Source organism: Malania oleifera, chromosome 5 (genome assembly GCF_029873635.1).
Source record: "Malania oleifera isolate guangnan ecotype guangnan chromosome 5, ASM2987363v1, whole genome shotgun sequence".
NCBI lineage: Eukaryota > Viridiplantae > Streptophyta > Magnoliopsida > Santalales > Ximeniaceae > Malania > Malania oleifera.
In genome coordinates, this window is record NC_080421.1 from 34,419,807 (window position 1) to 34,487,714 (window position 67,908).

The 67,908-nt window shown below is 36.0% G+C and overlaps 3 protein-coding genes across 7 annotated transcripts; 1 reads left to right on the top strand and 2 right to left on the bottom strand.

Moving 5' to 3' along the window:
• Positions 1-407: 407 nt before the first annotated feature.
• Positions 408-11,022, top strand: LOC131155490 (pentatricopeptide repeat-containing protein At5g66520-like). Of its 4 annotated transcripts, XM_058108676.1 has the most exons (4): positions 485-2,367; positions 3,175-3,444; positions 4,017-4,666; positions 10,697-11,022. In XM_058108676.1, the coding sequence occupies exon 1, from the start codon at positions 580-582 to the stop codon at positions 2,266-2,268; it is 1,689 nt and encodes a 562-aa protein (XP_057964659.1). In that variant the 5' UTR covers positions 485-579; the 3' UTR covers positions 2,269-2,367; positions 3,175-3,444; positions 4,017-4,666; positions 10,697-11,022. The 4 variants fall into 4 exon arrangements, with proteins under 4 accessions (XP_057964660.1, XP_057964663.1, XP_057964659.1 ...); XM_058108677.1 differs by lacking the exon at positions 4,017-4,666 and having other exon boundaries at positions 408-2,367; XM_058108680.1 differs by lacking the exon at positions 4,017-4,666 and having other exon boundaries at positions 408-2,367; positions 3,283-3,444.
• A 1,503-nt stretch (positions 11,023-12,525) lies between these two features.
• LOC131156229 (E3 ubiquitin-protein ligase MBR1) lies at positions 12,526-28,500 on the bottom strand. 2 transcript variants are annotated; one of them, XM_058109750.1, is made up of 7 exons: positions 28,291-28,500; positions 27,847-28,110; positions 24,110-25,150; positions 22,167-22,361; positions 21,879-22,033; positions 18,116-18,226; positions 12,526-12,917 (listed from the first exon to the last, which is right to left on the bottom strand). In XM_058109750.1, the coding sequence occupies exons 2-7, from the start codon at positions 27,991-27,993 to the stop codon at positions 12,857-12,859; spliced, it is 1,710 nt and encodes a 569-aa protein (XP_057965733.1). In that variant the 5' UTR covers positions 27,994-28,110; positions 28,291-28,500; the 3' UTR covers positions 12,526-12,856. The 2 variants fall into 2 exon arrangements, with proteins under 2 accessions (XP_057965733.1, XP_057965732.1); XM_058109749.1 differs by having other exon boundaries at positions 27,847-28,484.
• Positions 28,501-43,550: 15,050 nt separating this feature from the next.
• LOC131155916 (probable L-type lectin-domain containing receptor kinase S.7) lies at positions 43,551-44,090 on the bottom strand. The gene has a single exon (XM_058109365.1). The coding sequence runs from the start codon at positions 44,088-44,090 to the stop codon at positions 43,551-43,553; it is 540 nt and encodes a 179-aa protein (XP_057965348.1).
• Positions 44,091-67,908: the final 23,818 nt, after the last annotated feature.

The window sequence follows — 67,908 nt, forward strand, 5'->3', positions numbered from 1 at the left end:
AAAAGGGCACCCTACCCCTCACATTTGTAACATATATCTTTACATGCTTGTATAAACATTGCATGCTTGAATACTCACTTCCATGCTTGAAGTAAGTAGAGTATATAGAAAGAAGAGGAGAGATAAAGGGAAAATAGAGATATCTTGTATAAGGTAAGTTTCATATCATATTATAATTCTTCATGTAATAGTGAAATTTTGATTCCATCCACCCGTGGAGTAGGCATAATTGCACCACGTAAGTTTCTGTCTCTCTCTATTTATTTATTTTCCTACTTATTTTTCTGCATCTTTTATAACAAATTTTATATTTTCATTTTTCTTTTCTTTACATTTCTCGGTTCCAAATGGAGCGCAGGCACCAGCTTATGACCCAAATTTATATTTGTAGATTTGATATATAATTAGTCTGTGTTAGAAGTCCTCAGCCCTTGCTTTCAGTTCACTGTTCGATCAGGTTTTTAAAAATATGATTCGGGTAAATTTCACCATATTTCATCTTTAGTTGCTGAAACATTTGGCTGAATTTCAAGTTAGTCACTGAACTTTTAATTCATCTGATGTACTTATTATAAATGGATGATCACATTTAAACTCCCTGGTTTTGAGAGAAATATGATTGAACCTCTACAATGCCCGTCTCTCAGGCATTCATTCTCACGCTTACTTGATGAATGTAAGAACATGAAAGAGCTAAAACGAATCCATACGTTGCTGATTATCTCTCCTTATTTGTCTAAAAATGACCACTTTTTCCTCACTACTCGTCTCCTTTTCTTCTGTGCAACTTCAGACTCGGGTTCACTCAGCTATGCCAATGATGTTTTTAGACTTGTACAAAATCCCAATCTTTTTGCATACAACGCCATGATAAGAGCTTATGCGAGTAAAATTGATGGTGGGTATGAACCCAGTGCCCGGGCATTGCTTCTATACAAGCAAATGCTTAGTAATGGTGTTGCACCTGATTCTCTCACTTTTCCGTTTCTTGTAAAAGTATGTACAAGAATGGCCGAATTTGGCACAGGTAGAAGCATTCACTCCCAAGTCATGCGGTTAGGATACCACAATGATTTATTCATTCAAAACTCTATGATTTGTTTGTACTCAACAGCTGGGTTTTTAAATAGTGCCCGGTATCTGTTTGATGGAATGCTGACAAGGGATGTTGTATCTTGGAACTCAATAATTATTGGGTGTTTAAGAAATGGGGATCTTGACTCGGCTTTGAATCTGTTTAGGAGGATGCAGAAGAGAAATATTTTTACTTGGAATTCAATGATAACAGGGTTTGTTCAAGCTGGTAGGCCCAAGGAGGGTTTAGAATTTTTTCATGAAATGCAGATTATAAATGAAGATATGATCAGACCAAATAAGATTACGATTGCGAGTGCCCTTGCAGCCTGTGCTTCCCTTGGAGCAATCGAACATGGGAAATGGGTTCATGGTTACTTGCAGAGAAGTGGCATAGAAAGAGATGTGGTAATTGAAACTGCATTGATTGACATGTATGGTAAATGTGGGTGTGTGGAAAAAGCAGTTGAAATCTTTAAGAAAATGGCTAAGAAGGATATTTTAGCATGGACAACTATGATTTCAGTGTTTGCCCTTCATGGGTACGGTAATGAGGCTTTTGATCTTTTGAAGGAGATGGAATCAGAAGGGGTGAAGCCTAATCATGTCACTTTTGTAGGGCTGTTGTCTGCTTGTGCTCATTCTGGCTTAGTGGAGAAGGGACGTTGGTGTTTTGACATGATGGAACCTGTTTATTCAATCAAACTGCAGGTCCAACACTATGCTTGCATGGTTGATATACTTAGCCGAGCTGGGTTTTTCAAAGAGGCAGAAAGGCTTATCAGAAACATGCCAATGGAGCCAGATGCATTTGTTTGGGGTGCATTGCTTGGTGGCTGTCAAAGGCATGGGAATGTAGAGTTAGGACAAAAAGTGGCACAATACTTGATCCATTTGAACCCATTGAACCATGCTTTCTATGTAAATTTATGTGAGATATTTGCCAAAACTGGTAGATTTGACAATGTGAGGAGAGTTAGAGCCGTAATGAAAGAGAAAGGGATCAAGAAGGTTATTCCTGGCTGCAGCATGATTGAGGTTGATGGGGTTGTTTATGAATTCTCAGTAAAAGGATCACCTGTAGTCATACTGGAGGAAGTTGTATGGGTCTTGAATGGATTGAGCAATGAGATGAAGATAGACAGGGATATGCATTATTATGAACTGAAACCAGTGGAAGCAGAGATTTGGTGACATGGAATATTTTTTGGGTTTTAAGCTGTGTTTCTCATGTTCAGATGACGTGAACAACCAGCCTGCAGCAGATTTCTTTTATATGAAAAAACGATGGAGGTAAAGATTCACTGCTGATTTGAACTATTTATTGGGGGTCATTTAGCAAATATTTTGATAAACTTCCACGCCTTTTGCTCTTCCCCTTGCTTAATAACTTGTTTATTTTGCTGAATTGTTTTTCCTAATGACTATAAATATGGGAAATATTAGGCGATATATCTATGAAATAATGCACTGCCATGATTGGCAGTCTTTATTTGTTTCCTATTAAAACAGGTTTTACTGCCTTCTGTATTGAGTAAGCATGGGATTTGAAATTTAATGGTTTTAAAAATATGGCAAGACAAAAGATTATAATATATTTCCTGTAAGAATATGGGGATTCACAGCATGGTTTTCTTCAGATTGCTCAAGATTTACTTTTGAAGTGTGTGTCATGTTAGCGGTGTTTGTCTGTCGAAAGACAACCCTCAATGAGCACACACTGTTTTTGAATAAAGGTTAAATTGAAACAGGTTAAGTAATATTAGATCTTTTATGGTGAACAGACATCCATAGCTAATTTATCTTTAAGTGCTTTATTAGACTTCCAATATATAGTATTGCACCTTTTACATGAAATGTTCAGTTTTCATGAGGTCAAGAATTAATGTGTAGTTGAGATGGAGATAGTGTATCCTTTGTAAATTTCACAAACTGCTGGTAGTTCTAATTCAGATTTCTAGTCTCATATTTTCATCATTTCATATATCAAGTCTTCACCTCAAACTCATGGCAGTTCCATGTGACTCACAGTCATGGATGCATTTTGATTTTGACCTTGAGGCTTTCTGAAGTTATATTTCATTGCAACTTGAACTGCAGGTTGCAGATTTTTCTACATGCATGTTTGATTTTTTGCTTGGTATTGGCTTGATGAAAATATAGTGGACATTCACCATGAAGTCTATTCCATGAAACTGTTTTTATTAGCTGTAAGACTAAACCTGGAAGGACTCTTGCCAGAAAAGAAACCTCGTAGGGCTGAACCTGGAAGGACTCTTACTGGAAAGAAACCATTTGGTCAGGCTGCCTCTCTGTTGGCATTCTCTTGTGAGGTCAGCTAGCAGACATGTCAACATACTCTTGCTCAAGGTTAGTACACTTATTCTACATTCTCTTTCCTTGTCTGATTATCTAGTCATGCATAATTCAAAAAAACCATGCTTACCATTTTCTTTCACCAGTATTGCATTCAGGAAGGTCTATGTTGATCTGGGTTTTTCAGCATGCACGACCACCAAATAATTAATGAATTAGTTTCCAGCAATGATTGTGAATGACCAGATGACTGCCTGCTAGAAGTATTTTTCCCCGCTCCATTTTTTTGTCAAAAAATTCACACAGATATGGCTGCTGGGAAATATTGATAGGATGATTAGGGACCATAATGCAAGGAGGCTAAAAGTTACCTCTTAAGAATCAAGGCAGTTCTTAGATTAGTTGGGGTTTGCTGTGGAGGTTTCGTACACACAGAAGATGATGAAATCTTAAGGGAGCCTATTTCTATTAAAATACAGTTCAAAGCTACTCATCTTGGGCTTGGATAGTTCCGCAGCATTCAAAGTTACCTCTGTCCTATCCATTAGACAATGGACGCTTTTTTTTTTTTTTTTGAATTAATATTATGGAGATCCAAGCCACTGATCTGGTGTATCTTGCAACAGAAATACAGAAAACACCAGAGGAGATCATATTCATCGCCAATCCCATGTTTTCATGAGGGAAATAATTGAGGAACTAAGGGAGAAGCCGTTCATGAATAAGGTGAATGAGTGATTTCCTGGAAAACCAGTTGGCAGCCAACAATTCAAAATCCAAATAGAGGGTCAAAGGAGCAGCATCCAGAAAGGAAAAGAGAAGGTTTCTTCACTTCGCATAATATGGCGAACAAAAAAAAAGAAGGAAAGATCTTAGTATTCAATGGAACTCAAATTTGAAAGGGAGCATAAAAAAGTCAGATTACAAAACACAGATGCCTCGTCTTTAATGGGATCATAAAGTCTGAGTGATTCATGAAGCTAAGGCACTGGCAGTTCCCTTACATCCACACCCCTCCCCTGCTTTGGCCACAGATATAATTGATTGAGCAAATGAGCTTTGTTAAAAAGGGCCTGTGTAGAAGAACTTGAATCAGCTTAGTCTTCAACATGTAATTCCATCCCATTCCCAGAGGACTGGAAGTGAACCCACTGCCATCATTGCTGCCAATCCTCTTGCAACAGTTCACCAGGTGCTGCAACATCTGGATTAGAGCTCCAGGAGCAAAATTCCAAATAGAATGCTCAATCCTACTCCTATCTGGAGTATGCTGCAGGTTTGGGGAGCTTTTCATCCTTTTTTCGATACTCTCTTAATAATGCATATAGCACCCAAGTTTTGGAGGATTTGAAGGAGATAGATGTGTTTTGCAATCTTCAGGCTCAACTTAATGTTTACTGAATATGATTCAGTACTGTCAGTGGGCCTTAGTCTGCCTTTAGCTCAGCGGAACACTCCACAGTTGCAGCAAGCAATGTTTGCAAATTTTCTGATGTGGTATTTGTTTTGCAGAATCAACCAATTATTCCCAGGAATTCTTTTGACTCTGGGTATTCCCATGTTTGGTTCACATTTTCTGACTAGGACTCCATTCCTAGGAATGATACTCATTCCTGCAAGCTCCTCATGTGCCTGGCGTTCCTATGCCTGTTTAAATTGGTGGCTACCCTGATTCTGAGCCTCAGGGAATCACCCAAAAAATATGTTCTAACAAAAAGGCCCTATCTATCTTTTAAAAATCTGAAAGTACCCTCACTTGTTTATAACCTATATCATTCCCAACTTATAGCTCTCTCTCCCTCACTCTTCTCTGCATGTATGGCTGCTTGATGCACATATGTATCCATTGCATATGGCTGAAGTTACATTTAATATATTTTGTCTTATTTCTACTTATTCTAAAGCCTCTAGACTCTAAAGTTTTTCTCTATAATTCAAGTTTGTATTCCCCCTATTGTGTTGTTGTTGTTGTTGTTATATGAATTGCATATTTATTGGTGTTGTATGAATTGCATATTGTTCATCCAAATGAATTTATTAATGTTCCATCAACTACTGCAAGTTTCATTTCCTGCAAACAAACAATGTCTACCTTCCTCATGTGCCTGGCGTTCCTATGCCTGTTTAAATAGGTGGCTACCCTGATTCTGGGCCTCAGGGAATCACCCAAAAAATATGATCTAACAAAAAGGCCCTATCTATCTTTTAAAAATCTGGAAGTACCCTCACTTGTTTATAACCTATATCATTCCCAACTTATAGCTCTCTCTCTCTCTCTCTCTCTCTCTCTCTCTCTCTCACTCTTCTCTGCATGTATGGCTGCTTGATGCACATATGTATCCATTGCATATGGCTGAAGTTACATTTCATATATTTTGTCTTATTTCTACTTATTCTAAAGCCTCTAGACCCTAAAGTTTTTCTCTATAATTCAAACTTGTATTCCCCCTATTGTGTTGTTGTTGTCGTATGAATTGCATATTTCTTATTATTTTAAAAATAATTACCTATTTGACTTATGTAGCATAATCTTGTTTTAATTATTGTTTTTGAGATTATGTTTTCCATGGGTTAGGTAATTTTTTAGTATTTATTCCATCCATTGAATTTTCTGCTAAATACTATGTACAAGCATTTTTTTTTCAAAGTGTCACTTGTACAACTTCAGGATAATTTGGGGATACATAGTTATTTTATCATTATTTCCAGGAATAAATCAAACACAGAAATACATTATGTCCTGGAATCTATCAATTACATATTCTTCTAAACCAAACTTGAGAGTCTTATAATCCCAGAATCCTGTATGCTGGGTATCAAGATTTCAGTGAATCAGAACGCGTGAGGGCATCTTAAATGCTGCAAACCAAATGGCGCGTAAAAACATTGGAAATTGAGGGGGCTGATTTTCTGATTGGCTCCTTGACAGAATATGTGGTCTTAGCAGGCTGACAAGCTTACAATACAAAGGATATGAAGAAGAAACTTCCAATATATTTGAGAGAATTGAAAGCAGAAAAAGGGATAGCAAAAGGGAGATGGCAGAAAAATTATAGAGTAGACAAGGAACTTAAAAATTAGCCTGCACTATTGAGTATGAGAATGGCCATTGTCTAGGCAGATGAGGAAGGTGCAGACCAGTGAAGAGTTTATTCCACTTCGTAATGAATCCTAAGATCATTTCGCAAAATCTGAAGGGCCTAAATGCTCAAGATGAAAGGACAAGCTTTAAATCAGATCTCAGATTGTGGAAGGTAGACATTGTTTGTTTGCAGGAAATGAAACTTGCAGTAGTTGATGGAACCTTAATAAATTCATTTGGATGAACAATCATTTTGATTGGATCTCATTTGCAGCCACAGGAGCATAAGGCAGCATTGTGATTAAGGGGAAGGAATTTGTTCCGAAAGGAGGACCAGCCTGGGTAACCATTCTAAAATAATGGTTGGCATGTGTAGTGTAACGGCTGTCACTAGATGGAAATTTGAAAGTTGATACTCTTTTCGACCACTAATGCAGGAGAAAATTAAGTGGTTGAAAAGGCTGCTTTACAACCTTGATGGCCACAAAGGTCATTGTGTTACCATTGAGGCCCATAATGGCCTGTTAGTGTTAAAATGGCATGCCTGACACTGCTGGTAGCCTTTAAACCTACACTTGGCCTGATTTTTCCCCTTTTTTTTGCATGAGTTCTGGTTTCTCATGCCCTCTCCAGATTGAAAACCAATATTTTAGGCTTGAAGTTTGAATCAAGCAACTGTCCACTTTATGGAGTTGCTCTGAATCCCTGCGAACATTTTTTTTTTATCCAATTTGGTATTGTTGGAGCTTGATTTCACTTAGAAATTGAACTCCTAACCATCATCTGCTTTGATTGTGCATAAAAAACAAGAAATTAGAAGGATTTGATGGACATTTTAAGATTTTGGAAGATACAACTACCTTTTCTTTGTCGTTTTTCTTTTAATTTTGTTTTTCTTTGATTTGGCTTAAAACACCACCTAATCTACAATAATTTTTCAGTCTAATAATAATTAAATCCTAAATTTTAGATCTATTTTTTACTTTAAAAAAAAACTAATTGTAAAAAAAATTAAATACTCTCTCTCTCTCTCTCCCACCTCACACACACACACAGACACACACAAGGAGTGCTCCATGGATTTGAGAAAAGACAGGAGAGATGCTTAAACATTTGATCCAAATCAAAGGAAAGACCTTTGATCTGAGGTTGGACAAACTAAGGTAGATTCTTGATCTGTTTCTTGACTATGATCAGTCTCAGAATGGGTGGTGAAATTTCCTATTGTTGCTGCTAATTGGTCTTATGATGGTCTGTCGTTTGTTGGTTGGTTGAAAAGGGTTTTAAGCTTTTGGCTCTGTAGTGTGCGGATGTCAATTCATTTAACAAAGTTAGGGGAGTTTCTGATGTTAGGTCTGGGGTGGAAAGGGAAGAAATATTCAGTATTTGTTAGCTAAAAATGTGATGGGTGGCGAAAATGAGTTTTGTGAGTTGATTAGGGATCTTTGTCTGAGTTCACCGCAAAGGATGTAAATAAAATGACCTGTCAGGGAGTGACGGTTGGGGAGAGCGTTTAGTCAGGACAATTACTTTGATCAATTAAATGAATTAACCAAAAATTTTCAGTTAAAAGAAAACCTCTACCAAACTCTTCCAAAAACCTAATTGCTAGCTGACCAAAATATAATTTGGTTAACTGAATTTAACGGAATATAAGTCACTCCAAATTGAATTATGAGAAATGGACTACTGTTGAATGGGTATATGGACATTCCTATTTCCTAATGGATTAACAAAATTATATTGTATTATATATATATATATATATATATATATATGAATATATGTTGATATGGATATATAACTTAACATTTACACATACATGTAATGATGTATATACATTGAATGTTAATTCTTAATTGTTATATGTGTGTACTCATTCAGTTAACGAATAAAATAAGGCCTATACCAAACCAAGAACGGAATAACCAAAAATCTACAAAATTAGTTCGAATTGACTGGACTGAAAAAATTAATCGAACCTATTCAACTGAATTTGGTCAGTTTAGTCGGTCACGTTTTTAGCTAATAGTGCTCAGCCCTAAATGATGATAGGGAAAGGTCAGATTTGTACTTGGCATGGTGATGAGTTGCACTTGAAGGAACCTAGGCATTCATGAACCCATGACGTCTCTTTTGGAGACAATGACTCCAACAGTCGAGGTGGCTAGGTTATGGAAGGGGTTGCAAGGTTAGTAGAGGCGGCTAGGGTTTCTATTGGAAAGGATAAGCAATGAAGATTGGGTTGGGGTGTTTTTTTTTTGGTTGTCTTGGTCTTAAGATGAGGCAATGAAGATTGGGTTGGGTTTGGTTGGTGTCATGTTGTTTGTTTTGTTGCTCTACCTTGCCTAGCAAAGAAGAAGAGAGATTCATGAAGACTCATTTTAACTACTTGTTTCATGTTTTGTTTTATGTCTTTAATTCATTAATTTCCACTTTTAATTATACTTCTAAAGTTTTTAGTCATTAAAGTTGTGGAAAGTACAAGATTATGACCTTTTGTTGATGTAGTGAAAAGCACCTGATTATGATCTATTTTTAATTTGTGGAAAGTACAAGATTATGACCTTTTTTGGTTTTTTATTTTATTTTATTTTGTAAACAACACACTAAAATTCGTATAAAATCATTTTTCCTGTTAAAGAGTGTCTTCAAGTTGAATAAAATTAGCTAAAATACATCAAAAATCATATTTTAGAAGGTTACATGCTTATTCTTCAATTTGGGCATGGTTCTGCTTGTTTGAAAAAAAAAATTAATGGCTGCTGTGATAGCTTCCCACTCTGTACCTTCCACTTATTGCACCTCCCATGACACGAGTGACACTTATGTGACGCTATCACCAACAGCGTCTTAAGGCTATGAGCATGGCTATTATGGTAAGCAAAGACTAGGGGTTTGTAACTCATATAACTCATATAAAGTAAAAAAATTAAACTGCTCTTATCTGAGGGGTCTGTAACTTTAAATTCATACAAAGTGAGAATATCAAACTGAACTTATCCTTACCATCTAATGTGTATATATTGTTCTTCCTATGGCTACAATGAGTTCATTCATTTTTTCCCTGATAACTCCAGGGGGGGAAAAAATGAAATGAGTTAATTCATTTCTGAGGTCCTTTTTCGTTTTCTATTACCATTTTAGTGAATAACGATGGTGATCTCTCTCCACATCATTCTCTGTAATAATTGGATGATGACTTTCCAAGTGTTTTCTAAAGCATATAATGTCCAGTGCATGCCTATGTTGTTGGTCCTGGTGGAAAGACTCAGTACCTTCCAGATTTAAATGTAGGGACAGAAGCACTTTTGGTTGATCAAAATGTTGGCTAACTGCAATGCTAGGGCATATAGAGACAATGACTAGACCCTAATCCTCATAAAAGCAAAGATCTTCTTCTTCTTTTTTTTTTTTTTTCACTGCATTGAGCAATTATGTTGAGAGAAAGTAGTTCACGTGAAGCATAGACTACGGCAACTGCTTAACAAACATTGTGTAGAACATTCTAGACCAGCAATTAATAGCCTTAAACTGTCGTTTGAAGTAATCAAGTCAATTATTATATTTGTTACTTCTTAGCAGTGGGACCTCAAGAGATCTCAAGTTTTTCAACCTGCCATGAATTGGTGAAATATTACTCTTTTGGAGGTCTTAAATTGAATGGGAAAATAAAGGGAAATAGAAGATTTTATTTAAAATTCATGGAAGATCAATTGTAGATGCGTATAAATAATATTATTTGAGGGGAAAAAAAAAAGAAAAGTTAATAGGGAAAAAGAGAAATATCAGTATGCACATAATTAGCTCAAATAATGGCAGTATCCAATGCATAAGCTGACTTAGAAGCTGAATTTCTTTCTCCATTTACTTGCTCTTTGCATGAAAAGGTTGGATTATGATTTTTTTAACTCTAGTTTTTTTTTTAAAAAAAAAAATGTAGCCAAGAGGAAGGAGAAATGAGAGAAATATAGATTTCTTACTTTTTCCAGTTCTTTTAGTATGGAAAATGAAAATTCTTGTGTGGTTGCTCACGCAAATTAATGGTAAACTCTTTCTGATACGCTGTTGCAGAAAGAGTCAGATAATAGGCTCCCTATAACATCCTTCTACAGAATGCAGAAGTGGTTGCAATAATTTGTCCCTCCAAAGATCTCTCCTAACTGTCCTGCAGCTCTCTTGAATCCTTGAGAATATGATTTTGCATTTCATTATTTTGTGCAGGCTCCTCTACCGGAAATAAAGAGCAATTCCTGTGGCATCACTGACAGTTGGAGATGAAGTTTTGCCGACAGTACAAGGTGTGGCACGACACAAGAAATAGAGATTCAAGAATTCATTAATCCTATGTTTGGGAGAGGTTTTATATTTGTGTACAAATTTGGATAAAATACAATACAAAATTATATCGAGTTTTGTCCAATTCTCTAGCTTGAAATCCATACTCCCAAACACAGAGTAAGGGAATTGGACAATGACGATATCAAATTTCATCTCATCCTGTAGTTATATTGCTAATAATAATAATAATAAAAAGAATTGAAGCCTCATCCTGTGCTGTGGATTCATCTTAATTTGGAATGCAGCTTTTTTGGTCCCCTTAGAGTGAGCACTCGTAAATATCAAAGCCCCAAATCATATCAATCCATTAAAAAAACAAAACCTGATTGTTGTTGTGATGCTGTAGAGGGTTGCAATTTTGCAGATGAGATCAGTAAGCTCAACAGGCCAACCGCGAGTTAGATTGGTATCTACTCCAATATGCAGTACCAATGAATCACTTATAATGATTTGTTTGCTGCACAAGAATGGAGTGGATGGAATAAAATTGGTTTCTATAATTTTACATATCATATAATTTCTCATTCCATTCTAGTTCATTCTGTTCCAACGTACAAAACATTGGATTACTGTTGGTGGGCTTCAAATAGATCCAAGGAAGGGCGGAAAGGGGAGGGGTAGGGGTGAGCATAATTTGGTGAAAACCGAATTAACCGGCCGAAATTGGCCTGTTCGGTTCGGGTAAAAATCCCGATTCGGTTATAATTATACAAAATTCCGGTTAATCGGTTTCGGTTCGGTTAAGGGTAAAAAAAATTTCGGTTAACCGATTAACCAAATTACTAATTAATTAGATTTTAAATATAATTTATGAATGTAAATTTTGCTTATGCAAGTGCATTAAGGAGTTTAATTAAGCTTGCTTATACTCGGCATTATTATTATTATTTTTTGTTGTTGTTTTTCTTGTTTTGGATACTTTGTTCTATGGTAAAATATTATTTTCATTAATAAAATTAATAAATAAGGTATTTAATTAAGTTTCTAGCAATTAATTTTATAATTATATTATGTTTCTATGGTTTTAATTAAAATATTGTTCTATGGTTTTAAAAAAGATTTATAATTGTATTATGTTTCTAGCAATTAATTTTAAATAATTTTGGTTAGAATCGGTTAACCAAATTACCCGAATAGGCAATTCGGTGTCTTTCGTCAATTCGGTCGGTTCGGTTAATGGTATTATTTAACCAAATTTTTTGGTTAATTTAATTAATTACCCGAATTTAACGGAACCGACCATTTGCTCACCCCCAAGGGGGGGGGGGGGGGGGGGCGCATTGACCACCTCTATCATGTGTTCCAGACCTGAAAAATATCACTCAGCAAAAAAAATAAGGAAAAAAAGTGAGGATGCTTGCACACACCTCTCCATGTTGAGCTTGAATGATAGGGTAGGAATCAGGTATGGGTTTTAACTAGTGTATCTTAAGAAACAAAATGCAATGTGAATGTTCCAAAAGAAAACCTGTCGACTGCCGCAATATGGATTTGCTTCCATGCGTTAATCTCATGGAAATTTGGACGCAACTCTTTTTTGGTAGATTTGGTGTTTTTTTTTTTTAAAATACAATCATGAGATTCTTCTGAAGTAAATCTAAAATATCATCGGCATGTCAGAGACAACACGTTAATTTGGTTTCTCTAATGAATGTGCTGCAAGGAGGATTTGGTTAAAGAAAAACAGGAAAGCGAAGGAAAGAAAATAAGTAGAGTAAATACTGAAAGAATTATAATAAGATGTGATGAAAATGGCATCTTTTAAACATATTCAGAATTTTACAGTCACAAGGAGCAACTCTCTCTCTCTCTCTCTCTCGGCTTCTCTGTTCCTGCTGGAAAGATGGCTGGAAATGAACTGTTCTGTCCATTTTAAATCAACAGGAAGCAACGAGGCAATAAAAGACCACATGGGAACGAAAAGAGTGAACTTCTAAAGCAGATCAACTCAAGGCAAACAAGGTCCAGAACTTCACCAAATCCCCAATGCAATCAGTGGGCTTTCAGAAAAATACATTTCAAACTGGGCTGTGCGCCTGTGCCTTAGTTCTCCGCACATGATGAATCAGCCCGGCAGATATCTCCACGACAAAGTGGGCATACCCTGTGAAATATATGAGTTAGCCAAATGTCTCAGAATCCAATATAATAAAAGAATATTTATTGTAACAATCAGCCATATAGGAAAACTTAGTTTTAAAATCATTTATATAGCCAACCTTATGTAAAATATTGTATTTGACAAAAAAAAATCCATATTTTTTAATTTGTCAAATAAATATCAATATTTTTCAATTTTTCATACCAAAATACCATTAAATGAGTTTTACACTAAGTAGAGAAATAAAAATTATGGTTTAAAAAAAAAAATACTCTATTAAATTAGTTTGTACAGAAATACTCCATGCAATAATTACCATTACCATTATATTTTCTGACCATAGTAAAATAAATCTGTATCATGCTAATAAAACATTGAAATATTTACAAAAGATTTTACACAACTGCTACAATCCTAAACCACCAGTTGCTACAATTGCATTGTGTTCGGACGCTAGTGGAACTTGTGAGCATCTTTTCCCCAATGTTCAGTGGCTTAAGAAGCTTTCGGATAATTTTTCTCCATTTTAGATGAGGCGTTGGTTTTGTGGTCTTGGAAGTACTCTGTTTTTTCTGTTTTATGGGAAAAACTGTGAGGTTCAGCCAAAGTAGCCACCTCACCAAAGTTCGGTTGACAGTTGACACCATTATGTTTAGCATCAATGCATCCTGGGGCTACTACTGCCATGTGGGTGGATCTTATATGGACTATGGAGTGTGGGCTTCACATAGAAGTGTGGCTGTGTGGGTCACTTAGCCAAGGGTATCAAAGATAAGATGGGGTAGCCCCTGTCATTTGAGTGTGTACTAAGGAAATTTTGACCATATAAGCATAGTTTAGGCTTCACCTTGTGAGGTGTATTTTATGTGGCAAAACCATTAATAGGTCAAAACAGACAATACTTTAATGGAGCTGGTACAAATTTCATATCATTTACAGTTTATTTTTCTCATGTATTAAAAATTTCACATGCAATGCATGTGCATCTTTATAATTAAATGATCATAAATCCTTACAAAAAGGTCTACATACAATAAGGCATTGTCACTTTATTTAAAAAATATATAGACTAACTAGATAGTTATATGACACATCTAAAATAAGTTAAGATAATTTAATAACATGATGAAATTTATTCTTCTTTCTAGTATTAGTTAAACATGTAATAACATATTTGAAAGTTTTAATTTAAAAATTACATCCAATACTATGTGCTATAAGCATCATATGTTAATTACTACAAATAAAATATAATGTGCAAATACATTATAAAGAATTCTATAATTATCTAGAATATTAGTACTTTAATTTATAAGTTCAACATGTAATATATTATCAATTCATTTAAAAAACATATAAACTATCTAGTAATTATCTAAAATACGAATTCTAGTTCTTATTATTTAATAAATATTTTTTATTTAAAAAATTCAATTATATAAAAATTATATAATCTAAATATATTTATTAAATACTATTCATTTACAATCACCTGCAATTCATCATTCCTCTTCTTAATATGACAAATGTTAATGAAAACAATATACAAGATTTTGTATCTTTGAAAAATACTGTAAATAGATGTACCAATGACAATCATGCGCTGCGTAAATGCGCATAAAGTGCCCCTCATCTGTAGAATTTCATACAAAGCATATGCAAATAATGTAGAATAAGTGAACTAATTTTTCATCTTCTAAAATTCTTACAAAGCATATGCAAATAGTGTGAATCATTTTTAACATCCAAAATATAAAGCATTCATAAAATTAATTAATTTTAGCTTAAATTAAACAAATTACATTTACAATTTTAGATTCTTTAAAATTTTGAATTGAATATTTTTATGCATCTCTTTACTAATTGTGGGCACACATAATATGTAAGCAACACAACCCAAAATTTAATGTTTTTAGGGAGATGATGAGAGTTGAGATAATGGGAGTTGTGCATAATTTCCTAAGAAATAAAAATTTACTAATTACTCATTACTTTTCATATATTCATTAATGTAAATAACTACAAATATTCTAAAGAAATGTAATAACAGTAAGTGACTAATATTGTTCGTATAAAAAATATAAATCATATAAAATATAATTTTCATTTACAAAATTTCTATAAAAAATTATATATATACAAAAAAATATTAATTCTCACTATACCTCACAGCAAACACACATGTACATTGTAAGATTAAATAACTACAAAATATCTATAAAAATACAAACATCACTATGTTTTATAATAAAAACATAACTAGTGTCCTGTCCTATATTTTTTTTTTGAAATTTTCACATTCTCCTAAGTTTTACTATTGTAGTGTCTTGTATCCATCTTTAAAGAAAACACATTCCTCTGAATTTTCAGTTTTTCTGAAAAATATTTGAATAATGTTAAAAATTATTTACTCAATATTATCCACGTGCAATCGAATGCAATGAACACGATGTACTAATACACGCACGTGCACAAACACAGTGGGCACATGCAACAGGGGTACTCCACAGCCCCTCCCCCCCTCCTTTTTTTTATAAAGAGTGAAAGTTATGCAGATAATAATGGTCTTAAAGTAGGCATTGGAGAATTAAATATTTTCAAAATTTAAAACTGGAATTATTTTTTTAAAGTTATGCAATATGTTTCTTTACCCTTGTTATCTAAACTTGACTTCAAAACTCTGCCTTTCCTCAATATAACAATTAACATCTACCATCTGTGTTCTTTTTAAAAAACTTACTCTGACACAGGAGAGTTTTCCTTCTTTAGCCCCTCCAGCACTCTCAGTCCAACAAGGACACAACTTACTTGAATCGGTCTTCATACACGCCTTTACAACATTAAATCTCCCAGCAGTCCCCCAACTCACTGGCAGGGTGATCCATCAGCTCCATCGAGAATCAACAATCTCCAAACTCTGAACTTACCCAGGAATTCTCCCAAAAGACAAATGGAAGCCTTGTAACCAAGGATTCAAAGCAGCAAATGGAGAACACTTCCAGGTCAAGTTAAAAAGTGTACCTGTTTATATTAAGCTTCATCCAGAATGCTTAATCAAGGCAACATTCTTCAGGTCAAACCTTTTAAAAAAAGATCTTCTCATTGGATTCGATATAACCACTCCACTGGGCTTTAGTTTGGGTCTGGTAACAACTTAGGACATGCAGAAATTGGGCTTCTTCACGCAAAGCCCCATCTCAAATCCTTTGCAATCAAAACCTAGCCTAAGTCCAATTAAATTGTCATGCAACCCAGCCCACTCCATCCCATCTTCAATGCACTCCCAGCTCCCAACGAAACCCTAGCCACCTCTTCCATTGGTGACATAGTCCCTTCATATAGTGATGCTGTCCTGCCAATGATGGATGAACAGGCTGCTGCTGAGCCTTGCACATATCTCATTCTTCTCTGCCATCGCCTACCTGGCTCCATGAATGAATGCCTCGCCATAATCCTTCATGTAACCCGCCATTTACAGAAGGGAAAACCCTAACCAATGCACAGAATTTTTTCACAAATGTTTGCTACCCATTCCCTTTTGATCCACCAGGAAGAAACACCAAAAAATGTCTTCCTTTCCAATATCTTGCACTACCAAATCTGGTTCTACGAAATTTCCCTCCCAACCTGCCAAAAACTGATGTCAATCCATCCAAGAACCACTTCGCCACCACCAAAGAAAACCTCACCCACCAGTCACAAGTCGGGTTGAATTCAAGAACAAACAAGAAAATCCCTTTCCCACATTATCTAGTCTCAGGTCAAAGGTTTTCCCTTTGATCTGACAGGATTGAAAGTGATCCCCTCCTTTCATGTCCAATGGCAGCCAAGATGCCGAGGAGCAATTACGAGAGAAGAGAGAGGAGACAGCCATACCCTTGTGGAACTTGTTCTCAAACAATGTAAAAAAGTCAAAATGGCTCACGCATCTCTATGTTAAACTTCAGTATCAAGCAGTTCAGGCAACATTGAGCTCAGGCCAGAACATTACTCTAGAGCCAGGCATTTCTAATAATGTTTCTCTATCCTTCGTGACATCTTTTATTGTAATTTTAAGGCTGAGGGCATTTTAGGAAAACTGAGGAGAAGTGTTTATTGAAAACTACCTCCTTTAATTAATAGTAGGCTAGCTGTCAGCACACCCTGTGTGTGTACTCACAGTCACAGAAGTTGCTATTTTTTAGGAGATAGGGAAGTTGCTAGTTTTTTGGAGATAATAGGGCGATTACACATAAATTTTCGAAAACTAAAATTAATTTTTTTTTTCAAATTACTTACCTATCCATAGTTTGTAAATGTTAAAAATTAGAAGATAAATTGAATGTAGAAAAGATTTTATGGAAAGATGATTGAAAATCAACAGCCTAAGGCTTCCATTAATTAACAGCAGAGATTTGTGTATATATAAATTTATTATTTTTAAGAAGATAATGGTGGAGTTAATAAGAAAATGGGAAGTTTTTGTTTAAAATTTATCACATTTTAAAAGTTACTATTTTTAGGGGATAATAGGAAGTAAAAAAGATAGTTGGATGATACAAATATTTGTTTAAATTTTAAAATAAGAAATTATTAAGTTACTTATATACCTATGATTTTGTAAAATTTATAATTATTTTATGACTTGTAAATTGAGGGCATTTTTGAAAAATAACATACACAATGTCTTTCTTTTTGGCCCATTGACATCTCAAATTAGGCCAAGGCTATACAGCTATCTCCCATCCCTCACCTTTTCTCACCAAAGAATTGTACACAAGAACAACATTAAAGTCCCAAGTTTTAACCATGCATGTCCCTAGGGGTCACATGCATACATACACACAAACACATAAGATATTGTTGATAACTGTCCTATTGCTCAAATATTAAATGTTGCTAGCATTGGATTATTTGAAGTATATGAATATTTTTAATATTAAATACTGTTTACATCAAATATCGTTTTAAGAATGCATTAGGTATGACACAATAAATGCAGATAGTATTATTTGCATTAAATATGACACCATAAATGCAACTAAAATTTTGAATAAAATAAATAAAACCTGCATAACCCATCTATACAACTATTTTAGATATATTTGCAATCAGCCAAATTACACAATTATGAATCAATAGATTCAATAAATAATGCAGTCGAACAAATATTAAGGATTCATGTAAATGTGTGTGTGTGTGTATAACACCACTGCTTGTACCTGTGAATCTCCTTGAGCCATTTGTCTATACATATTCTATGAAATTCATGATGGCAAGGCAGTATCCGCAAGCTATCCCCTTCCTCATACTCCACAAGGCATATGTAACATCTGTTGACCAATTGTTCACCAAAGAACAGACAATAAGAATATCAAATGTAGAGAAGCAAGATGCAATTGAATTCTTTATTAAAACTGAATAGCTGCAACAACAGCCATAAAATAAGAAGCACAAGAATCACAATTTAGTTACATAGCCTCAAGTATAAAGCCAACATGTAAGTTCCAGGATGACAAATAACATATTGATTATTGTACAGTAAAGGACAGACGGGATTAGCTAACATAAAATGAAGACTCCTCAAAAGTTTGTCCATTAGTTTTAGGTTTTCAAATAAATCCAAGGTCACCCAACTAATCCAGCCCATTGTTACCCTTGTAATGATGAAAAGTATGCATACACTAATGATTCCCCCTAGCAAGGAAAGTGAAGTCAGGGGCTTGTAAGGAATATTTTTTTTAGTGGGGTTTTTTCATCTCTTAGAAATATCACAACTTTTCCCAAAACCAGGTCCAAAGATCTACTTCAACATGTACTGTTCAAGGGGAGCAAGAACCTTCCTTCTATATTACAATGAAAAAGCTAGGCATGTGAAACATCCTCACACAATGACCATTGTGTATGCGTGCGTTCATGCGCACGTGTGAGAGAGAGAATCAAAGAATATTGGGAAAAAGAAAAAGATGAGGGAGGATGCTAGACAGTTTTTGAAACCTTCCAATCAGAATGTGCTGTGGAGTCCTAATCCTAGCTGCAAGGCTTATGACAATCTAGGTGTGAGTATGTGAAGCCTGAACATTTTCTATAAGCTGCCTTTTCAATTAGAGCACACAACAAAGATTTAAACTACAACCCTTGATCAAATCCCAAAACCAAATCTCACATATCTAAGAAACCTAACCTTAACTAATAAGAAATTTGAATCAGATATATGATAGCCTAGTTCTAAGGCTAAACAATCCCACTAATTAGGCCTTGATTGATTGAAAATAATTCCTCTGTTATGGGCCTTAAATAGTACAATTCGCAATTCGAACTCAATTCAACCCCAAAATGAGTCAAATCACATAGGAGAATTGAGGAGCAAGCTGAATTGGACCTGAATCAATTGATTCACATGCGAATTGATATCAAATCAATAAACAAACCTGAATTTTTGGCTTTGTCTCTACAGTCTCCACTCTTGGAGCAGAACACTGCTCTGTCATTGATATTTAGTGCTTACAGAAGTTACACACTTGTACATACAAATAAATATGATATTTAAACACCAAGAAGTTCAATTTTTTTAGTAATTTTTCTTGCTTCTTTCCATTTTTTTTAATTATATATTTAAGTTCTTGGGTTTTATTATGAATATATATTTGTTAAAAATATTCATTTTTTAATGTGTGTTTTTTGTTGTGCATATATGCATGTCATTTGGAACTGATTTTGGAAATTTGTACATATCTTACAACTCAATTTGAATATCAAATCTCAATTCATCTCAATTCCCAAAACAGAGATTTTGATTCACAAGTCAGAAATCTCGATTTGACAAATATGCGGTGCAGTGTGTATGAAATTAGTGGAACTCTTAGCAAGAATCTGGTGTGCGCTATAATTGTTATATAGGCAAATAAGAGGATGAAAGCCAACCATGGAACAGCTAAAAGAGGCTCTAATGGCCAAATTTCAGACTTAAATTCAGCATCTCACTTAGTCCCGACTCCCAAGAACTAAAGTTTCGATTCCTACAGAAATTCCAAGGGTCTCAATTTACAAAAATTCTGATTTCAAAAGAACTTTATATTTAAAGAAATATTGGAAACTTATAATAATTATGAAAATTACCAATGAAACTTGGAAATGTTAAAATGGACGATGGTGATAATTTAGAAAAAAAAATGGAAAACCTAAAAAAATTATTTCCAAAATTTTGGCTGAAATTTTACAAAATGGAATATGATGCCTTTCTTTTCAAACCGTTGCAAAATCTGAAACTTTGGTAAAAAGTTCAGTAAATTTTTCAAAATTTAAGGGTCATATCATTTTTTTTTTCTATTTTTTGTTTTTGAAAACTAAGAAACATATTATGAAATGTGTTCGTTTACATTGCTAGTTTTCTATTTCTAATGTCAACTTTCAAAAAAATTGAAAAGAGATATTATAGCTTTTAGTTGTTTTGGATACCTATTTCCAAAATTCTTTAATATCTAGAATTAACTTTTGTAGATTAAATCATTCATTTTACACTAATGACCATGTGAATTTAAATCATAATTTAAATAAAAATATCCATAAATTTTTTTTTTGTCCATTTAAAGATAATTTTACTATTTTTCTATTGCATGTACAACAAGATTGTTCTCGTAAAATGAATTTTAAAACATAATAATTAAGTTAAATAATTATAGTTTCTGTTTTTATTATAATATTTTTAATTTGTATTCTTTTTCTATTTTTATTATTTCATTCATATTTTTAATTGTTATTTGATCAAGGACCAAAATAAACATTTGTACAATCAAATTTTTAGTTTGTTTTAGTTTTAGAAATATTAACCTAATAGGTTGCTCGTTTTCAGTTTTTAGTTTTTGTTTCTGATTTTTCACTTCTGTTTCCGGTTCTTGATTTCATAATTTTTGACAGTGATACCGCCCCTAAGACTATGCTTAGGCTCCAAACTAGAAAGCAACAAAGGAACTTGCAAAAAAATAATAGTAATAATTTGACACCTCACAAGCACAAATCTAAACCAATTTAGACAAAGTCAAATTTGCCCAATAATATTTAAAAAAAAAAAAAACAGCAGCAAACAGCAACATTATTAAAATACCATACTGTTGGGAAACGAAATAGACAAGCAACCATCCAAGGTTCCTTTGGTTAGCAGAATACCTATTCCTAGGAATAGGATGAAATACAATGAGAATACAAATTAAATAGGGATGCAATAATTTAGAAAGAAGTTACTCATGCAAAAGTTAAGAGTTATTCCATCCAACATGGAATAGAAAAGGCATAGACATTCCCATGGTGAAATTTGGGAATATTTATGTTGGGCTTTTGTGGAGCTTAGTTGTGTTTTAATTTGGATGCCGACCCGACCCCTATTTAATTAGAGATTTCTATCCTAAGGCTTAGTCCATGCGTAGTGCTCATGGACTAAGTGGTACAAGCCGTACTCGTGGGGGTCCGGGGGCAACGCCCCCAAGAAAAATTTTGGAGCCCATTTGGAACGGAACCCTAGGCGCAACATATAAAAGGGATTGCTTTCGGGTGATTAGGGTTAGTGTGGTTGTACCTAAGTGAGAGCGAGAGGGAGAGCATTGTATTGGCGCACTCTCTGTGTTTTCTTCCTGATAATATTGAAATCCCTGAAACTCCGTGGACGTAGGCAAAATTGCCGAACCACGTAAATATTGTCTTGTGCGTGTGATTGATTTTTCTTTGGCATTATTTTTTCTTTCTATTTTGTTTCTCACAGGTTTCGGGAATTTGTTCTTTATTCCCAACAATTTATACCTTGTCTATTCCTTGTTACGGATTCATAAAATTTTTTGCATTGTCATTTGTTTCATGAGTAGCAAACTTTTCATGTAAACTATCAAATTCTTCCCTTACGGAAATTCTATTCCTATGAATAGACAATACAGAAACCAAACATAACCTTAGGATATTGCAGTAAACTCAGTTGCAAGAAACAAATACACTTACTGTGCAGCATCTTCATTCAGATATTTTGGCACTTTAGTATATAATTTCACAGGCAAGGATTCCACAACTTCTGTTGGTGCAGGAACCGATCCAATTGAAGACACAGAGGGGCGGGATGATAAAACCACAGATTGCTGGTGAATTTCATCCAGAACCTAATTATAATTTTTTGTAGAAAAAAATACAGCCTAATTACAACACATGCAAAAGACTAAACTTTTACTATATAATACAGCAGGACCATATCGGAAGCACTGCTTTCTCTTGGTAAAAAAATACTGGCATTACCTCAAACAAAGCTTCAGCTAACATAACAATTCTTGATATGCTAGCCCTAGCACTGGTATCATCATTTGGATTAGCATCTCGAGTATTTATATGACATGTGCAACGGCCTGTCCGATGCTGGCCCGACAAGATGCAAGACCTCTCATGCCCAGACAAATTCTCAAAACGGCTTCCCAACCGCTGAAGAGCACGGACCTAAAATTTGAGTCTTTTCAAGTGAATGGGCTATATAATGAAGAAAAAAAAACAACAGGGTGAAAAAGGAGCAAGCACAGATATTTAAATTAAATGTCTTCCATATATATATAGTATTAAAAATGGTACAAATTTGGTTTAAGTGGCATAGGGGTAGGCGCGTGGAGCCATATGATGGCACTCACTTCAAAGTTGAAAGATCCACCTAAAGACAAGATCTTAGAAGTATGATAAAAGACTGATTATTAAGATTTCCATCATGTTCAAATTAAAAAAGTTCTCCATCAGACTTGCCAACTGTTGAGCACCCTTACAATGCATCTATTGACTAGGCTGTCAGAAATCCTATCAGTTATTAAATAAACTTAATGGATCGTTTGGAACCACTTAAGCAAAAGAACTGTTCAGAAAAAAAGTGCTGTATTTAATAAGTGCTGATAATAATTGCCGAAGTAGAAAAGTGCTGAAAGTTATAAGTGGTGCTCGGTTGTATTTAAAATAAGTGGTATTTGGACATTCACTTTTATTATGGGTACTATAAGATTATTTTTGAGCATATTTTAGATTACAAATAATAATATTTTTAATTAACAATTTCATTAATATTTATTTTAATTATTTTATATTAAAAAAATATAAGATTTTTTTAATTAATAATAATCTTGTTATTAATGTATATTTATAACATATTACTATCATATTAAATTATGATTAAAAAATATTACTAATTAAATTTAAATTTTAAATTTTTATAATGTTAATTTAAATTAATAAATAATTCTTGTTCAATCTAGAATTGAATTATATTTAAATATATTTTAAATAAAAATATTAATATTTTTATAATTAAAAATTTAAATGATAATTATAATATTTTTCTAATTAAATTTTAAATATTTTCTATTAACTAAAATAATATAATACTCTTTATTAATTAACAATAATCTTGTTATTAATGTATATTTATAACATATGATTATTACATTAATTAATGTTAAAAATAGTATTAATAACTAAACTACAAATTTTAATTTATTTAATATTAATTTAAATTTATAGATGGTTTTTTCATTCATTCCAGAATTTAATTATATTTTATTAATAATTAATAGGTTATCATGCATAGTAACATAATATATGAATTTTAATATATATTTATAACATATGATTATCATGTTAATTTTGTTCAAAAAATATTATAAATTAAATTAGTATTTTAATTTTTTATATTAATTTAAATTAATAGATGGTTCTTCTTTATTCCAAAATTTAATTATGTTTCTTAATAATTACTATATTATAATGCATAATAAAATAATATATGATTATCTTCCAATGTATTTTTTAAATTATAAAATAGTCTCTAAATTTTCTTATATTTAAAAAATTGACCCGCCTATGAATAGCATCACTTCTAAATGGCCAAAAGCTATCCTAAACTGCTTCTCAAAATCCACTTAAATAGTTCTAAAAAAAAGAGGTTCTAGAAAAGCACTTATAGCAATAAGTGTCTGTTGTAGTGCAAGCCAAATGTCACTTTTTTGTAGAAGTATTTATTTTCTAAGTGATAAGTGCCACAAACACTTTTTTTTTTAAAGTGCTCCCAAACAGGGGCTAAAAATCCCTAATCATATTCAAGTTCCCTTTAAAAGAAATTTCTTGTATGGAACTTTCAATAATGACTACATTACCAATCTTAGAAAATCACATATTCATAATAATAACATTCACTCAATAAGTTATCAAACCTGAGATCGTATTCTTCTTCTCCGTTCAAGAAAATTTGATCGATGTTCCAAGAGATCATGATACCTAGCTTCTCTTGACCGTGTTGTTTCCATGTCGTAATCTTGGCTGCTGTACAAGGAGCTAGACATACTGGACAGATCTAAATGGGAAGAAGTCGGTGAAATCAAAGGATTCCTATTAGATGCTGATCCGCCTGTCTCACCACCCCAAGCCCGTCTCCCATTACCATGCCTAGCACCTCTCACTTCCCTCTCTTGTTGCAAAGGGCAAGATAAGTCAGAAAATGATGATCTGCGGAGAACTCTATCACGAAGTCTACCAACACTTAGTGTCCTACTAAACCGAAAATTCCGTTCCACAGGTTCTCGAGCTCCAATCCGCCTATCAGCAAGCCTTGTCTCAATGCTTTCAACTTCAGTACAATTTCTTGGAGAATTTATATTTATATCATACCCAATACTAGTGTAACTGTTATCTCTGACCACTTCTTGAGTAGATATTATTCTATCATCTCGATAATTATCAAAGAATTCAGATGCTGGAGGATTTACCTGTAAACTGCCAGAGGTACCTTCATTATATGGTGTTGGAGGCCTATTAATGAGGCATGCAGGAAGCATGTCATTACCTTGCCGAGCTTCATTCCTACTAACCAAGCCACTAACAGCACCAGTGTGTAGATGTTCTTCCTCATTGTTCGAAATTGAGAAACTTGTTGATGACACAGGTTGCCTCGTTGACCCAATACTTGTTGTCCTGCTTAATCTGAAGCTCACATTCCCAGAAAAGAAACCACAACGAGAAAGGAATCCGTTTGGCGGATTTAAGGATTGAGTTGATGAAGCTCGGGAAGAACCACTATCAGCTCTAGATACAGCATTAGCAAGACTTGCTTGACCCCATTCGTCAAGCTCGACATCTGTAGAAACCATTTCATCAGACTCTTCAACTTTAACCTTTCTATAACCCTCAGTTTTCACTTGGTTGGATTCTGTGTCAGTTTCATTTGTACATGGACCATTACCACCATATTCTTTGCTCTGATGATTGGAAACATGAATAATTAGACATATATCGCTTTAACCATTTGGATGCACATTACAAATCAATAAAAATTAAACATTGCAAATCAATAAAAATTAAACACTGCACTGATTTCAACACACCAGAAAAGGTTCAGCTAAAATAAAGAATTCATGTTCTAGGATTACAGTTTTACATCCAACCAACCCCTGAGCATTCCTTCAAGTGGGAAGGAACAACTGAAAAATGGTTACCACTATGATTTTTTAGGCCTGATTGGAGGAGCATTTGAAGATCTGGAAGTCAAATGGTAAAGACATTATTCAGCTTTTATATCTTCCAACATTCAATAGGATTTTGTCACCCATGGCAATTTTTTTGTTCTTCTACGCACGCATGAGTCATGATGAAGATTTCACAATGATGCAATTAAATGTGTTACAGGAAGGGGCATGATTAAGGAGGCATAAATAACAGATTCAGTAGCAAAGGGGGAAAAAGAGAAGTGAATGTCATGCATGAGGGAGAGGACATAATTATGGTGGAAGCGAGTCCACAAATACATTGATACTTGAATACTTTCATACTCTGTAATATATTTTTAACCTGATAAAGACTTCACAGGAGACTAGGCAACATTGGCTTGGGCCTATAATATCCAAGCTGGATCATTAACATTATTCCAAATGGCAAACTTATGATTAATTCAATTGAAGGCTAGACAACCTTACAGTGGGGTGGAGAAAATACAAGAGATAAACCAGCAAAGGATAAATCTACAATTTTTTTTTTTTTTTTTCCAAATAAGCAAGTGTAGAGAATATATAGTCAGAATAAAATATAGCTTGAGAATATTGATAGTCAAGTGTGCAAATAATAGTTTCTTGAAGCTTATTTATAATGAATCATTAGAAGCTGAGAGTCATAGGTTCAGTCAAGCTCTTTCAATCTCATTTGATTTAACCTAAGCGCACATCTCAAACTCAAATCACATTAGCACAATTAGTTTTGTTATCATAAAAAATGAGTTTGTGAAACCTTGGGGCTAACAATCTCCCCCTTTTTAATGATGACAAACTCCCACCCAGCATATAAATCAAATTGTGTACTACACCTAAATCATGCACAGTAAAACCCCTCAAAAATTGGTGTGTGTGTGTGTGGGGGTGGGGGTTTAAAAACAATGAAACACTACAGCATAGTTGGTCAAGCTTGGGATCCTAAGCATCCAGTTGAAAGAGAATGACACTCAAGTTATCAGGACTTCAGTAGTGTCCTGCATGTCTGCACTCTCATTTTTACTCTCAAATTCTTCCTAATAAGTCAAAGTTGTAAACTTCACACTAAGACTGATAGAATAAATTACAAATTCAAACTTCAAAGTATGCAAACATCGAACAAGTGAAACCAAACAAATTTTTCTATAAGTTTGAACCATCGAAAACACTTCTTTTTTTTTCTCAAATTTGTAGCTAACAGCAAAGAAGGTGGACCAACAAAGCCAATTGCAAAGGTCAATCCACTGAATCCACCAACAAAGAACCATTCCAATAAAACTTCATGAATCGTGGATAAGATGATGATCAATTGAAAGCTGGTATGCACTTGAATCAATGAACATCCTATATGAATCAATAGTTTAGGGAATACTAGATGTATACAATACTTTATGAAATACTAGAAGCATATACAATACATCATTTTATATAGCCTATTACTAGTTCATTTGATAAAGTTGGAAACATTATGGACAAACTAGCAAAACATGCAGAACAAGCACAACCACCTTCTCTAAAAAGAAATATGAGGCATTTTATTTACTTCTAAAAGGCTTACGCTTTGAAAGAAGTATACAAGGCCTCATATACAATGCATGGTTTGTTTTTCCCTGGTTTAGTTTTTCACCAAAACAAACCAATCCTAGCGGTATGTACAATGCCTTCTTAGAGGTACCAACTTTTCTTATTTGAACTATAGTACTAACTTATTAATTAATCTCTAGTGAATTGTTTGACTCTGTTATAAATACAAACAAAGCTCCAACTGGAAAAATCAGTGTGTGCTTAAAGTTCAAGATTATAGAATACAATTTAGGCATTGGACTTCAGTTTTAACTATTGCAAATACAAAGAGCACTTCATGTACATGATACATCACAAATATTTGTGAGAATCCCAAACGAACAGTCAAATTTGCTCATAAAAGTAGTAGAAAATTTGACTTGGTGATTCTTCCAGTTATTGATATCCACTACATATAAACTTCTCCAATTTAGGAAATTCAGGTAATGTCATTGGTCATTGTAGTGCTAAGTCGCCATCATATACACCATACAAGCAATTTTGTTGTTGCAAAATTTTCTTTTGATTTCCATTTGGCTACAAATTACAAGACAATTATTTTTTTTTATAATTTTTATGAGAGAATGTTTACTTTGCAAGAGTGGCATTTTCAGAAGTAGGAAAATTATAAGATGCAAACGTTAAGCAAACCAGAAACGCAAGCGTTATGGTCAATATCCCCTACAAATCACCTACTTCGACAAGTCCATAAGCTAACTAAATATCAAAGGACAAAAAATATCATAGAAAAACAAACATAAATAATTGACAAATAAAACATTGGAAGTGTCCAACACGATTCACCCACTTCCGAAGGTAAGCAACTCACAAAAACTAAAAGAGATAGGGGGAAAGAGCAAGAATAGAATCACCTGGCGGTCGTTATCATTGTCAATGGCAGGAGATCCGAGACAAGAATATTGGAAAACTCTGCTTCCTTTGGATCGAGTCCTCTGAACCCCCGAAGAAGAAGACGATGCGGAAGCATCCCCTCCAGACTTGCTACTACTCGATCCCATTTTCTTCAACAAGCCTATGCCTTCAAAGATCTATCGCCCCAACAGCACATCATTCAAACCCCTCCCACCCCCAGAATATATATATATATATCTATATATATATATTTGCTTTTTCGGCTGCTAAAGAGTGAATCACAACGACAGGCGCAGACACTCAAGGGTTTGTTTCATTATTGAAAATGACGAAAATTTTAAAACAATAACATAAAAAAAGCCACGAAAATCGAGTGCCCAGATCCAGATTTGGACGAAATGAGAGGAATTATTATAGGAAGGAAAGTAAACTACATATATTACCGATAATGATCTCAGATGAAGTAGTCCACGGATTCATTTTCCATTTTTGTGAATGCCCATGCCCGAGGTGGGTCTGCTGGTAAAGGGAGGTTGGTGGTGAGTGGTAATGGCGATCGCGCAGAGTGATTGAGAGATTTGGGAAGGAAGTAGTTTTTGTTCCTTGAAACTTCGGAGTGCCTTTTGGCTTAAAAAGGAAGTCTGCCACTTTGTGCCTTGGTTTAAAAGAGGACGACAACATGGCGCTTTCCTTGCCTAATTTTCGGGATTCAAATTACATGTTATTATTTAATTAATAATTAAATTTAATTAAATGATACTATTTATGTAGTTACAAGCTTACAAATTGAATTTTCAAATATTAACTAATTTAAGCTAAATATCTCTGAGAATTTATTTTTTGAAAGGAATTAATGAGTGCTCTTAACAATTATGATTAATTAGTAATTATGAGAATACTATCCGATTTTATTTTCGAGAGACTTAAATATCCTCCGATAAAAGTAATGAAGGGGATTTTTAGATTTCGTATAAAATTTTGAATTGATGAATGAGATTCAAAACATGAATTAGATTTTGAAAAAAAAAATGATGCTTTTTGTGAACCTTTGAATATGCATTTTCTTAGAAACTAAAAAAGATAAGAAAATTGGAAAAAAAACCCTAGAAAATTGTTTGAATTAAACAAATCAAATTAAATATCACAAATAATGAAAAATTATAAGAAACCCACTACATTTTACATTAGTCAATCAACTACATTTTACATTAGTCACCATGTCTTGGAGAACAATTACACACACACACACACACACACGTACAAAGAGAGAGAGTGTACACACACATATAAAGAGAGAGAGCTTTTTCCACTTAAGTAAAGATTGGCTAGAACACAAATTATTCAGGAGATTGTTTCTCTTATGAAATTCCTAATTAGATAGAAAGATTATTTATGAAAGCAACCTTATTGTTATTATACAAATCCACTAAATGCGCCCTTGCAGAGAGAGAGAGAGAGAGAGAGAGGTATGGAAAATCAACACTCCATAATTGTTTGAATCAAACTAAATCTCTAAAGATTAAAAAAAAATGAAATCTCATCTTTCATAGATTGTCCATTTTTAAAAGAATAAATCTCAAGATCCTTCTAACTTGTGTGCCTGACTAGATCACATATCCATCCCCCCTTTTTTTTCCCTTTCCATCTTATTCTTGTTAGCCCATCTCTTTTGGAAATTAAGAGTAGACAGGGTTGTTGCCAAATAACTGTTTAATTGTCATGGAGTGGATATTTTCAATATTTAGTGATCATATTATGATCTCTTGCATTTTCATTTATTTTTTGTTCACCCGTATATTTTGACTTTTGGTCTTAGCCATAGGTTGCCCCTCATTATGGCATGGAGATTGCCATGCATTGTCAACCTCTATTTAGTGTTGTGTTATAAGGAGATAAGCGCACACAACGAGTGAAGCTCTAAAACACAAACACAAACTTGTACAAACCGATACGACGTACATGATGCTAATTTATGTACACATCTTACAACTTACTCAGAATGTATGATGTGTTATTGATGGGGATCAACATGTCCTGCCCATTTCCTTTGCAGACATGGTGACACGTGGACGACCTTCCGATATCCAATCTTTTGCCAACATGATGACATGTGAACGACCTCCCAATGTCCACTTTTGTTCGTAACTATTTTATAGGTACACATGGGATTTGAAGACTTTTGATGGAAGACTTTATTATTGTTATGCTCGTATTTGTATTTTCTTTGACATTTCATTACAGAATTATTAGGTGCTTGAAGACCCAAGGAAGTATTGAAGTAAAGTCCAACTCAAGACCCATGTAGGCCCCACATGGTTCCAATGGGCCCCACACAGATTGGGCCTCCCTTTGACTTATGTTTGCAAGACACTTAAGCTTAACTTGCATGTGAGAGTGTTTAATGTGTGAGTTTAGTAAGTTGTGTTAGTATTTAATTTGTTAGTAAGTTATGTGTATTTATTTTCTTGTCTCTCATACTTAAATGGGAATTGTTAGTTGTTTATTGTCTTATCCCCCATGCTAGCTTAGTAAGTTAATGTCTTGTCTCCGCCTTCCCCTTGCTAAGCCTATATATGTCTTGTATCATTATTAGAAAGAAGCTAAGATTTGATTATTGAATATTAAAAGGAATTTCCTTTGTTAAGCTTGAAAAGCTTGTCCAATCATTTTGGTTGCGTAGTGTGAGGATACGCGTTCTCTCCAGAGATCAGGTGGTGAGAGACCACTATTCTATCCAGCGACTCCATCTCCACCTTCCCTCCCTAGCCCACACGGCCTACCCTCTAAAAAAACCACACGACAACCTTCCATCCAGCACCCACACGACCATCATCCCTCCACTGCATTGCTGCATTCGTCTCAGTGATTCAAAGCTTGTATGAAGGACTTTGGCATGGTCTAACTTGTGTTGAACAACGTCAAGCATCCAAACAATTCTTTTGGTAATTTTAGTACTTGTATTTGAACTCTTACTATATATTGTGCAAACCTTTGCTTGCTGCCTAAAATCCTTTATTTGCTAAGCCACTTGATCCGTTGGATTTAAATATTGATACTTGCTAGTTAAAATCAATTGTATGAATGCTAACTTGGTAGTTTAGAACTTGAAATCTTGATTTTGAAAGTAACATCTACTGCATAAAACTAGAATCCTTGATCAGTAAATACTTGGGACTTATTTTTGGACAACATCATACACCGTTTCAAAAATCAAATAACATGTGAACTATAGCATGATTTATGATATTTATACTTGTTAATTAAATTCTTAAAACCAAGTGTTTTGAGTGTATGTGCTTGTGTGAGGGTTGAATCATAGGATTAGGTCGATCCATCTCATCCTACATCATTTTGGTATCAGAGCCTAGGTCGAATTAGGCAAACCCTCTAAGTCCCAACATCTTCATTTTTTTGCCGCCAAATTGATGTGTAAATTTTTCTATCAAAAACTTCCATTCTTCAAAAATATTAAACACATAAGTTGTGGGAAATTTTCTTAGCTTTCTTTTGATACCAATATTGCTCTATTTGGAGTTCTCTAGCAAAAGTTATGCCCCAAATACTGAAGGGCGTTCACGGGTGAAATTGCCCATCCATTAGTAGCTCGCAGTATTTCAGTACTGTCTAAAACCGTCGACGGAACTTTAGGCTATTTGGAACTTAGTTTGGTTAGGTTTACACCCCTACTTTGTGAGACAAAACACCATTCCAAGGGCTTCCCTTGTGTTGTCTAAATCCTTCCTAAATCTGGCCCCTAAGATGTTTATTCAAGTCTAGAATCCTTACCAAGGTCATAAGACTAATGTTGATAGAGATACTTCAATAGATGGGTTGTCAAGTGAGCTAAATGAGAGTGCCAAGTTAAGTGTGCTGAGATGCATTACAAACATTCCCAATGATCAGGAGGATTGGCATCACACTTCTATTTTCCATACTTACATTAAGTGTGAGAGTAAAAGTTGCAAAATGATCATAGATGGTGGAAGTTGCATGAATGTAATTTCAAAATCAGCTTCAAAAAAGAGAATTTGAAAGTTGAGCCACACCCACATCCATATAAGGTAGCTTGGGTCGATGCCATTGCCATGCCTGTAAACCATAGATGCCTAATTCCCATTAAGATTGGCGATTATAAGGATGAGATTTGGTGTGATGTCCTTCTCATGGACGTTGCCTATATTTTGTTAGGAAGACTATGGTTGTCTGATTTGGATGTCTCACATAATGGACATACTAACACTTATTCCTTTAGGTGTAATAGCAAAAGAATTATTTTGAGTCCACTAGAGCTGAAATATGATAAAAAGAAGAAGGAAAAGACAAAAACTAGTGAAGAATCATTGAATATGTTGACTTTTTGAGTCCGATATCTGTTTTGATGCTGACAAAGCACCAATATCTTATGTGTGTTTAAGTATGTGAACAGGTCTAAATTTCAGCACACATAAGATCAAGGTACTTGTAAGCCAGAAGAAACTCCAAAATCATATGTATTTGGTGCATTCCATAAAGACACGCGAGCAAGAAAATTGAAGACATTTGTTCTTATTGTAAAATGCATTTTGTTTTATATTTTGGGTCAGTAATATTTGCATATCATACATAATAAGAATTAAATGCTCAAGACCATAGTTTGACCTTAGGGGTTGACCAACATCGAATTTTTGGGGTTTACTCTCAAGAGGCCTTAGAATGACTATAGGAATCATCATCCATATAACCTAAAATGTCTTATGCTTAATTACACTAGGTTGATGAAACACTGAGACCAAAACAAGACTTAAATGCACATTTAAGTGGTCTCGGTCGACCGAACCCAAAGCTATATAGAAGCTTCGGTCGACCGAACTTACCAGAGTCAACATGTTGACTTCTCGGTCGACCGTTTCAAAATGAACGTGCTTTACACGGTCGACCGAACTGACATGTGTCTAACTCCCAACAACTTGGTCGACCAAATCACTAGTTCAAAACTAACCTAGTCGACCAAAACTTAGAAAATGGTCAACTGAACCTATCTTGGTCTACGGAACCTCAAAGGGTTCGAAATTGCCTTGATACGGTCGACCAAATCTCTAGTTCAAAATGGCCATGGTCGATTGAACTCAATAATATGGTCGACCGAACCTCAAATATGGTCGACTGAAACCTCTCAAGTTGGAAAAATTTTTACCGTACTAAAACAAGGTTAATTGTCATTAATCTCAATTAAATAATTTTCAAAATGCCCTTGATGTCCCCAACGATTAGATTTGTGCCCAACTCTATATATACTCCCTCATTTGTCATAATTAGTATGAGATTAGCAAAGTGATTAGCCAAAAATCCTCTGAAAATTTTATTGTGCTAAAATCTTTCATACTCCCACATTTTCATAAGCTCATCGTTAAAACTCTTTCTTATACTCTATTGATTACATATTTTAGAAAGAGTGCATTGTGTTCTTTATCTTCATTTGCAAAGTTATTGCAACTTGAGGATTAAGTGAACACTCATATCTTGTGGGCATTTATACATTCTGATTAAGCTAACTACTCTCACATACTTGTATTGTTTGATCTTGATTTTTGAGAGTAAGCTAAAGTTTTTTCCATTATATTTTATTGATAAATACTATTCGGGAAGAACTCCTCCTTGCTTGTGAATCTTGGCATCCTTATTGCAAGGTTCAAAAACTTGCTTTGTGTTCTTGATAAAAATATTTTTGCAAGCTTAAACCTTAATATCTATTGTGTTGGATCTTTGATAAAATATTTTGAGATATTTGCTTAGGGTTTTATAAACCACCTTTGATTATTCATTTATTGAATATGCTATATTGAATCAAAGGTTTCACTCACACACACACACACACACACACACATTCTTGAGAGTTAACATATAACTTCACATTAGAATCTCTCACATTATCATATAATTTATTTGATTGAGAGATATATTTGATTAACTCACTTGACTATTGACTTTTATCATATTTGAGTACATTGGTTGTATTGTGCTTATTGGGGTACATATCTGCTTAGTGTAAGAAGCATCTTGATTGTACACAAATTTTACTTATCTACTACATTCCAAGTGTGGCCTGAGGTGGGTATTCTCCGCCCCGTAAGGAGAGTTTGTAAAGGTTAAGGTTAGCCCTGGTAATTTGACCTGATATTGTATTCATTACCGCTCCACACGTTAAGTGAGCATTAGTGGAATCCTTGGGCTTGCGAGCTGAGGTGGGGACGTAGGTAGTATTGGCCAAACCCCGATAACATACCATGTGTGCACTTTATATTTTCGCAATTTATTTATTGCACATGTATGTTATTTTCAATTGACTGTGAATGCTGCACATGATTTAATTTCGGTACATTATATTTATCTGCGCATTTGAGATTGCATTTAGAAAGACCCTAGGTTATGAAATACTGCTAATATCTGATTAATCCTAGGAAGAAGTTTAAAATTTTAATTTACCACCCTTTTGGGAATACACCAATTCCAACAATTGGTATCAAAGTCTCGTCACATAGACTTAAATGTTTTTGTAAAAGATCATGATGGCTCGAGATGGTGTATCCTCATCTTGTGAGGGAAGGTTATCTACAAACCCTCCAATGTTTCATGGTGAAAATTTTACCGAATGGAAATTTAGAATGACTATTTTTATTAAAGCATTGAATTGGAGGATTTGGAAAGTTATTGCTTAGGGAAATGTTGTGCCTATGAAAACTATTGATTCTGTTGAAGTTTTCAAATTAGAAAATGAGTTGAATGAGAATGACATGAATTTAATGCAAATAAATTTTGATGCCATGAACACTTTATTGTATGCTTTAGATACTAACTTCCTTCATGAAGTTATGGCATGTCAGAATGCTAAAGAAATGTGGGAGCAACTAAAAAAGAGTTATGGAAAAACTAGGCAATTCAAGCTCAAAAAATCATGGAGGAGAAAATTAGTGCTTTATAGCCTTAACCGACGAAGAGGTAAATTCGTCTCCTTCTATCTCATTAAATGATTCATGCAATAAATCTTGTCATACATATGATACTGAATCATGTGATAGTTCTGGTAGTGAAAGCATGCCCACTAATGAGGAACTAAAATAGGAATATTAAAACTCATAAGTCTCTTGTTAAAGTACTTAAACACTATACTAGTTTGAAAAACAAGAATGAGGCATCATTGAAAGAACTTAAATAAAAAATTCTTGTTGAAAAGGAAAATGATTTGGAAATAAAAAATTTGATAAAAAAGAATGAAAAATTGGAAAAAGGAGTTGAATGTCTTAAGATCCCAAATCTCTAGTGATAACAAAAAGGATCTTTTCATTTCAGAACTTGAGTGTAAAGCAAACACAATGTCCAAAGAATTCATAAAACTACAAAGTGTTTGCAAGGGCCTAAAAGATTCAAAAACTCAAGGCCTTGAAAGAAAAATTGAGGACCAAGCCAAAATCATTCATACGTTTACTAGGGGCAAAGAAAACTTAGACAAACTTCTAAGTTTACAAAAGATGACCTTAGACAAAGAAGGTATAGGTTATAATGGAATTGAAAATAGGATAAGAAAGAACCTATACATGGGGTACTTTGTAAGAGCATCAAAACACTATGCTAGTACCTCCTCCAGTTCATATACTCACACCACCTGCATCTTGTGTAAAAGAAAGGAGCACATAAAATTTGACTGCCCGTTTAAAAGAAAATGTGTGAAACCCAAACGAGTATGGAAAGTAAAAAAATGACTGCCTTGTAACCCATTGAGAATCAAAGACAGAAAAATGATATGGGTTGTTAAGAAAGCAAACCCCTTGAAATTCATGGAAGAATTTACTCAAACTGGAATTACATGATCACACAATTCTTCCTTAGCATTTAGGATTAGCTATAGGGGGTAGTGATGACTATAAGCTTGGGAAGTGGTTTGGGCTTCAAATGTTAAATCTTAGTATATGTATTCACTATACACTATTACCATATTAAGAATCATAAGATTAGCAAGCCAATACGAAAATTGAACAAAATCCACTTCCAAATGAACAAGGCATGTTTGCTTGGTAAATAATTCTTACTGCTTAACTTATGCCTTATTATGAAAATATAAAGTTAAGTGCACTTTTGTCCATCACACAAGCCTGATTTTTAGGGAATCAATCTTGTTATATATCATCTATTCCTAAACTCAGTTTTGATTGTAAAAGCCTTGATAAAAAATCACTAATGAATTGAGTGCTTATCAAGAGACATCATTTCTTAACCAAATTAGGGGCATCCACTAAGGGAATCAAGTCTTCATCTAGATATCAAAAAAAAAAAAAAAAAAAATCCCTGTGAGTTTAAATCATAAATCCTCTAATTTTGGTTTATCTCATCCACAAGAAATCTTTATCACTCCACAATCACATTAGGTAAAGGTTTTGCTTATTCCTTAGGGTGTATCCTTGTTCTAAATCGTGATCTTGTCTTAAGAATACTTTCCAATCACCAAAGAGTAGTGTTTAAAAATTCATATACACCTAGTTGCTCTTTGTCTAAATGGTTTGGACATATTCACTAGTATAAAACTATTTTTATACTGTTCACATGTGCCCACTTATGAATACTCTTTTGAACTTAATGATAATTTAATCATTAAGAGCATTTATTCTTTTTCGCTTCATAAGCTCTCAAACATTAAATCAAATCCATTAAAGCTTCATATCCTTCATGATGAGTTGAATGGCTAAGTTGGTTGCACTAGGTCTTAATCTAGAGGAATGCATAAAATTAAAGGAGACCTACACACATGCAATTTAAATCGAAAGTCATTCCAACTTGGGGCCTCTTAAGCATCTCTAAATAGCGTTATTACAGTCCAAGGATTTAAAATAAAAAAATAAAGTTCCATATTTTACAACCACTCACAGCTACCAAAAACTAAACCCTTCCCAAGCTTTCTAAGCTCGATCTACATAAAGACCTGAAAAGTTAATAATTTGCTGGGGTGAGACACTTCTCAATAAGGCGGAATAAGTTATTACCAGTGTGTGGCTAACATGAGTTTTAGTGTATACAAAACATAACCATTTGTTAATCAACTACAACTATAAGGACACTCATAAACCGTACTCACACATACATCATCAATCATACCACATAAATCTACATACACGTATTATACGTAATACCATAACACATCCACAATCACAATACATTTAGTTCACATACAAGTACTCACACCCACAAAGGATAATGCACAAATACTTCACTTCCCATGATTCTTAGGGCATCCCTCCCCATCGTTCCCTCTACGTATTGAGCATCCCTCCCCATCGTTCTTAGCACGTACTTCACAACAGAAAGTTGTTACACTTTTACAATGACCTATTCATGGTAATTCAATAAAATGACCTCCTCATTCATTGCCAACGTTTTACCCCCTTTATATAAATGACAATATAATGAACTCCTCAGTCCTACCAATGTTATATCACGATTTATATCAAGGACGATATAACAAACTCCTCATGGTCTACCAACGTTATATTGTGAAATACACGAATAACCACACAAAACAAACCACCCAAACATATAAGTTTATTTACCACAGTAATCACAATCTATTCATTATGAAGAATTAATCTCATGCCACACGATTTGAATGTTATATCATACCCTAATAATTTAGCCGGAGAACATATATCATATAATACTCAATATACTTTAATTAAACCCAGGGTATGATCACCTCTACCATTTTAATTTAACTCAAAATATATAGTTTGTAGAAGAACAGAGATGATCAACCCTACTTACCTTAGTTTTCCCAAAATATGGGTATAACCACCAAAACCATCGTTTTGATACGTATATTACATTTATAAAATACCATATTATGTTCCTGTATCCACATACTAAATTTTAAACGGTTCCATCCCAAATTGAACTGATATAATATAATCCCCATACCCATACTCAACTTCAACTGGTTGGATTTTGAAATACAACTGGTATAACATTCCTAGTATCATAAATGCTGTATAACATTCCTAGTATCATAAATGCTAGTTTAATCAGTTCAAATTTAATAAAAAATTGGCATAATTTATCCCCTTTACCTGTTCCTGAAAATATGCCTAAAACATTCGGAAGATGGAAACCCTAGCTTTTTGAAACCGTTGTGAGAACTGATCCGACAACTCGAGAATGGAGAGATAGACGATTAGAGAGCAAGAGCTAATCCTAGGGAGCCTAGGAAGAGAGAGAGACGCGTGGGAGAGAGAGAGAGAGCGGAACCCTAGCTTTTAGAGAGAGAGAGGGAAATGATTTTTTCTAAAAAAAAAAAAGCTTAAACCTATTTATAGGCAAGCTGACCTGCACGAAACCGTCGATGGTTTCTTTGGGCTTGACAAATACATCAATGGTTTGGCACTTAAAATGCTCTTGGTTGTTTAAACCATCGACGATTTTTTGAGATGACCTTAAACCGTTGATGGTTTGGTGTTGAACCAAACCATCTCCATTCTTTTTCTTATTTTTCCTTCCCTTTTATTTATTTTCCTTTTCTTTTATTTATTTTCTATTATTTTCTGGGTTTGGGTCTTTACAAGTTTCACCAATACTTTTTGAGTTTGAGGATGTCATTTCTAAACCTCCAAATGAGTTACCTCTTATAAGAGGGATTCAACATGTCACTGATTTTGTTCCTAGTTCATCTCTACCTAATTTACCACATCATAGAGTGAATCCAAGAGAATATGTGGATTTGTTGAAACAAGTGAATGAAATGAGGAAACATGACTTTATTTAGGAGAGCATAAGTCCATGTGCCTACCCTGCCCCCTTCACTCCCAAGAAAGAATACACATAAAGCATGTGCATCCGTAGTAGATTCATTCATAAGATCACCGTCAAGTATAGGTTTCCCATACCTAGACTAGATGATATGTGTAACGACCCAAAGAATAATAGTATTTAAATAATAAAGAGGGAGGGAAATGGAAACAGAAACAGAAGGAGGCAGCAGGCTTCGTTGACGACATTGCACTTTGAATATAATAATTCAAAAAATTTTATGTAGAGCCTCGTCGATGAACACATTGAGTTCGTCAATGAGCGCATAAGTAGGCCTCATCGACGAAGTCGCACCTTGTTGACGAGAAGATACCGAGAAGGGTTTTTGGGCAGTTTGAATTTCATCGACGAGGAGGTAGGATTCGTTGATGAAATTACTTAAGGACTCGTCGACAAGGTGACGTGTCTCGTCGATGAATCCAGCTCTATAAATAGTGAAAACTTGGATTTTTGGATGAATTTTCAGCACAAACCCTCTCTCTCTCTCTCTCTCTCTAAAATGCACCTCTCACCTTCTCTCTTCGATCCCAGCCCCATTTCGCGCCGAATCGACGATCTGAAGCCACCACGACGCTCCTGGTGAAATTCTATACAAGCCTGCTGGAGCTGATCATTGGTGAAGTTAGTTTGAAATTCATCTAAAACTCAGGGTAAGGTGTTTTATTCAGAATCTACTCTCCTTGCAGTTATAGGAAATGTTGTATGTAGGAAAATACTGATGTTTTGTTATGAGGGATGTCGTTTATAGATGTTGAGTGGAGAACCCTATGGGTATAGGGCTAGAGTACAGTAGGAACTTTTCAAAGATAAGGTAAGAGAAATATGCTATGCTAGGAAATTTGAATATGTTAATAGAAATTTTACCAACATGTATGTATACCAGTTATTATGTAGTTTTTCAAAATATGTGTTTTTCTAGTATGTATGGCCTGAGTAGATAATATTTGATGTAGAACTTTATGTAGTTTTTCCAATATATGAAGTTATACAGAACATACAGATATAGCCAGATATTCATAGAGATTATACAAACAGATTTACGTACATATACAACTTTTATTCAAATAGTTTCACAAAACAGATATATATACATATATATATATATATATGTATACAAATGTTTATTCAGATCAGTATGTTATAGTTTTATATAGATCAGTATATTATAGATGTTTATCCAGAATAGTATATTACAATTTTACTTAGATCAGCATATATAGCATTTACAGTATGTCATGTTTCCTATTACCATAACATTCAGAGTATACAGACAAAGTATATAGATATATATTTTATAGATAGATATATAGAGATAGCATCAAGATGCTACAGATACAGAATATAGAGATTACAGAATTTACAGTACAGAAAGATAGCATTATGGTAATTTTGGAAACATGATGAAAACAGTAAAAGAATATATATGTATATATATATATATATATATATATATATATATATAGTATCATATCCCTGAGGAATGATTACAGACAGGTACAGATAAAGAATACAGAACACCGTACCATTGTTAATACAGATAGAGTGCAATCACATATCTCAGATAGTGTGTGGGTATTGTCAACCGTGCTCAGAGAGTATGCAGCTCCCCAATTCGCTGGGTTGAGGGGGCCGATTTGACGAGGTAGCAACCAGTCCCATGCCTAGGAGAGTATGTAGTTTGGTCGCGCTGAGGTAGTGTAGAGTATAGTAACTTATCTAGAAGGCCGAATAGGTTAAGTCCCGCCTACGGGCCGCACAACCGTGTCATAATGGGTCAAATCATGATATACAAAGTTCCAGGGATAAAGTACAGTTATGTATATGTATATAGTTTTGTAGCTTTTGTTGTATATAGTATGATATTAGTAGTATGAATGATAGAAAGTTCAGATGATACATATATTTTAAGCTACTATACATGTGATATTTGTGTTTTATAGATTTACCAGATCATGCATTTTTACATACTATTATTATAGTTTTACGACTCGGTACACACTAGTAATAGCATATTTCCACTTATTGAGCATCGTCTCACCCTATTATTTTACCATTTTTCAAGTGAGCTAGCTAGGCGAGCAAATCGGGCTTGCAGATAGAGTGATTTCTCGATAGCCTTGGTTTTAGGGTGAGTTTGTGACTGGGTTTTGTATTTTTGGGATAGGTGATACTGGAGGGAGTTGTTTTATATGACTATGGTCTGAATGTATTCAACTTTGGTATTGTATAGTATGTAAGGATGTATGGTTTATGTTTCCGCTGCGTAGGTATGAATATTGTATACAAGATTACCCCAGTGCCTGCTAAGACCCGAGTTTCATAGCAGAGGGTATCAGAACAGTTAATATGTATAATATGAAGAAAGAAAAAAAAAATGATAAAATTTTGAGGTCGTTACCATTTGGTATCAGAGCCTAGGTTGCTAGGTTCTGTAGACTTTAGAGCGCAGCGGGAAACAATACTAGAATATAGGAAAAGGATTTGAGGTTTTATTTTGTGTTTTGGATACAGGATTTTTGTGGTGGTTTCTATGTTTTTCCTAGGGTGACGACTTCAAGAAAGGCATAGTAAAATATCGACGAGTTATGTATTTAAGTTATGGGATGTGATTTGGGGTTAGGATTAAGAGGGATGGTTAATAGAGAATTTGGAGTTTTAGTTGAATAAGTTGGGTCTGTAGGGAAACAGGATTCTGAAAAGGTGTTTTATATGTTTGCAGGATGTACCTAGGAGGCTGTAGCGCTCATGCCAGTGGTGATGATGGAGCGGGTCCTTCTGGTGCAGGAGGTGGAGATTTAGATGCTGTACTACGTAGTGTGGCTTAGCAAGTTATGGCTGAGATTGCTCGGAGCTCTAGGGATTAGGGAGGTCCACCTCCAACTCAAGGACGTACCATAAAGAAATTCATGAAGATGAATCCACTAGCCTTTTCTGGAGCGGCTGACCTTGCAGTTGCTGAGAATTGGGTGTAGAAGGTAGAGAAGATTCTGACAGTACTTCACTGTATCGACGAGCAGAGAGTCTTATATGCTACGTATAGACTAGTAGGGGAGGCTGAGAGATGGTGGGCAACCACCAAATTATTGGAGGAGTAGAGGGCGATTCCAGTACCGATGACTTGGGCTCGATTCAGGGACGTATTCTTTGATAGACACTATCCTGCCTCAGTCAGAGAGGCTCGAGTATAGGAGTTTTTGAGTCTGTCCTAGGGGTCATTGACTGTCCAGCAGTACGCGGTGAGATTAATTGAGCTCTCGCGTTTCTGCCCATATATCGTCCCCGATAAAGTAAAGAGGGCGAGAATGTTCGAGAGGAACCTGAGGCGTGATATTTACACGCAGGTGGCAGTATTGAGGATTCAGGATTTCTCAGAGTTGGTTGACAGGGCTAGTATAGCAGAGAAGAGTCTATCTAGAGAGACTGAGACGCAGAGTCAGAGGAAGAGGATTGCACCCTTGAGTTTTCAAGCAAGTCCCAGTCAAGGTCCTTGGAGAGGAGATAGATCTGACGGAGGTCAGAGACAGATGGTAGAGTATGGAGGATTTCAGGGCGGACAGCTTCTTGCCATTTGTCCTAGATGCGGATGGAGACATCCTGGTGAGTGCCGACTAGGGGAAAATGTTTGTTATCGCTGCGCAAGGCCCGATCATATGACTCAATCGTGTCAGATTCCGTCAAATTATGAACAGGCTACCAAACCATTTTGGGGTGGATACTAGCTATCTCGTAGAGGTCAATAGAGAAATACCGTGCCGGCGAGAGTCTATGTGCTGACACCGAGTGACGCTGAGACGGCAGGAGATGTGGTCACAGGTACTCTTACTGCTTTACCATATAAAATTATTGTTTTGTTTGATACAAGTTCCACCCACTCCTTTATATCAATGGGGTATGTTAGAATAACTGGAGTAGAAACACAGCCATTAGATGTAGAACTGTCTGTGGGTACGTCGTTGGGATCTGTGGTTAGATGTAGGAGGGTACTTCGGAATTTTCCAATAAGTATTTAGGAGACAGTGCTGTTAGCCAATCTTGTGGTCCTAGATATGCAAGGGTTTGATGTGATACTGGGCATGGACTGGCTAGCTACTCATTACGCTAGCATAGAATGCCACCAAAAAGAAGTAATTTTCAGACCCCCGAATGAGTAAAAATACAAATTCGTGGGTTCACTTGTACATGCTTCACCACAGCTCGTGTCAGCTTTTCAAGTGAGGAGATTGCTGTAGGATGGTTGCCAGGGGTATGTCGCATACATAAAAGATTTGCCAAAAGAAGAATTGAAACGAGCTGACATACCAGTAGTGAGGGAATTTTTAGATGTCTTTCCAAAAGTATTGCCTGGTTTGCCACCTGATCGTGAGATTGAGTTTACTATAGATCTTTTGCCGGGATCTGCACTAGTATCTAAAGCACCGTACCGTATGGCTCCAGTCGAGTTGAAAGAATTGAAAGATCAGCTATAGGAATTGTTGGACAAGGGTTTTATCAAGCCTAGTGTGTCACCTTGGGGAGCACCAGTTCTATTCATGAAAAAGAAGGACGGGACCATGAGATTGTGCATCGATTATAGGGAGATAAATAAACTGACAGTCAAGAATAAATATCCTCTCCCTAGGACCGATGATTTATTTGATCAGCTTCACGGGACCCAGGTAGGGGTGTACAAAATTTACCGAAAAATCGAAAACCGGACCGAAACCGAACCGAAACACATTTTGGTTCGGTTTTTCGGTTTGCGGTTTCGGTTTCGATTTTGAAATACAAAAAATTTCAATTTTAGTTTCGGTTTCGGTTTTGGACCAAAACCGAACTGAAAAATCGAAAACCGAATTAGTAAATAATAATTGTATAATTTTATACAAGAGATGCTACGGTGCTACGGAGTCTTGCACTCTTCGCCATCTGACATGATGTCTTCTAGACTCAAAGGCAACCTGGAAGAGAAAGAGAGACTTGGCTTCATCTTTGGCACAAGCACAGACTCTGCCTCGTCATTAAGGATCTGAAAGACTCTCCTCATGGAAGGCCTCTCCATGCAATCTGGATTTGCACAGCTCAAACCCACAAGCAACAGCTTCCTCATTTCTTCCTCCTTGAACTCCCCACTCAACCTTTTTTCTGCTGCTTCAATAATGTTTCCCTCAGAATGCAATTTCCAGACCCAATCAACCAAATTGATCATTTTCTGAGTACCTATTTCTTTCTCAATTGGCCTCTTCCCACAAGTCACTTCAAGTATGACCACACCGTAGCTGAAAACATCAGTCTTCTCAGTTGCTTTCCAATACTGAAGATATTCTGGGGCAAGGTACCCCATTGTTCCCGCAGTTAGAGTCGAAACAGGGCTTTTGTCATGATCCATGGACCATGAGCCTCGCCAATCCAAAATCCCCAAGCCTTGCGATGAAGTTTCCATCCAGCATTATATTACTGGTCTTTATGTCCTTGTGAATAACCTGTTGCTCACATTCTGTGTGTGTGTGTTTTTGTGAGAGAGAGAGGCCACCGACGAACTGCAAAGAAGGCAACTGGGGAAGTACAGATTTGCCAAGGCATATGCAGGAAGCTAGGAACCACATGCTAGCCATCGGCCCATCCCACATCGGTTGGAAATGGGAAGAGAACTGGTATCCCACCCTATATATTTTATGTGGATCATCCTTTCAACATGTCTTACGTTTTGGGCTTTGCTATTAAAGCCTTAGCCCAGGAATTTTATAATTTCACAATGGGCTGTGGCCTGTTGATGCAGCCCAGCTCAAGTAATATTTTGTTTTGATAGTTCAAAATTCGGTAAAACTGAAAATAACCGAACCGAACCGTAGAGTTCATGGTTTGGTTTGTTCATAAACCGACGGTATACGGTTCGGTTTCGGTTCAGTCATTTTGAAAACCGATGAGTTCGGTTCAGTTGGCGGTTTTGGTAAAAACCGAACCGAATCGAACCGTGTACACCCCTAGACCCAGGTTTACTCTAAAATTGACTTGTGGTCAGGTTACCATCAGGTGAAAGTTAGAGCAAAGGACATTTCGAAGACCACATTCCATACTAGGTATGGGCATTTTGAATTCGTAGTGATGCCGTTTGGGTTGACTAATGTACCAGCAATATTTATGGATTTGAAGAATCGGGTGTTCTATCAGTATTTGGACCAGTTCGTGGTTGTGTTCATTGATGATATACTGTTCTATTCGAGGAGTTTTGAGGAGCACGAGCATCATTTGAGGCTGGTGTTGTAGATATTGAGAGAAAGGAAATTGTATGCAAAACTAAAGAAAAGTGAGTTCTGGCTAAGGCAGGTTACTTTTCTCGGCCATGTGGTCTCTGCAGCAGGTGTATCAGTTGATCCAAGTAAAATAGAGGCAGTGGTGAGTTGGGAAAGGCCAGGCAACGTTCAAGAGGTAAGGAGTTTTTTGGGATTAGCAGGTTATTACCGGCACTTCATAGATGGCTTCTCCAGACTATCAGGTCCATTAACACGGCTTACGAAAAAAAAATGTGAAGTTTGATTGGACCGACGACTGTGAGTAGAGTTTTCAGGAGTTAAAACGGCGGTTCATTTTAGCTCCAGTATTAGCTATTCCATCAGGGGAGGACGGGTTTGTAATATGCAGTGATGCCTCTTTGAAGGGTCTTGGATGTGTGTTGATGCAGCACGACAGAGTTATTGCTTATGCATCTAGACAACTTAAAGAATATGAGAAGAATTATCATGTACATGATTTGGAGTTAGCTGCAGTGGTGTATGCTCTCAAGATCTAGAGGCATTATTTATATAGTGGGAAGTGCGAGATTTTCACGGATCACAAGAGTTTGAAATATTTCTTCACCTAGAAAGAGCTTAATATGAGACAAAGAAGGTGGCTAGAACTCATTAAAGATTATGACTGCACCATTAGTTACCACTCAGGGAAAGCGAATGTGGTAGTAGATGCTCTGAGCAGGAAATCAATGGGACCAGTACTGGCAGCCATGGAGATTCAGCACTCAATTCTAATGGATTTACAGAGACTTTATATAAAATTGGTAAAAGATAGTCCTCAGGCGTTTGTTACCAGTCTAGTGGTTCAGCCTACGTTGTACGAGAGGATTAAAGTAGCTCATAGTGATGATGTAGAGTTGGCAAAGGTGATGGCTAGAGTGCGGGATGGTTAGGGAGAGGAGTTTAGCATATCAGATGACGGAGCGCTGCGATTCCATACTAGGTTATGTGTTCCTGCAGATACTGAGATCAGGAGAACTATATTGGAGGAGGCTCATAAATCCCTATATACGGTTCATCCCAGCAGTACTAAAATGTACAGGGATCTGTGAGAGTATTTCTGGTGCAGTGAAATGAAGAGGGAGATAGCCGAATTTGTTTTGCAATGCTTGACGTGTCAGCAGGTTAAAGCTGAGCACTAGAGACCGGTAGGACAGTTGCAGCCGTTGTTTATCCTAGAGTGGAAGTGGGACCACGTTTCTATGGATTTTGTTGCGGGGTTACCACCAGTGCGACATGGGTTGAATGCGATTTGGGTGGTTGTTGATCGTTTGAAGAAGACCGCTCATTTCATCCTTATTAAAGTCGACTATTCCATGGACAGACTGGCAGAAATATACGTTCAGGAGATAGTTCGCGTCCATGGTGTGCCGGTATTCATAGTCTCTGACCGAGTTCCTCAGTTTACTTCACAATTCTGGAAAAGTTTTTAGGAGGCTATGGGTACACAGTTAGCTTTTAGCACTGCGTTCCATCCCCAGAAAGATGGTCAGACTGAGAGGACGATCCAGAAATTAGAAGATATGCTTCATGCGTGTGTGCTGGATTTTGGGGGTAGCTCGACTCAGTTTCTACCGTTAGTTGAATTTGCTTATAACAACAGCTACCATGCTAGTATCGGCATGGCTCCATACGAGACATTGTATGATAGAAGATGTCATTCTCCTCTCTTATGGGATGAAGTAGGTGAAAGGCGAGTTTTGGGTCCTGACCTGGTGTAGCAAGTGTATAACAAGGTGCGAATAATTAGAGAAAGAATTAGTACCGTATAGAGTTGGCAGAAAAGCTACGCAGACACTCGCCACCGAGAGTTAGAGTTTGATGTGGGAGATTAAGTATTTTTGAAGATAGCTCCTTTGAAAGGATTTATGAGGTTTGTAAAGAAGGGCAAGTTGAGCCATAGGTATATTGTCCCTTTTGAGATACTAGAGAGAATAGGGTTAGTTGCCTATAGGCTAGCTTTGCCACCAGCTTTGGCTCGAATTCATGATGTGTTTCATATTGCTATGTTAAGGAAATACGTCTCAGACCCGTCCCACATAATCAGCTATGTAGAGATAGAACTCAAGGATATACTAACTTATGAAGAGACGCTTGTACAAATTTTGGACAAAAAGACACAAGATTTGCGTATTAAAGAAATTCAGCTAGTGAAAGTTTTGTGGAGGAACCATGCTATAGAAGAAGCCTCATGGGAACTCAAGGATGAAATTAAAAAGAAATACCCACATTTGTTTCAAAAGTAATTAGGTAATGTAAATAGTTAGGTAATGTTTCTTTTGTAGGTACATGTACTATTTAGTTAGTAGGTAGTTTTTAATTTTATTTTTGTAATCTCCCAGAACATAAAATCTAACCACTATATTCCTCCGCCATAAGTAAGGGCAGGTAATAAAATAAGTAGACTGTTTTTCCTTGAAAGAATGATGAGTTATATGAATAGTAAATTTCGAGGACGAAATTTTTGAGGAGGGGAGAATGTAACGACTCAAAGAATAATGGTATTTAAATAATAAAGAGGGAGGGAAATGGAAACAGAAATAGAAGGAGGCAGCAGGCTTCGTTGACAGACACTTCGCATTCGTTGACGACATTACACTTTGAATATAATAATTCAGAAAATTTTACATAGGGCCTCGTCGACAAACATAGGGAGTTTGTCGACAAGCGCATAAGTAGGCCTCGTCGATAAAGCCGCGCCTCGTCGACGAGAAGATACCGAGAGGGGTTTTTGGGCAGTCTGAATTTCGTCAACAAGGAGGTAGGGTTCATCGACGAAATTACTTAAGGACTCGTCAACGAGGTGACGTGTCTCATCCATGAATCTGAATCTATAAATAGTGAAAACCCAAATTTTTGGACGAATTTTTAGCGCAAACCCTCTCTCTCTCTCTCTAAAATGCACCTTTCACCTTCTCTCTTCGATCCCAGCCCCGTTTCACGCTGGATCAACGATCTGAAGCCACCACAACACTCCTAGCGAAGTTCTCTGCAAGCCTGCTGGAGTTGATCGTTGGTGGAGTTAGTTTGAAATTCATCCCAAAATCAAGGTAAGGTGTTTTATTCAGAATCTGCTCTCCCTGCAGCTATAGGAAATGTTGTATATAGGAAAATACTGATGCTTTTTTCTGGGGGATGTCGTTTTCAGGATGTTGAGTGGAGAACCTTGCGGGTATAGGGTTAGAGTACAGTAGGGACTTTTCAGAGATAAGGTAAGGGAAATATGCTATGCTAGAAAATTTGAATATGTTAATAGAAATTTTACCAACATGTATGTATACCAATTATTATATAGTTTTTCAAAATATGTGTTTTTCTAGTATGTGTGACCCGAGTAGATAATATTTGATGTAGAACTTTATGTAGTTTTTCCAGTATATGAAGTTATAAAGAACATACAGATATAGCCAGATATTCACAGAGATTATACAGACAGATATACGTACATATACAAATTTTATTCAAATAGTTTCACAAAACAGATATATATACATACATATATATATATATATATATATATGTATACAAATGTTTACTCAGATCAGTATGTTATAGTTTTATATAATTCAGTATATTACAGATGTTTATCCAGAATAGTATATTACAATTTTACTTAGATCAACATATATAACATTTACAGTATGTCATGTTTCCTATTACCATAACATTCAGAGTATACAAACAAAGTATATAGATATATATTTTATAGAAAGATATATAGAGATAATATCAAGATGCTACAGATACAGAATATAGAGATTACAGAATTTACAGTACAGAAAGATAGCATTATGGTAATTTTGGAAACATGATGAAAACAGTAAAAGAGTATATATGTATATATATATATATATATATATATATATATATAGTATTAGATCCCTAAGGAATGATTACAGATAGATACAGATAAAGAATACAGAGCACGGTACCGTTGCTAATACAGATAGAGTGCAATCACATATCTCAAATAGTGTGTGGGTACCATTAATCATGCTCGGAGAGTATGCAGCTCCCCAGTTCACTAGGTTGAGGGGGCTGATTTGACAAGGTAGCAGCCAGTCCCGTGCCTAGGAGAGTATCCAGTTTTTCCAGGCTGAGGTAGTGTAGACTATAGTGACTTACCTGGAGGGCCGACCAGGTTAACTCCCACCTACGGGCTGCACAATCCTGTCATGAGGGGTCAAATCATGACATACAGGGTTCCAGGGATAAAGCACATTTATGTATATGTATACAGTTTTGTAGCTTTTGTTGTATATAGTATGATATTAGCAGTATGAATGATAGAAAGTTCAGATGATACATATATTTTAAGCTACTATACATGTGATATTTGTGTTTTACAGATTTACCAGATCATGCATTTTTACATACTATTATTATAGTTTTACGACTCGGTACACACTAGTAATAGCATATTTCCACTTATTGAGCATCGTCTCACCCTATTATTTTACCATTTTTCAAGTGAGCTAGCTAGGCGAGCAAATCGGGCTTGCAGATAGAGTGATTTCTCGATAGCCTTGGTTTTAGGGTGAGTTTGTGACTGGGTTTTGTATTTTTGGGATAGGTGATACTGGAGGGAGTTGTTTTATATGACTATGGTCTGAATGTATTGAACTCTGGTATTGTATAGTATGTATGGATGTATGGTTTATGTTTCCGCTGCATAGGTATGAATATTGTATACAAGATTACCTCGGTGCCTGCTAAGGCCCAAGTTTCATAGTAGAGGGTATCAGAACAGTTAATATATATAATATGAAGAAAGGAAAAAAAAATGATATAAATTTTGAGGTTATTACAATATGTGTTAACTTTGGTGTATACCCAAGAGGGGGGGGGGGGGTGAATTGGAATTTGAAAAACTTATTATTAGGTTAAACCACATGTTAGCGGTATTTCACAACCTAGGGTCTTGCTATGCAATTCCAATCAAATATTTAACCAATTAAACATAAACATTCAAGTGCTGAAATTAACAGTAGGCACAAGAAATGTTATTGGGGTTCGGCCAATACTCCCTACGTCCTCGCCTTGGCTCACTAGCACAAGGATTCCACTATAAGCTCACTTCAGGGGTGGAGCATCACTTGTTACAACCAGGTCAATTAATGGGGCTGATCTCAACCTACACCTTACCAGGATGGTGCACCTAACTTTCCTAACCAGGTCTAAGCCAATCCGAGACTATTCAACAGGGCTAGTCTCCCTCTTCAAGCCCGCGCCTGGAATATAACAGATAAAAAAATATGCGTACAAACAAACGCTTCTTACATAAGCAGATATGTGCCACTACGCACAATACAATCAATGCACCTCAAGAATGTATGAACTATAAGCTCGGTGCTCTACGTGTGCAATCAACACTCAAGGTTATGTCTATAGTCTATCAAGCACAAGAGTGATTTACAAGCTAATCTTTGAAAGCAAAGTATATCAAATCTCAATATTAAATTAGTATTTCAAAGATGCTATCAACAATATTCAAATCAACTCAAAAAATATTTTCCTTAATGAAATATGGCACAAGAGTTGTTTAAAAAATATTATAGCTTGTGAAAATATTTGCACAACAAAAATATAGCTATAGGAATCTTGCAATGACAATGCAAAGATCCTCAAGCTACTTAGTTTATCCTAACACAAGATTTATTAAATTTAAATCTGTGGGATAAACTTAGCTTAGCTCCCCAAAATAAATATCAACCAATCAAGCAAACAATGGGAGTATTAGCCAATTAATAATATAGCAATAGCACACTAGATACTCTTACTATGCTAGGATTTATCAAAGGAATGAAGGTATTAGAGTATTTGGAAGTAGAATGGGCAAAATAAGGTTATGGATTTTTAGAGAATTTTTGCCCTAATCTTTTTTCCAATCCCCACTAATTTTAACAAATGATTGAGTTTATATAGAAATTGGGGAAAAATAATTGTTAGGGGACATGCTAGGAATTTTTCAAAATGTTTTAATTGTGTTTAGAAAAATTAGCACTATTTAACATACTTAACTACGGTAAAAAAAAAAGCAACCCGAGAGGTTTCGGGTGGCTGAACCTCAGTTCGGTTCCCCGAATAGGGTCAACTCAAAAAGCTGATTTTAAACGTTTGGGTGCCTGAGTCTGGGTTTGGTTAGCTGAACCAACGCAATTTTCCTACTGTCCGCGATTCAGGTGCCCAGTCCAACATTCGGTTAACCGAATTCACAATTTCAGTCGCCTGAGGTCATTTTGTACTATAAAGTTTGGTTGCTCGGGTTGGTGAAAAGTACCCTGACTTAAGTTCAGTCACCCGAGGTGTTTTGAACACCAATGGTTCGGTCACCTGAATCCTCATGATTTTGATCCTTTAAGTCCAATTTTAAACGAATTGATTCCCCTAATTATGTAAGTGATAAGGGCACTGTTTGTGCATTTGTTTAGGGACCTAAGGTCTTTATATCCTACCGAAAAAATCCGTTGTCGGTCGACCTAAGGTCTCTCTAAGGTCTTGAGCTTATAGTCCTACATGCATGATATGCAGATTATTACAGACCTTGGATGATTATTATTACAAACCTAGCGAAATGAAATATAAATTACAAAAATTAAAAAAATTCCAGGTCTTCATTTTCCTTAAGTTGCCATGTGCCATGAATATGATCTTCATAATACAATCCTGCACACGAACTTGGAAAACGTTAAATACCGGAGTATTTGTCATAATCAAAACAGGGTATGACCCATAGGGTCAACAATATGCTTGCTCAGATGGTAGGATCCAAGAATTTTTCAAAGATAGACCTTAAAAGTGGATACCCTCAGATTATGATCAGGCTGAGATGTTTGGTAGGTGAGAACATCAAAGCTTGTGATCTATGCCTTCCTATGGTCGAATTTGCATTCAATAGTTTAGTGAATAGGACCATAGGTCTTAGCTAATTTTAGGTCATCATAGGATATGGTCCTGTGAAGCATGTAGATCTTATTCCACTACCACCTAAGTATAGAGTGAGTGAACCGAATGATGCTTTTGCAAAGCACATATATGACCCACACTCTGAAATAAGAATGAAAATTAACTTTAACAATGAACATTATAAATCTAGTACTGATATACATCGCAAGTTTTAGTACTGATATACATCGCAAGTTTCAAGAATTTTCAAAGAGTGATATGGTTATGGTTCGTATTCGTCCCAAATGGATTCCATTAGAAAAGGTAATAAAGTTGCATGCTAAAAAGATGGGACCTTTCAAAGTTTTAAAGAAAATTAGTTCCAATGCTTATATGCTTGATATTCCTGTTGATTTTGGCATAAGAAATGTTTTTAATGTTGAGGATCTAACCTCATTTCTTGAAGTATCATCTTTTGTGGAGCCATCCAATACTAACCATGCAAGTGATCATACTCCATTTCCCACTCCTCTTGAACCTGAAATCCCAAATTTACCTTTGCCTTCACCTTTACCTATACCAAAGATCCGTAATGAGATGGAAGAAATCTTTGATCATAAGACAACGTTCACACAAGCAGAATCATAAAAAAATTCTTGGCCAAGTGGAGTGGTAAGCCACTATTCGAGAGGAGTTGGATTCTTAAAGAGGACCTCCTTCGTTTCAACCCGGAGTTGTATTCCCAGTATTTCACTTCTCATTCTTTGGAAAAGAATTCTTTTGGGCTCGAGAGAGATGATGGGGATCAATATGCCCTACCCATTTCCTTTGCAGACATGGTGACACGTGGACAACCTCCTGATGTCCACTCCTTTACTGACATGATGACACGTAGACGACCTCCCAATGTCCACTTTTGTTCCTAACTATTTTGTAGGTACACATGAGATTTGAAGACTTTTGATGGAAGACTTTATTATTATTATGCTTGGATTTGTATTTTTTTGGACATTTCATTACAAGATTATTAGGTGCTTGAAGACCCAAGGAAGTATTGAAGAAAAATCCAACTCAAGACCCATGTGGGACCTACACGGTCATATGAGCCCTACACGACTCCAATGGGCCCCATATGGATTGGGCCTCCCTTTGACTTATGTTTGTATTTAATTAATAATGTTGCAAGACACTTAAACTTAGCTTGCATGTGAGAGTGTTTAATGTGTGAGTTTAGTAAGTTGTGTTAGTATTTAATTTGTTAGTAAGTTGTGTGTGTTTATTTTCTTGTCTCGCATGGTTATGTGGGAATTGTTAGTTGTTTATTGTCTTGTCCTCCATGCTAGCTTAGTAAGTTAATGTCTTGTCTCTCCCTCCCCCTTGCTAAGTCTATATATGTCTTGTATCATTATTAGAAAGGAGCTAAGATTTGATTATTGAATATTGAAAGGGATTTCCTTTGTTGAGCTTGAAAAGTTTGCCCAATCATTTTGATTGTGTAGTCTGAGGCTACGCATTCTCTTAGGAGATCAGGTGGTGAGAGACCACTATTCTATCTAGTGACTCCATCTCCACCTTCCCTCCTTAACCCACATGGCCTCCCCTCCAACACAACCACACGACCACCTTCCATCCAACACCTACACTCCAAGGCTAGGGTAAGATTCAGGGAATTAAGTAAATTTGATGTTTTTGGGAGTTTAATCATTTTTTTGGAGTTTGTGGGTCTAGAAAATGTTAAAATAGTATTTTACTTAGGGTTGAGTTGATTAAACTAGCATTTATGAATTCAAGGTTCGTGTGAGCGCCGTAGGCACAGTTTTGGGATCCATACAGGTGTAACTTCAGGAAACCAGGTAATGGGAATATATTAAGCCAGTTGTTTTGTAAATTTTATCAGTTAAAATGGAAATTACATGTGTATGTATATGATTATCATGCAAGTTTTGAAAGGCAACCGTTTAAACTGAGGGTTTTGAGCCTAGGGTTGTGTTAATAGCTATTGTTTTCGAAAATGAATCAATTAAAGTAAAGAAAAAGGTTACAACAATTAAGTAATGGATTCTCTGGATAATTTGATTGATTGAAATGATTGGTTGGAATTTTTTTACATTTTCTAAAATTGGTCAAGGTGAGTAGGGTTAATTATCTCTATTTTTCTTGCTAACGCTTATTTTGAGTATTAAATAAATTGTGGAGATAATTTAACCTATATTTTCAGTAAAATAGATAATGAACATGGATTGACTTATTATTTCAATAGTTATATAAATATGTGTGTTATTCAAATTGTGTGGCATGAGGAAAAATGAAAATACTGTGTTGACTTATGAAATATGTATAATATGTTGAAATATTGAAATGCGTTGGGATTATATTGTATTTAGAATTGTTTAATCAGAGCCGAATATTAATGTTAAATTGCAATGTATGTTTTGAGAACTCGGGTAGACCATAGTACGCACGGTATCGTTGCAAGAGTTATAGAGAGCTTAGTGCAGCCACACATCTTAGAGAGAGTGTTGGTATTGAATAGTCGATTGAGCTATGAAGGGTAGAGTTCCCCCTAGAGTCTAGACCAGCATGAGAAAGCCAATCGGACTAGCAGACTGAAGAGTTGGGAATTGATTTAACTTTGGTGGGCCGACCAGGGTTAAGTCCAGCCTACGGGTTGCACAACCCGTCATGGGGGGAAGCATGTCGGTTTTTATCCATCTGGAAGTGAGTTCTAAATTCATATATATAAATTTAACCAGAGTATAATAAAACAGTGCATGTAAATACATAATAGTGTAAGTGAATACAGAATATATGAAGACAGAGAATGTAAAATGTGATAATAGAGTATGTTATAGGAGAACAGAGCATGTGAAAATAGAGATTATGAAGAGTTGGGTTTTACAGAGATAACAACATACAGAGTAAAGTAACAAAGTATTAAATGTATTAAATATAGTAGTATTATATGTATTTGGGGCGAAGTAAGCTCTCCGCCCAAGGGCTTGTTGAGAAAGGTGAGTGCTTTGATAGGTGTTAGTTGTAACCATACCAGGTTGCATAACGTATTAGAGCAGAGGGGAGCTACATGTATGGGTGTGTAATCTCCCCTATCCTCGGAAACTTTCGCTTATAAATAATTGTGTGTGTAAGAACTCGAATATGAAAAAGAAAAGAAAATGATTATAAAAGAGAGAAATAAAGGAAAATAAAAGAAAAAGAAGGAATTTGGTAGGTCAGAGTCCAAATCAACGACGGTTTTGCAAGCTAGAAGAAAATCGGTGCTGGTTTTAGGTCAAATAGGTGAGTCAACCACAAAACCGGCGACGATTTTTTTGGAACAGGGGAAACTAGTGTCAGTTTTCTCCTGGATCTGCTCACCTATAAATAGAAGCGAGCTCATTTATTTTAAGAAATTCAAAATCCCTCTTTTGGAACTCTGCCAGGGTTTCGGGTTTCTTGCATCAAAAGGCTCTAACAGGTTCCTTTGTGCTCCTAGATCATTCTCTTCTCTTTCGATTCGCTCGATCTTGTAGTTTCACCGGTTCAAAAAGCTAGGGTTTTGAGTTTTTAGTCCGTTTCGGTTTTTGTTTCAAAAACAAGTAAGGGGATTAAGTTAATGCAGCATTTCAATGATTTTGAATCGTACAAAATGTTTTTGGAGTAAGAATTTTTATGTTTTTAGTTATTCTTTTGAAAACCGACCTTTTAAAATGACATTTTTCAAACCTAGGATATATGATATGATATTTTAAGTAGGAATAAACGGTGGAAAGCTTGGTTTGATCCTGCAAACCATTTATATAGTGTTTTTCATGATTGCCTACGGGCTATGTTTTAATTATGGAAAATTGTGTGGTAGGTGAATACAATTTTAAGATTTATGGAAATACTAGAAATGAGAATGTTTGTGAAATACTGAATTGTTTGCGAAACATATTGGAACTGCTTGAGAAATGCAGGGAGTTTATGAGAGGGCCAAGGGCCGAGTTTTACTAGATGGCCAAGGGCCGGAGTTTTATTCAGCGGCTGAGTGCCGAGTTGTAATTAAGGGCTGAGGCTTGAGTTTGTATTAAACAACGCGAGGTTGGGGTTTATAAAATGACATAATTTATGTGTAACAAGTTTAAAGTACAATTTTAATTGCGTAAATGGTATGATATGCTCTAGGAACCCTGAGGACCAGTTGTTATGAGCATGGTACCGTTGCTAGAAAGGATTTCACTAGTTGACCATGTGCGCCCACAGTGTACTGCAAGAGTGGTGTTGGGTCGTCCAGCCGATTGACCCAAGTAGAGGTGTTACCTACCATGGAAGTACGTACTAGGAAGTGGTAAGGTAATCGGACCCGCAAGTGAGCTTGTGGAAGCCTGCAAGTGTAGTTAGCAGGGAGTGACTTGGTCTGGGTTGATCCACCAAGTTTTAGTCCAACCTTTGGGTAGCACAACCTTGACCACAAGATTTTATACATGGCGTTTAGTTCTAAGAAGAGTCTTTTATGCATATCTGTATATCTATGTAAACGATGTAATTGTTTTCAATATTGATTTATATTGTGAGAAATGAGCAATGAGTATACAATACTATTTTCAGTTAAAAGAGAGATGTATGATTCTATATACACTAAAATGCATGTTGACCACACACTGTTATTAACTTAAACATCCTTACTGAGATCTCTCACCCCGTTTTACAACATATCTTTTCAGTGAATCCCAGAGATCGAGTTTAGCACAACCAGGGGGTGGAGACTAGTATAGTTTCTTTTTTAGAGTGTTTGCAAGAACTCAGATGTGAGTAGTTTATGTTTTAAGCCGCTGGGCTTGTATTGTGGTAATATGGGCCATGTAGAGACCCAAAAAATAAAATAATAAAAGAAATGAAAAGAAGGAAAAAAGGAAATTTTTAAAAAGGGAGAGAAAACAGAGCTTCTTCGACGAATGACCAATAGATTTCGGCAACGAGATACACGTGTCTCTTCAATGAGAGATTACCGAGAGAGTTTTTGGGAATTTCAAGTTCGTTGACGAAATAAACCCCTCATTGACAAAGTGCCTTCATGGGTTCGTCGACAAACCACTTGAATTCGTCGACGAACGTCGAGCTATAAAAGGTGGAAACCCTCATTTCTGCATCGCTTTCTCTCTCTCTCTCTCTCTCTCTCTCTCTCTCTCTCTCACCTTCTCTCTCTAGACCACGGATTTCTCACCTTCTCTCTTCGTTTCTAGCTTCGTTAAAGCCCAGATTGACAATCAGGAACTGCCACGAGGTTCCTTGGAAGATTCTCTGCAACATAGGTGGAGTAGATTTCTAGTTTGGAGTTCTGGGGCATTATCCCAAAATCAGGGTAAGTAAGAGATTTAAGGATATTATAAGTTGTTTGGAGTATTTGAAATGTAGGAAGTATTATACTGAAATTGTTATGGGAAATGAGTTGATTGATTTGGTAAAAATGTGATTTTTAGGCTTTTGAATTGGGAACGTCGAGGAGCGTAAAAAATTGGGTATTTTTGTGAAATCTCAATAAGTGAGGTAAGGGGAAAAATTATAGTAGTTTTTTTTTTTTTTATGGAAATTATGGGTTGAGAAATATGTGAAAATAGTGTATGATATTTTACCTGAAATTTATTTATGATATAAATATCAGATGAAATTCGTGTGGCATATGAATTATATTAAGAAATGTTTAAACTGAGTTAAATGAATTACCTTGTGAAATATGTGATATCAAAATGTGTTATGATATAAGAATTGAACTGTGAGAAAATGATGAAAGCAAAATATGCAGGGAATGTATTTTCTGAGAAAATGAGGAAAGGTGAAATATGAAAATGTGTTTTGAGAAATTCTGTGTAATTGTGAAATGAGATATGTATATGATAGTATGAGATGAGATGAATTATGAAAATGAGAAAATGTGAATATGAGAAATATGATCATGAGAAATTTGAATTTGTGAAATGTAAGTATTGCAATGGAAAATTTTGCAATACTTATATTAAAATATGAATAAGAGAAATGTGAATATGTGAAATATGATTATGGGAAATGTGAATTTGTGAAATGAAAATATTGCAATGTTAATTCTTCAATATGAAAATGTGAAATATGATTATGGGAAATGTGAATAGGTGAAATATGAATATTGCACCATTAATTCTGCAATATGAATACTAAATTGTGAAAAATGAAATGTGAAATTCTGAAAGGGGAATACAGACATGTGATTGATGAAACTCCAATACCATATAATGATTGCTGGTATGTGATAGTGAAAACCCTGATGGATGGATAAGGAAACCCTAATGATAAGTTGTGATATTGAGAGCACCGTACCATTGCTAGTGGAGTTAGTGCAACCACACAGGCTTATGGAGCATGTGGCGTGACAGTAGACTGAACCATTTAGTAGAATTTTTGTGCACTTTGAGATCGGATAAGGGCTTTGGCCAGCTAGTCGTACTACAGACATGGGATATATGATGACATTTGGCCTAACAGGGTCGGCCAACCACGGTTACGTTTAGCCTTTGGGCCGCACAACCCTATTCATGGGGGGAAGCATGACGTGGAGCGAGATCCTTAGGGGAGCCATGAGTACAGACACGAATATATTAGTATGGTGACACTCATGAGCTAGAAATGGAAATGGAAATGAAATGAGTATGGAAATGAAAATGGAAATGGAAATAAAATGAGTATGGAAATGAAAATGAAAATGGAATGAGAATGGAAATGAAAATGAAAATGGAAACGAGAATTAAAATTAGAAATGAATAGCGTGAGTTAATAAATAATTAAAGCGAGGTAAAACATACCACCTGAGAGCTTACCGAGTAAGGCGAGTGCTTTAATTAGTATCAGTTATAGGTGACCTGAGTCAATTAGGCTAGGTTGCAAACGATATCAGGGCAGAAAGAAGCTGCTTGTATAGGCGGTTAAGTTTCCCTATTCTCAGCAACTTCGCTGGTGAATTTGGGTTACAATGAATGGTTTTGAAAATGAAAGTAAAAGCTTTTGAAAGCTTATATTGTATATCTATATAATAGTAAATGCGAAATGGTATATTTTATCAGAAGATACTGATACTGATATGCTTATATGCTATAATTTAATGAATCTCATATTGCCACACATTGTAGATAATTTATTCCATCTTATTGAGATGTGTCTCATCCAATCATTTAAATATTTCAGGAAACCAAGATAGACCTGGTGATAGAGCTTTGAGGTAGAGGGGAGCAGATACCTTGAGTAGTTAGGGTGAGTATTTGTACTAGGGAGTTTTGATTTCCCTAGAGTTTCTGGTTGACTTGTATATATATGGATGGTAGTACCCTGGTATGTGTATTCGTTGTGGTATGTATGTACGTATTTATGAAATGACTTTAGCTGTTAGGATTATATATAGGAGTATGTATGTGTACCCGGCACCCACTTTCGGGCCGAGTTATGTGATATGGTATCGGTGGTTGACGTGGCCGATATGTAGTGTATGTATTAATTGTATGAAAAAAAATGGTATGAAAAATTGGGGAGTCACAGTTTGGTCAGAAACTAGGTTTTCTAGGTTCTGCAGACTTTAGTAAACAACGGAATACAATACCAAAGTATAGGAATGGTTAATGATGAGATATGGGTGAGTTGTTGTTAGAGAATGAGATTAGAATTTAGGGTTCTGTCTTGCGACTTGGAAGCTGGTGTTCCATGGTTGTTTCTGTGTTTTTCCTAGGGTGACAACTTTTGGAAAACCATAGATACTATCGCTGGATCGTTTTTCTATGTGGTAGGATTGAATCTTAAATGGGGATAGCGAAATGTGTATAGCAGAATATTTTGTGGATTTTGGTATACTGGGTGTGATAGTGAGTTATGATGATAGAGTTCTAAAATGGTTTTATATCCTTTGCAGGATGGATCCAGGCAGTAGTTGTGCACATGGTGGAGGTGATGATGTAGGGCCTTCTAGTATGGGTGGTGGAGATCTAGATGTTGTACTACATAGCGTCACCCTACAGGTGATGGCAGAGATGGCAAGAGGTTCATGGGAGCAAAGCTGCACAATTGAGCAGTTGATGCGGATGAGGCCCCCGTCATTTTCTGGAGGAGCTGACCCACTTGTAGTTGAGAACTGGGTTCAGGATATGGAGGATATGCTGGCAGTTCTTCCATGTACAAATGAGCAGAAAGTTTTATTTGCGACATTCAAGTTAACTAAGGAGGCAAAGCGCTGGTGGAGATTAGCGAGACTATTAGAGGAGCAGAGACCAGACCTAGTAGCGGTGACGCGGAGTCGCTTCAGGGAGAAGTTTTTCAAGAGGTACTTTCCCACTACTGTGAGGAGTGCGAAGGCGGCGAAGTTTCTACATCTGATGCAAGGACCAATGACAGTACAACAGTATGCGGTGAGATTTATTGAGCTGTCTCGATTTGCTCCGTAATTAGTACCTGATGAGGAGAGGAAGGCGAGAAAATTTGAGGAAAGTTTGAGGCATAGTCTGTTTGAGGAGGTTATAGGCTTTCAGGCTTAGACATTTGCAGAGGTAGTAGATAGAGCCGCTGTGATTAAGGGTGGCCTTTAGAGAGGCACTGCAGCACAGAGTCAGGGAAAGAGGTCTGTGTCTTCAAATGTACAGGCAGGGTCCAGTCGACGACCATGGAGGGGGCAAGACAAAAGAGGTGGACAGAGACAGATAGTGAGAGATCGAGTGGTATAGGGTGGTCAGATGCCCTCGCCTTGTCCTATATATTACAAGAGACACCCGAGGGGATGCCAGGTCAGGGAGATGATATGTTATCAGTGCCGTCAGCTTGGGCATATGGCGAGGGATTGTCGTGCATCGCCAGTTGTCGCACCTATTCCTGGACCATACTGAGGAGGTTATCAGACACCTTATGGCGGACAACAGAGGAATATTGTGTTGACCTTATAGGTCACACCCAGTTTTGATAATGAAAAATACTTGTTGTATTTGATGGATGTTTGAGGATATGTGTAGGTATACAATTGGAAAATCAAAATGACGGCATAAGAAGTAGAAGTTGAAGGCCTTGAAGACTTTATTTGTGATGTATTTAAATTCATTATTTATCATGGGTCTATAATAGTAATTAGGATTTGGGCTGTAATAATCAAATGCATCACATGCATGATATGAGAGGTAAGCTCAAAATGAAAAAGACCTATAATGACCCTAGGACACTCATACATGCACAAACATATATGCTTATATGGATAGGGTGATTACATAAGGAAATAGAACCGAAATGCACTTAAAATGCATGTTCGGTGGATCGTACTTCATAAGTATAAATATGTCGGTCGATCGAACCGGTCATCGGGTCAATAGTTTGACCACTGCATGGTCGACTGAACCCTGCCTAGTTTAAGTCACCCAATCAACCGTACTCCCTCCAGGTCAAACATTTGACCATATGATCGACCACACCTAAAACCTTAAGCCAACCACCTAGTCGACCGAGTTCCCATGTGTGTTTGGCCAATCGTCCAGTCGACCGAATCACTTAGTTCAAATTCACACGGTCGACCCAACTGTGCGAAAATGGAAAAATCGTCTTGGAACCCTGGTGTTTGGTCGATCGAACTTCTAGTTCAAATCTTACCTGATCGACCGAACTTGGACACTCGGTCAAACAAACCTCACCTTTAGTTGACCGATGCTCTCAGGTTGCCATATTATTTTTACCGCAGTTAAAATATTTAAATAGGGTTAATTGGGTTAAAATGTTTTAAAACAAAATTAATAATCCCCTATATGTTCTGGACGACTATAATCAAGGGGTAGTCTATATATACCCCCTCATTTGAAATGATTAGCATCAAATTAGCAAACTTGATTAGTGAAAATTCTTTGAATTCCAAAATCTTTCTCACTCACTTCCAAGCTTCCCATACTCATACTTACCTTGCCATATTGCCAAAAATTCGTTTGCAAGTGTGAATTGAGTGTTCTTGTCGTATAGGTTTGCTCTCTCAAATTGGTGATTGATTGAAATTATTTTATTTGAGCGCAAGACCTCAAGTTCTCTTAGGAGACTTTAACAATAAGTTTTTCCTAAGAAGACTTCACTTGAGCTTTTGAGCATTGTACTATCATTGCAATATCTTAAGAAGTTCTTATTCGATTTTGGTTGCTTAAGATATTTTCAAATCATTTTCAAATATCTTGTGTGTTTTATTTTGAGAAAAATTCTTGGAGAGGTATTTGCTTATGTTCTAAAGATCTTGACTGCAATATTCTTTGAATAGTATTATCTTTAAACACAAAAATCAAACCCTTTTTTGCAAACAAAATCAATACATCTCTTGAGGCTTATATTTTGAGAAAAATCATTTGTTGAGATATCTGAAGTGTGACAATTATCTTTGTTTGAGCATTGTGATTGAATATATTGTGTGATACAAAGATCATATTATTTGCACTTAAGCACTAATTGCAACGCTTGCATAAATATTTGAGAGTAGACATCTTAGACCATATTGAGCTTACTTCATTATATCATTTGGTGGTGTATGTGATTGTTTATATTGGGTACATATCTGATTTACATGAAAGCATAATCATTGTACCAGTTTCATTATTGTGAACATATTGTTGTATTTCCAGGCGTGACCTGAGGGGGCGGTAATCCATCTTGGTAAGGATTGAGTGTAAAGGTTGAGGTCAACCCTATGCTAATTGACTTGGTTGTTTAGGTGCCACTCCACCCGTTTAAGTGAGCATTATAGTGGTAATCCTTGTGCTTGTTAGCTAAGGTGGGGACGTAGGCAATTTGCCGAACCTTGATAACATTTCTACATGTCACTTCTCTCTACTGCTTTCTGGTGCATGCTTAGTTGATTAATGTGCGTTATTTAATTTCTGCTATATATTACAATTGATTTATTATACTCGCACTAGATTGACTTTAGGGTTGTGAATATATTGTTGTTAGGATACTGACCTAGGGCATTAATTTTAAAAATACCAATTCACCATGCCTCTTGGCATAGATTTACGGTTTGGGTATCATTAGGTAAAGATTAGGGCAGAGGATGTTTTAACGATGGCATTCATAACTCAGTATAGCCATTACGAATTCTTGGTTATGCCGTTTGGATTGACAAATGCTCCTGCAGTGTTTATGGATTTTATGAATAGGGTATTTCACTAGTATCTGGATCAGTTTGTGGTGGTATTCATCGACGACATACTAGTGTATTCCAAGAGCCTAGAGTAGCACGAGGAACATTTGAGGATAGTCAGGTACTGAGGGAAAGGAAACTGTTTGTGAAATTCAAAAAGTGCGAGTTCTGGTTGGAATAGGTTACCTTCCTTGGACATGTGATATCTAGGGGTGGTATTTCAGTAGACTCGAGTAAGATTGAGGCGGTAGTAGATTGGGTATGACCGAAGAATGTGTAAGAAATCAGAAGTTTCCTGGGATTGGTTGGATACTATCGCAGGTTTGTTGATGGGTTTTGTAAATTGTCGGGTCCGTTGATGAGATTGACCAGGAAAGGGGTGAAATTTGAATGGTCTGATGAATGTGAGCAGAGCTTCCAGGAGCTGAAGTAGCGGCTCATCACTGTACCGGTATTGACGATTCCTTCAGGTGAAGAGGGTTTCGTGATTTATAGTGATGCGTTGCATAAAGGGCTTGGTTGCGTTTTGATGCCGCAGGGGAGAGTTATAGCTTATGCCCCACAATAGTTGAAAGAATATGAGAAGAATAACCCTACCCATGATCTTGAGTTAGCAGCAGTGGTATACACACTAAAAATTTGGCAGCATTATCTTTATGGGGGTAGGTGTGAAATTTTTACTGATCACAAGAGTTTGAAATACTTTTTTAAGCAGAAAGAATTGAACATGAGACAAAGAAGATGGTTGGAGCTGATAAAGGATTACGAATGCACCATCATTTACCACTCGGGAAAGGTGAATGTGGTGGTTGATGCCTTGAGCCGAAAATCAGTGGGTGCATCAGTATCTGCAGTGGTGATCTAGCATCTGGTTCAAATGGATCTCAAGAGACTAGGGATAAATCTCATAGAGGGTGATCATCAGGAATACATTGTCAACCTGGTGTTACAACCGACTTTACAGGAAAGAATTAAAGCAGCGTAGAGGAGTGATGCAGAGCTGGTAGAGCTTATAAAGAAAGTAGAGGATGGTCTAGAAGAGGATTTCAGTATCTCATATGATGGGGCCTTGAGGTTCCATACCAAGTTATATGTACCTACCGATCTTGAGATTAAGAAAGTGATTTTGGAGAAAGCGCACTGATTCTTGTATACGGTACATCCTGGTAGCACTAAAATGTATAGGGATCTTCGGGATTCGTTTTGGTGGAGCGGAATGAAAAGAGAAGTTGTCAAGTTTGTAGCATAGTGTTTGACATGCCAGCAGGTGAAAGTTGAGCATCAGAGACTGGCGGGGTCATTGCAGCTGCTGTATATTCCTGAGTGGAAGTGGGACCATATAGCGATGGATTTTGTCACAGGACTGTTGTCGGCTTTACATGGACATGATGCCATTTGGGTAGTAGTGGATCGACTTATGAAGACTTTTCATTTTCTACCTATCAAAGTTAACTACCCTTTAAACCGATTGACAGAATTATACATTCAGGAGATAGTGAGAATGCATGGCGTCATAGTGTCCATAGTTTCTTATCGAAATCCATGGTTTACATCCCATTTCTAGAGAAGTTTGCAGGAGGCCATGGGTTCTCAGTTGTCGTTGAGCACAACATTTCATCCTTAGACAGATGGACAGATGGAGGGGATGATACAAATATTGGAGGATATGCTGCGTGCATGTGTGTTGGACTTTGGAGGCAATTGGTTACGATTTATTCCACTGGTAGAGTTTGCGTATAATAACAGCTATCAGGCTAGCATTGAGATGACACCAAATGAGCCATTGTATGGTAGGAAATGCCGATCCCCGTTGTACTAGGATGAGATTGGGAAGAGACAAATATTGGGGCCAGAGCTGATACAACAGACTTAGGATTAAGTTAGACTCATCAGGGACAAGATTAGAACAACGCAGAGTTGGCAAAAGAGTTATGCTGATACTCGCCAGCAAGAGTTGGAATTTGACACAAGGGATCATGTGTTCCTAAAAGTGGCACCGTTGAAAGGTGTCATGAGATTTTGGAGGAAGGGTAAGCTAAGCCCTAGGTATATTGGGCCATTTGAGATTCTAGAGAGAGTAGGTCCAGTTGCTTATAGGTTGCCTCTACCACCTACTTTGTCTAGAATCCATGATGTATTTCACGTTTCAATGTTGAGGAAATACATCCCGGACCCCTCCCATGTGATTAGATATAAGACACTGGAGCTTAGTGATACCTTGTCTTATGTAGAAGCACTAGTGCAAATTTTGAATTGGAAAGAACAGGAGCTGCATATGAAAAGTATATCGTTGGTAAAAGTTCTGTGGCGCAACCATGTAGTAGAGGAGGCTTCTTGGGAGTTAGAGGAGTAGATGCGCTAGAGATATCCACACCTGTTCAATGGGAATTAGGGTGAAGGTATGTAATTTAATTTGTATAATATAGGTTAGGTAGTGTTTAGATTTTAATGGTTTTGGGGAGAATTTTCTTTCAATGGTTGTAATCTCCTAGAACTCTTATGTAATCACGGTATTCATCCGCCATAAGTGAGGGTGATTAATAAAATAGGGGGCAGGTTTTTTTTTTTCTTTAGGAATGGAAATGTGGTGAATGCCAAATTTCGAGGACGAAATTTTATAAGGAGGGGAGAATGTAGAGACTCGGAAAATAAAATAATAAAAGAAAATGAAGAGGAGGAAAAGGGAATTTTTAAAAAGAGAGAGAAAACAGAGCTTCGTCGACAAACATAGGGTCTTCGTCGACAAATGTCCCATAGATTTTGGCGATGAGATACATGTGTCTCGTTGACGAGAGATTACCGAGAAAATTTTTGGGAATTTCAAGTTCGTCGATGAAATAGACCCCTTGTCGACAAAGTGCCTTCATAGGTTCATCGATGAACCACTTGAATTCATCGACGAACGTCAGGCTATAAAGGGTGGAAACCCTCATTTCAGCGGTGCTCTCTCTATTTCTCTCTCTCTCTCTCTCTCTGGACCACGACTCTCTCACATTCTCTCTTTACTTCTGGCTTCGTTAAAGCCCAAATTGACGATCGGGAACCACCACGAGGTTCCTGGGAAGATTCTTCGCAACATAGGCGGAGTAGATTTCTAGTTTGGAGTTCTGGGGCATCATCCTAAAATCAGGGTAAGTATGAAATTTAAGGGTATTATGAGTTGTTTGGAGTATTTGAAATGTAGGTAGTATTATACTGAAATTGTTATGGGAAATAAGTTGATTGATTTGGTAAAAATGTGATTTTTAGGCTTTTGAGTTGGGAACGCCGAGGAGTGTAAAAAATTGGGCGTTTTTGTAAAATCTCAGTAAGTGAGGTTTGGGGAGTAAATTATAACAGTTTTTTTTTTTTTTATGGAAATTATGGGTTGAGAAATATGTGAAAATGGTGTATGATATTTTACCTGAAATTTATTTATGATATAAATATCAGATGAAATTCGTGTGGCATATGAATTATATTAAGAAATGTTTAAACGGGGTTAAATGAATTAACCTGTGAAATATGTGATATCGAAATGTGTTATGATATATGAATTGAACTGTAGGAAAATGATAAAAGTGAAATGTACAGGGAATGTATTTTCTGAGAAAATGAGGAAAGGTGAAATATGAAAATGTGTTTTGAGAAATATTGTGTAATTTTGAAATGAGATATGTATATGATAGTATGAGATGAGAAGAATTATGAAAATGAGAAAATGTGAATATGAGAATTATGATCATGAGAAATGTGAATATGTGAAATGTAAGTATTGCAATGGAAAATTCTGCAATACTGATATTAAAGTATGAATATGAGAAATGTGAATATGTGAAATATGATTATGGGAAATGTGAATACGTGAAATGAAAATATTGCAATGTTAATTCTACAATGTGAAAATGTGAAATATGATTATGGGAAATGCGAATATATGAAATGTGAATATTGCACCGCTAATTCTGCAATATGAATACTAAATTGTAAGAAATGAAATGTGAAATTCCAAAAGGGGAATACAGACATGTGATTGATGAAACACCAATACCACATAATGATTGCTGGTATGTGGCAGTGGAAACCTTGATGGATGTATAAGGAAACCCTAATGATGGGTTGTGATATTGAGAGCACCGTATCGTTGCTAGTGGAGTTAGTGCAACTACACGAGCTCGTGGAGTATGTGGCGTGATAGTAGACTGAGCCATTTAGTAGTGTTGTTGTGCTCCTTGAGTTCGAATAAGGGCTTTGGCTGGCCAGTCGTACTATAGACATGAGATATATGATGACATTTGACCTAACCGAGTCGGCCAACTGTGGTTAGGTCTAGCCTTCGGGCCACACAACCCTATTCATGGGGGGAAGCATGACGTGGAGTGAGATCCTCAGGATAGCCATGAGTACAGACACAGATATATTAGTATGGTGACACTCATGAGCTAGATATGGAAATGGAAATGAAGTGAGTATGGAAATGAAAATGGAAATGGAAATGGAATAAGAATGGAAATGAAAATGAAAATGAAAATGGAAACGAGAATTAAAATGAGAAATGAATAGTGTGAGTTAATAAATAATTAAAGCAAGGTAAAACACACCGTTTAAGGGCTTACTGAGTAAGGTGAGTGCTCTGATAAGTATGAGTTATAGGTGAACCGAGTTAATTGAGCTAGGTTGCGAACAATATTAGGGCAGAAGGAAGCTGCTTATATGGGTGGGTAAGCTTCCCTATTCTCAAGAACTTCGCTGGTGAATTTGGGTTATAATGAATGGTTTTGAAAATGAAAGTAAAAGTTTTTGAAAGTTTATATTGTATATCTATATGATAGTAAATGCGAAATGGTATATTTTCTTAGAAGATACTAATACTGATATGCTTATATGCTATGATATAATAAATCTCATATTGTCACACACTATAGATAATTTATTTCGTCTTACTGAGATGTGTCTCCTCCAATCAT

What these genes read in the sequence shown, in the direction of transcription:
- LOC131155490 (XM_058108677.1), top strand. Translation starts at nt 580, where the DNA reads ATGATCACATTTAAACTCCCTGGTTTTGAGAGAAATATGATTGAACCT.
- LOC131156229 (XM_058109750.1), bottom strand. Translation starts at nt 27,993, where the DNA reads ATGGGATCGAGTAGTAGCAAGTCTGGAGGGGATGCTTCCGCATCGTCT. An exon ending in TAGCTGAAGCTTTGTTTGAG is followed by an intron (nt 22,034 to 22,166) that starts GTAATGCCAGTA and finishes AATTATAATTAG; the next exon opens with GTTCTGGATGAAATTCACCA. An exon ending in CTGAATGAAGATGCTGCACA is followed by an intron (nt 18,227 to 21,878) that starts GTAAGTGTATTT and finishes ATTGGTCAACAG; the next exon opens with ATGTTACATATGCCTTGTGG.
- LOC131155916 (XM_058109365.1), bottom strand. Translation starts at nt 44,090, where the DNA reads ATGGAAACTTCATCGCAAGGCTTGGGGATTTTGGATTGGCGAGGCTCA.